Genomic DNA, 64,308 nt, shown 5'->3' with positions numbered 1-64,308 from the left:
GATCAGGGCCCCGGGCCCTCCCCTGGGCGCGCTGGACCCAGCTGATGAGGAAGGTGGGCAGCAGAAGGGCCGGCACTCAGCTTGGACACAGGGAACCAAGAAACGGCCTCTTCCTGGCTCTTGATGATGCAGAAGGTGCTCTGGGTTTTCCTCCCTGGAAAGCCCCTTCCACAGGTCCCAGTAGGCAGGAGAGTGGACCCCACTGTGCCCAGAGGAGGTGTCGGTTCTTAACCTTGAAGCCTTCAGAACCGTCCCCTTCAGCTCCCCCAATTCAACCAATATCCAACCAGTGGAACCCGGGACTTCCACATGCCGGGCCGACGCTCTACTGCTGAGCCAACTAGCCAGGGCGCCAGTGCAGACGCTTTTAATGTCCTAAGTATTCCCAGCATCTGCCCATTTTTCTCCACTGTCGGCCTCCTGCCAGCTCCGTGCCACAGCCTCCTTACTAATTGTGGCTTCCACTCCCGCCCTGCTTATGAGCCATTCCAGTGCCCATGGTCTTTCTAATGAGAACTGATTGCGTCAGTCCCCTGCCTCAAGGCTCTCCTGCCCAGCGCAGTGGCAGCCTGGCAGGGCCCTTTGTGGCGTGGCCCCACCTCTCGTCCCTGCCCACCTGGGCTCCATGGCACTACACTGTTGAAGGGAACGGGACCACCAGGACTACCACATCCTGTGTGTCTAGGGTAGGTGTGTTCATGTCCTGTGGCTGAAAACAAAAGAACTTGATTTTCTCATACTTCTCGATGTCAGAAGTCCAACTTCGGTTTAACTGGACTTAACATGTTGACAGAGCTGCAGTCCCTCAGGTGACTTGGGCAGAGGCCTTCCCCTACCTCTTCTGGCATCTGGTGGCCCCAGGCGTTCCTTGACTTGTGGTCGCATCACTTCTCCGCGTGGCTGACGTCCACCTGCTTCTCTTACGAGCACGCTTGTGATGGCATTCAGGGCCCACTTGGCTCATCCAGGATAATCTCTGCATCTCAAGAGCCTTAGCTCAATCACACCTGCTAAACCGTCCCCGTATGAGGTAACAGCTTCCCGGGACTGAGACCTGATACTTTTGAAGCCACCATGCAGCCCACAGGGCTGGGTGGCTGCCACAGCGACAGGATGTTGCTGCTCCCTGCAGGGTGGGCTGTGAGGGACACAGCAACTAGAGGACAGGAAGAGCAGCTCAAGCACAATGGCAAGGACCATGGAGGGGTGAAACTCTCAAGAGAAATACCAGAAAGGATGACTTCCACTGAGATCTAGTCTTCACTTGCTACCTGTCAAGGTGACAAGAGCAGGAGAGCCCAGCTGCTTCCCTGCAAGGGGGAAGCAGTTTGATTAGGCTCAAATGTCCCTCTAGGGGAGAGAGATCTTTTCCCAGCAGGAACCTATTTGGCACTATTAATCACTCCACAGGGGATAGCCCTCACTGTTCAAGGGTGGCAGGCGCTGAGCCTTTATGAAGCTGTCTCCTTTGGTCTGATACTGGGGGCGCGGCTTGGAGTCCAAGGGCAACGTGCAGAAGCAGCCAGAGCCCAGCCTGGAGGGCTGAACTGGGATCCCAGTGAGAGTTTCCAGAGACTTCTGCAACAGCAGAAATGCACACTGTGGGAGGCCCCAGCTCTTCCACCAGAAAACAGGCAAGGGGCACTGACCCTTTCCCCTCCTCCTCCTGCCAACTGGCTCTCCCAGGAATTACCCTCATCCAGGGATTCCCCAGCTTCCCCTTCCTGCCGCCTGCCCTCCAGTGCCCATCTGCTGAGTGTCCGCAAAATGCAAAGGGGATGTCACTGTTGCCCGATCTGCCACCATACCCTATCAGAGAAGCTGGGTGGGGGTCGGTGTGGGTGGACATCAACTCCCAGATGAGGGTACCCCGCTCTATGCCTGGAACTCTGGAGAATGAAGGGGCCAGGGCCAGGCCCAGAAGAGGCAGGGGCCCAGCTGGCCGTGAATGCCCGGAACTTGTAGGAAGAAAGGGCAGGGGCGCTCACTTTATTTCCTTAGTTGACCAGCCCAGGTCTCCCAGGTGGGAAAGGAGGGAGCTGGGACCAGAGACTTGTAAGAGTCCCTGTGCCAAAGTTGTAAGGACCCTAGTTTGAGGATGCGATATGGGCAAGTGTGTCGCCTATTGCTGTGTAACAAATTACCCCCAAAAAATGGTTTAAAATGTCCACTTATTATCTCACACAGTCGGGGCTAGGGACTGGAAGTGAATTAGCTCAAGGGTTCTGGCCCAGGGTCTCTCAACGGTGCGCTCAGGATATCGGCAGAGGCTGTAGTCATCTGAGGTCTGACTGGGGCTGCTTCCAAGGTGGGTGTGAAGCCAGTATCCACAGCCACCATCACAACCGCCTGGTCCGTGCAGGTTTGCATTGGATTCGGACAGTTGGTAAAGAAACAACGGAGCCAAAAACTGGTGGGCCATCATCTTAATCCTAGCTTGCACCCAGCGGGCAAATAAAACACACACTGGGCTCCAAAACCCACTCATTCAGTACTCACAAAGCTCCTGACTTATCCGAGTTTCCTAGAATCAAAGGTTTCTAGCTCACCAGACTTATTCACCTCTGTTCCCCATCTCCTTCCTTCTCCCTGCACAAACTACACAAACTGTCCTCTCACTCAGCACTCCACCATCTTGGCTGCTTCTCCTGGCCTCCTCCACGTGGCCTTTCTCTGCTCTCCTCTCTCTAATGCTAATCTCAGGAACCGAGAGAGCAAGCTCCCAGTCTGCCCCACTTTATAGTACAGAAATCAAAACCTTTAATCCAATGTACAAACAAGGAAGTCTCTGATACAGTCACTTATCTGAGGCATAATTGGATTCCTCATGGGAGTGCACCACCCCACATCAAAAAGGGTGGGAAAGGCTTAGTCCTAAAACCAAGCCCCAGGCTACAAGGATCCTGCCTGCCCACAGCCCGCTCCCAACACACACTAATATCACCTGGGCAACGGGCTTCCATGTGGGCAGCACCATCTTTAACAAAGTGAGCATAATATATTTTATCTGCCCAACAGTGGGTCACACTAACATGGCTGTCTATAGGGAACCTCACCCCAGGGGCTGCTCAGGGCTGCTTCAATGTCACCTTCCCCTAAATTCAGGTGAACCAAGAGATGGAGGCTGCAATGGGATTTATAACCTCTCAAAAGTCACAATGCCATTTTCCCCACATCAGAAACAAGTCGCTAAGTACAACCCACACTCAAAGGAGCAGAATTAGGTCCCTAATTTGTAGCAAAGAATTTCTGGGCATATTTTAGTGTGCGTGTCATGCGTCTTCATTGTGCTGTGCAGACCACGTGCTCTTCATTTGATTGTTGGGACTCAATCAAAGGGAAGCAGTGGCTGCCGGAGCGCCGGTTCTCGCAAACAAACGCATTTTGTATTAAAAGCATTTTAAACTCAACGGCAGCCCTGGGAAATTAAATAGGGAGAGAAGTTTCTGAATGCAAAACAAATAAGATTAAGACCTGCCAGTGGCCTGACACATAGGAAAGGGCCCAGGGTCAGCAGAGTGATCTCGTGAAGCAGACTTGAGGCGAGTCCTTGAACGCGGCAGTTAGCTGAGCTACGGTGGGTGGGTGGAAACGGGCTCCGGCTCCAAGCCCGGGCCCTGCTTCAACACAGAACAGCTTGTGGTTCCGAGCTGGACTCTGGGGGCGGCATGGTTCTGGAGCCCAGGGAGCAAACGGAAAAGTTCGGCAGCTTGAAAATACCCACAGAAGAAAAGGAACACGGTACGTGTCAGTCACGAAGGTGCCTTGCCGTTTGGCACAGAGGCTTGTAATGAATTTTTTCTTGGAGAATCTAGCAGAGAAGTAGAAACATACATGTTTGTCCTAGCCCGAGGTCCAGTCCTCCTCCACCTGGGAAGATCACCCTCTTAACCCAGCCGTGGTGGGGGGTGAGAGGGAGGGAGGGGACGTGGGCTTGCCATGCCAAAGCTGGTGCTCCTTGGGGTGTCTAGCTGGGACCTGTTGCCTTTACAGAGACCATTTTGAAGTGCACCTCTCCTCACCGGGCCACACTGGACCAGGCAAGGAAGAGAGGTATGTGACTGTGCAAAATATGGACATACGTATGTACATGTACATATATAAAATACCTTAACCCTTAACCTTAACTGTGTCACTAGAAATGTGACTGTTTAATTACTCAGACTGCAATAGCGTTTCTGGCTTTTATTTTAGCCCTTGGAAACTTGTCACAAACATTAGCTCTTTGTTCACCGACATGGAATTAACAACATCACAGTTTTTCAAATGCAATCTTCCAGTAAATGTTAAGACTTTGGTAAATATTTTCCTCCTGTGACTTGCACCACATTATCATAACATGTCTGACTACAATGGAAGAGCTGACGGAACTACCCTGCCCAGACCACACAAATGAGTGTGGTTCCCTGACACACAGCCGCCGCTTTTGCTCCAAAACATTTTGGAAACTCCCATTTGGGGACACTCAAGAGGAACTGGATGCACAGCCTGGCCCATCATTGCCCAATTCATCCCGACTGCCCCAGCCCTCCTAGGAGGGCCGGTGATCTGCAAAGTGTGGGTTGCAGGCGGCCGACGCAGGAACTGTCCCCTCTGTGTGGTCACACTCATATCGCCCCCTGGAGACAGGGCTGGGAAACAGCAGGCTAGGGACAACTAGGTTCTAGAAAGAATGCCACACTGATTTCTGTGGTCCATATTATGGCTAGGTTGGAACAGCGGCAGGTGTCAGGTGACAGGATCTGCCAGCCCTGTACCGCTGAGGTACAAGGAGTCTAAGCGCCTGTCCTGTCCCCAGCACTGCCAACGTAACAGAGGCCTTTATCATACACTCCAGGTCTGAGGAGCTGAAGACAATCCCGTCCCACTCCAGTCTGCAACAGAAGTAGCAAACACTCAAAACATCACAACTTCCTAAAGCAGGGGCCATTCCCAAGACAAGACAACAGGAGTTTCTTCTGTTTAAGAAGGCAGCACTCCCTCTGCTGGTGTTCGCTGTGACAGCCCTCTCCAGGTGACGACCTTCCTGCTGGGCCAGGTCACAGCAAGTTCACCCCGTGCTTCAGCAGCTTCTGCCGGGCTTTGCCCGGGAGGCTGAAGGCCAGGTCCTGGGGGCTCGGGAAGCCGGAGCTGCGCACGGCCGGCGCCAGCTGCTGGAAGTAGGTTTCCTGGACGGGGCTGCAGCAGGCGTACACAGCTGTGGAGGCGTTTCTGTGGGAGGGAGGGAGAAGCTAAGAGTCCAGCACGGCCTGAGCGGGTCCCAGGCCACACCGAGACCTCACAAGGGGCTCCAGTGTGGCTCAGCACGCCAGATGCTCTGGGTTCTACTCTTTCACCTAAAGTCCAGGTTCGGTGCCAGTAACCACCTTCCCTTCCGTTCATCTCATTGGATGCTGGGACTGTCCACAGTGGCCACAGCCACAGGGCCTGTTTACTGACTGGATAAACAGATCTGTGGGAGCGCGTTGCGTTGATACAGGGCAGCTGGGCCGAGTGCTTCCAGCACAGCCTGCTCGCCCCTTGCGCCTCGCGCAGTGGGGGGTCATCCCTGACCGCCGTGTGCTGGGGCTCAGGCAGCGATGCCGTCAGCCTCTCTGACAGCATGGCAGCGGCTGCGGAGGAGGCCCAATCCTCCACATGCTGTGGCAGCTGCCCGAGGGGACGGAATGGGGTGTGAAATAAAGGGATAGGAAACCTGAGGACACAGAAGTAGAGGAGGGATGTGGGTTTGGTCCGAAGGAGGACTCCCTTGAGAGGAACTAACTCCGGGGCCAAGTGCCAGCTGGCTCCTGGATCCTGTCTCGAACTTTCCCCCCACAGGGCTGTTTCCCCAAGCCTAGTAAAAGAGGGTGGAAGTCAAGGACCACTGAGGCGGTGACTGTAGATGCAAACCATATCTAGGTTGCCAACCCGGCAGCTCTGTTTTACAGCCAGCAAAGACAGGTTGTGGAGGGATACTGAGATACGGGCTGGAGACGGCGCTGGGCGGCAGGCGTGCCCGCGCTCCGGAAGGCATGAGGACCTCAGCACCACAACAGCCAGGCTCCAGGCGCATCTATGGGAGTCTACAGCCCACAGCCCTCCCACGCGACCACACTGCCCCCTGAAACTGAAAACGTATGGAAAAAACATGTACTTTAGAGTCAGAGAGACCAGGGTTCAAATCCTGGCTCTGCGACTTAACAAGAATGTGACCCTGGGGCAAGTCATTTCTTATTGGTGCTTCAGTTTCCTCATCTCTCAAATGAGGGGAAATGTACTTGTGCAAACGGCTCCAAGGACTAAATGGAATATTATGCACATAGCAGGCCCGCCCTTTGACCGTCTGACTTACCGTGTCTGCTACGGGCTTCGAGAGGCATGAAGGAGAACAGAGAGAATTCAGTTGGCAGAAACCCCACCCCAGGAATGAAGGAAGATCTCCGTGGCGGTGAGGACCACGGGCGTCCTCACTGCTGTATGGCAGTGTTGGACGCGGGTCTGCGCCCAGGCTGGGACCCGGAATGCCCACGCCACAGAAAAGCACGAGTGAGACTAGATAATGGCAGCCACAGGGACGAAGACAAGGGGCCTTAAGTAACTGGGATGGTCTTCCTTTAGTGATGGGTAAGGTGTGCCTGGGCCCCAGGGAAGGTGGCTCCTGGTGCAGGACTGTGAGGGTGACTCGGGAAAGCTCACCTCACGGTCACCTCGTACAGCGACGGCAGCTGGGCAAAGTCAGAATGCATCAGGCCGACAGCCTGGAGGAAGCGGCGATCCTGGGCTGTGGCTGCCTGTGGCAGGTTCGCTTCCAGGAGAGGACACAGAAGTTGTGAGCAGCAGACTCCTTTCCCACACCCCCTCCAACCTAGTGCTCTCAGTACACGGCCAAGCGTGGCTCACGGCCATGAGTGCGGGTGCCGAGGGGGACAAAGGTCTGCCCAGGGCGCTGGGCCCGACAGCTGCCACCAAGCACCCAAGCAATACCTGGTTTGTGCAGAAATATCAAAATTTTGAGGCAGAACTTTATCACAGATATTTGAACATGTGTGTGCTTCTCTCAAAACATTGGGGAAACAGCCAAAGAAGAGACAAATGAGCAAAGACGTGTTTGCCAAGCAAATTCTAATCACAGTGGGAACTGGGCTCCGACTGAGGAAGCAGCATCCTAGCCCGCAGTACACGCACATCAGCTCCGGACAGAGCCCGACGCCCACGTGTGCTGGGCCCCGCCTCCACCTGCCCTCGCGGAGGTGCCCGGCCCCTTACCCGCCAGCACGTTCTGAACGCGGTCGTAGTGCGTGAAGTTGTACGTTCTGCCGGAGGAGGGGGCCTCGTCTCTGGGCAGCGTCTCCTTCAGGTGGACCTCCAGCCCGTTCAGGGACGCCAGGCTGCTATGGTACTGCAGAGGATTCACATCAGAATTAACCTCAGCAGCCCACTCACTTAGCAAGTAATCATCCAAAGATTATCTGCATGGCTACTTGATTTAGCAAAAAGGACTCTGACCAGTGTGTCACCTGTTTTGAGAAAAGCATTAACTTCTGCCCTTATGTCGTCATGCTTTTTTACATGCAGAAAAATAAAAGAATGGAGATGAACAGAAAAATAAACTTAAAAAGGAGGGAAAAGGGCAGAGAAATGGCCCATAATCTCACCCTCCAGAACTAGCACTGTTTTAGCCCCTATCTCTCCTAGCTGACCTTCCCATGGAGCTGCACATTTCCATAGCTAGCCAGGCCCACCCGCACCCCCCAGGCCTTCTCAGCCGGGCCTGGGCTGAGCCGTCCTCCACGGTCCACAAGGAGTCACCTCTGCTGCACCTCGACGGGCCTAGCCATGCACCGTGCTTGGAAGGACTGAGGTGTGTCGGCCAAATGGTTCAGAGGAGGAACTGGTTGAGAAGGCTGTTCAGGGGTGAGGCCCAAGCACCTGTATTTTAAAAACCCTCCCAGGGCCCTGGCTGGTTGGCTCAGTGGTAGAGCATCGGACTGGCGTGCAGGAGTCCCAGGTTCGATTCCCAGCAAGGGCACACAGGAGAAGCACCCATCTGCTTCTCCACCCCTCCCCTTCTACTTCCTCTCTGTCTCTTTCTTCCCCTCCCGCAGCCAAGGGTCCATTGGAGCAAAGTTGGCCCGGGCACTGAGGATGGCTCTGTGGCCTCTGCCTCAGACGCTAGAATGGCTCTGGTTGCGGCAGAGCGACGCCCCGGATGGGTGGAGCATCGCCCCCTAGTGGGCATGCCGGGTGGATCCCGGTCCGGCGCATGCGGGAGTCTGTCTGACTGCCTCCCCGTTTCCAATTTCAGAAAAATACAAAAAAACAAAAAACAAAAAAAACCCTCCCAGGGAAGAGTCCTGTGCAAGTACAGCAGAGAACACTGGGCTGTACCATTTTGTGTGATGCTTCCTTTATGAAATAAAAATGGGACCAAACCATAAATAATGATTGGAACCTGATGATATAACACGAGTTACTTTTCTCATCCTTAATACCCTGCTGCAGCGCCACACTGGAATGGCTGTGTGTGCTCTTCGGTCCACTTTGGCAGGACCGAGGACATCGGTCACGTCCTGATGGACTCGGTTAGACATGGGGGCTCCCGGGGCTCCCCCAGGGCTGCTTCTGCCACAAGAAGGCCACTGTCCCCAGCAACAGATGGCTCCCAGGTGAAGGACATCCTGGCTCAGCCTCTTCCTAGTCAGATGACCAGGGGCAGGCAAGTTACTGAATTTTCTGTGCCTCTCTTCTTTTTAACATGCAAAATGGGAATACCCAGGGCTGTTGAGGGGATAAACTGAAATAACATACACTCCGGCTAATACTCTTGCACTAACCTCAAGCCTGTACTGTACACAGACAGCTCAATGTCCATGCATAACTGATGGGATCTCTATCTGAAGGTCAGTGAGACCACCTTGGTTCTGAGCAGGAAACTACAGTGGCTCTATGCTGCCCCCTAGTGGGAGTCTAGCCTGCCTGGTCCCGCAGACCCAACCTGACCTCTCCTGGGGGCTCCTCCTCGTCCCTTGCCCCTGCCTCCCAGCTGCCAACGGGGGCAAACATAGAGAGGTGGCAGCTGATCCACTTAAAGACAAGATGCCAAAAGGGCCCCAAAGAGCCCTTCTAGAGGGTGTGCTAACTGTCACATCTGAGCTGCGGTTTACCGTTCTGCAGGGGACTTGATTTCTAGATAGCAATGGATGGAAATCAGGTGTGGGACTAAAAGGCAACAAAGGATCTCTTCCAAAATGATCAAACAGCCTTCGTTCCGGTCATCCAGCACCATGCTCGGACCAGCAAGCTGATCAAAGTTAGTTCCATTCTCCTCTCTTCAGAGAAGACGAGTTTTTCTTCTTCCGTTAAGCTGCATTCTCTTTCCCAGGGCTTACTGTACAGGGACCCTACTACGCCGAACCCTACTTTACAGGGAGGCCCATGGGGCAGCTGTCCTAACAACATGGGTGGGCTGCAACAGAGCGGGTGACATGCCCACACATCAAGAGCCACAGAAGGCAGGTTACTTTTTTCTTCACCTTCCTTCCCGTCATTCCAAGGTCAGATTAGTAGGGGACAGAGCATGGGCTGGGGGACAGGAAGCATGCAAGCACTCTGGACCCGGCACCTGCATTAGGTCTTTGTCTCAGAGAGGCCAAACTGTGCTGCTGGTGAGCGGGGGTCGCAGCGGCTGCCCAGAGCTGTCCTAAAGCCCTGTGAGAACACGCGGGAGCAGTCGCATACATCGACTGCACAGAATGTATCTCAGTTCACTTCCTTCAAGTGCAGCCTTTTTCTTTTGGGGGGAAGGTAAGAGAGAAATCGTATCTACTTGATTGCATCCAAACACTAGACCTTCAAAATAACCCATCTCCATCTGGAGACCAAGCAGAACAGGCTCTGAAAACCACGGTCTGGGCTGGGAGGGGAGAGGTATGAAGCCGCAATCCTCTGTCCCTGTTGTTAATGCAAAGGAGGTGAAGTCACTCAGCACTGGGGAAGGAGGGTATGGAGCAAAGAAGCTCTACTCAGTGACACATGACACGGGTCCTCCTGTCCTCGGAAAGGGGAGAGATAAGCAGGGCAGGTCTGGAGAGGAGCAGCCCGGGGCTCTGAGCGAAGGAAGCTGTCATCCCTCCTCCTGTAAGCTCCAAGGTGACTTGCTCATTTGTGGAGGGTCACAGGCCTTGCATGCTAATGAGACTGGCCTAGAATAATATAGATTTAAGAACAAAAACAAGGCAAACCCCAGGACACCATTCGCCCTGCAGCAATTTCAACCTCCTGTTCTTATTGCTACCACTTCCCTGCCAACCACAGCAAGACTGTTACTATAGCAACTGCATCTCCAGGGTAGGCCTGGAGAAGGTACCGCAGGAAGTGGGGAAGGGGCTGAGTGGGTTAGTTAAGAGGAGCCTTCTGGAGCCAGTTAGGATTTCAGATGTCCTAGCCTGCCAGGAAGGAGCCTCAGGTCACCTGGGTACAATGAGGGGGCTATCAGGGACACAGGGGCTTCTGGGAACTCCCAACACAGACTGGGGCGGGGGTTGGGGGGACGACAATGACAAAGGCCTGTGTGCCTGTCACACGGCTAGAACCAAGACCCTAACTTGGTCTTCCCTTGTCCAAGAAACTGGAAGCAGGAAAGTGCAAAACAAGCCCTATGCCGGGCTTGCTCCTGCTCTCCGAAAACCCAGGGAGGCCACCCCCACAGTACAGACAAGGACTGTCACACAAGGTCACGCAGTGCTCCGCAACAGCGCAGTGCTGTCAGGGCGGCACCGACCCTGCCTGTCCTCGTTCCCGGGAGGCAGGCGCGGGCTCCGAGGGGCTGGGCGGTCTGAGCACTCACCACCTCCTCGATGGCTGCACTGTCTCCCAGCAGCGGCTCCTCGGCTAGCAGGGACAGCACCAGCCCTTTGACGCTGTGAGTGTAGAGGTTCATGCGCACGAGTTCTCCGGGGGATGAGGGGCTCACCCTGCAGTCAGAGCAGTCTGTCGAGGGGCCGTCATCCAAAGAGTCTGCAGGGCCCGAGTGGCACCCCGGGCCGGGGGCTGAGCGGCTCTCCCGAACCCCATCCATGCACTGCGCAGTACCCTGTTCCCCCCCAGGCGGCTCCCTTCCTCTCTGCCTGGAAGCTAGGGGAGGCGATGACAGCGGCCCACTCGTCCTTCTGGGGAGGAGGTCTTCCCTGGGAAAGGGGGCTTGGCTGCCGTCCCCAGGAAGGTCTTCGTGCTGCCCCAGGGCTCCATTCTGGGTGAGCACATCGGGAGTGGAGACAGAGAGGAGGCCTCCGGTGGCTGTGCCCACTGGCAGGGCCTCGGGTGGCTTGAGTTCCAGGTTGTCAGAGTCACTGACAGATTCCTTGTGATGCGGACCACTGCCCTCTGGGGGGCACTCATTCGAGAAGGCACAATAACCTGAGGATGCTCCCTTTCCCTGAGCTTCTGGAATGTGGATTTCAGACAAGTCCAGTTCCTCGCTCCTGCTGGGCAAGCCGCGCTGCTTCTCTGGGGAGCAGTGGGCCCCCGGGCCCGGGCCCCTGGCAGTGCCGGGCAGATGTGCAGGCTGCACGCTCTCCAGTTCACCAGCCGAGACGTGTCCGTTCTCCCCACTGCCATTTGGCCAGGCTGTGTTAGGGGACCTGGACTCAGGGGTGGTTTTCTCATGCCTATTGGCATCTTCTTTCAGGGAAGATGGGCTCCAGCCCTGCAGAGGCTGCCACGCAGACTGCTCCTGGAGACTGGCTGGAGACACAGGAGAGCTGGTGGACGAGGAAGATGTGAGGGCCACAGTGACTGAGCGCCAGGCAAGTGCCTGCCCCCAGGGAGACTAAGGCACCCTGGTCAGTGATAAGCGGGTGCCTGAGGCCACAGAGCCTAGGAGGCCAAAGCACAGGTGTAACAATACAGCGATGTGTGGCTCTCCGGGCTTCATGCGGTGATGCCAGGCTCACCTACCGAGAATGGCAGGGCCTGGGTAGAGTCACCCACGCGTGCAGGTCCACTGTGAGTCAGCCCTAGACTGGGCACTACATGCGTACACCATGTCCCGCTTCCACCAGAGCCCATGAAGTAGATATTACTGTGTCCATTTTATAGATGAAAAATTAAGGCTCTGGCCCAACGTCATTCAGCTGATAAACAACAGATCTGGGCTGTGAAACCCACCCTCTTGTCACTATACCAGCTGCCTCTCATCTCTACACTGAAGTTCCACAGCCCCTCCCAGGGCAGAGCACAGAGGAGGAGGTGGTGGAGGTGAGGGAGGGCGAGAGGTACTAGGGGCTGGTGTGGATAACCCTACATGAGGGAGTCCCTAACGTATGGTTTAAAATGAACCCACGTTTCCTCACCTAGTCACATCCTCCCCTGAGAACTCATGGAGACCGACAGCTTCCTCTTCTGTCACAAAAACAGGCATGATGTGGACATTCGGGGGGAGGCGCGCTCCTACAATCACAAAGCAACATGGACAGGGCCCTCCACCGGGCCAGGGAAGAGAGCGGGCAGCGGCTGTCCCAGGGGAGACGCATGCGTTCACATGCAGCTGGGACGCCCTCAGCCCAGACAGAGACACCAGCTGCAGCCACAGTTTCTGTGACCAGCAAGGAAGAGCCCATGTGGGCACCATTACTTCCAGCTGTGGAGAAGGGTGACATTCGGTGCAAGAAAATTTAGTGGCTCTTAAAAAAAAAGACATAAACTGGAAAAAGCAGTTCCAACTGACAAAGGGATGTGCCAGTCAATTTAATCTTTTTAAAAAAGGTGTAGTTAACATTGTGAGCTTTGTTTACAATCAGGAGTATGATGGCTAACTCTACTTGAAGCTCTATTTTGTCCCCAATCTTCGGGCAGATGAAGTAGCCACATGGGACCCCGCTCACAGGACTGGTACAGGGACAGGCAGCAGAAAGGATTCTCGAGATGCAACCATGCACCCACCACTTACCAAGCTCCTGCAGGGCGTCCCCTCCTGTAGGTAGTCTCTGAAAACAAACACACACAGAAGTTGGCACTGGGTACCACGTTCTCCTCCTGCCCTAACCATCAGGACTGCGCTGGGCCATCTGCTCATAAAATAAGTTTGTCCCAGAACACTTGTCCCCTCCACATGCCAAGAGGGAAGCAGATGGAAGAGAGGCTCCCGAGCTGCCTGCTCACCGCCATGGCTCGGGGCAGGCGGGGACCTGGGCCACCAGGGCTGCAGGGCAGCGCTCCAGGTAACTCCCATCGGGCTCGAGTGCTGGGCTCTCCGTTTCTCCCCTCTGGGATACAGGGAGGAATCGTGTTCTTTTACACTCTCAGAGAACTCATCTTCTGAACAGAGCCCCATCAGCCGAGCCCTGGCATAGAACTCACACAGATTCCATCACAAGAACCTGTGACCCTCAGGATAAAGGATTAGACCTAACGAAAGGCTATACCAGATCGCTCGTTTACACTGACTCACGATCAAGGCGAGAAACCCTAGAATTTTCTCAGAACAGCTCTCCAGCCTTCCTAGCCCGAAGGTTCCAAAAGGACCCACCAGGACAAAACACAGACTGCTCTTCTGGCCAAGAAGACCTTCACCTCTATGAAACAACGCAGTTTCTTTATGAAGTTTAAAGAGCTGTAGGCGAATGAACGAATAAATGATTTCCTACTCTGGACCAGCAGAAGGCACTCTTTCTGTAAAGAGCCACCAGGAAGCATCCGGCCTGGTGGGCTCTGTGCTCTGTCGCAGCTCTTCCGCTCCGAGCAGGCCACTGAGACTCTCTGCAGGCCGCTCTGCCAGCTCCTGGCTTAGACTTTTCAGTTAAATCTGCTGTCTACTTTCATAAACCCTGCCGTGATCAAGTTGCAAGTAAAAGTCTTTATCAGCAGGTAGGTGATTTCCTTAGGACAGAATCTGAGAAGCTAAATTATCAGGAATAAAAAAAAGGGCATCCTTAACCCACTCATCAAACGGCTCACCAGGAAGATCATTGTAGTGACACCTCCCCCGGCAGTGGGGAGGGACTGACGAGCGCACCCCACCGTTGTGAATGCTAATTCAGTGCGAAGGGCCAGCCTTACGACACATCTAACCCTCTAACTCAGTGGTCCCCAACCTTTTTTGGGCCACGGACCAGTTTAATGTCAGAAAATATTTTCACGGACCAGCCTTTAGGGTGGGACGGATAAATGTATCACGTGACCGAGACAAGCGTCAAAAGAGTCTTAGACGGATGTAACAGAGGGAATCTGGTCATTTTTTAAAAATAAAACATCGTTCAGACTTAAATATAAATAAAACAGAACTAATGGAAGTTATTTATTCTTTCTCTGCGGACCGGAGGTTGGAGTCCACCGCTCTAACTCCTTGTACTGAGAATAAACAAGCACACCAGGAGGAAAAGGACCAGAGGAAGTTTGCCAGGCGCCACAGCGATTATCTCTGCGTTGCAGCTGTGGGCAATCTCATTCTCAGTGAGCATGTATGGATGGGTTTGTTTGTTTGTTTTCATTATAAAAACAAATAAATATACAATGGAAGTATTTTAAAAGTTTCTGATTTCCGAAGTCATCCTTTAGCTTCTCTAATAATCCAGCATCTCTCTGACATTAAGCCCCCCTGAGGGAAGTCAGACTGCCCTGTTCCACTTGGACGGAAGAGGCAGCTATCCGAGTCTACCGTGCGGAAACGTTTTCTCTCAGCCTCGCTGGTGAATTCACTCTTGTGCAAAATCATGTCAACAGACCGGGGTCCTGACGAGATTAAGAAAGAGGGCTGCCCCCCACCGCTCTGGCCCTGAGATCAGCCTGGCCAGGGTCGCCGGGTGCAGAAGCACCCAGCCAGATGGGTGGCCTTCACCATACCTGGGCCCGCAGCACAGCTCGGTGAAGCAGGACCTTGGCCGTGAGTGACGGTGGGAGCTGGGAGCTGACAATCCTGGGAAGTCAGACACAGGGAAAAGGACAGCGTGAGATGAATGCACTGCAGAACTCTGACCTGAGAAGATGCCTAACACCCCACGGTGGCCAGGACCTTGGGGACACAGCTGGTCAAAGTGTCAGCTGGCAAAGCCCTCATGGAGGGCAGTCTGGCAATTTCTATACAAATTTTAAAGGTCTAAACCCTCTGACTGGCTTGTATGAAGCTTGTATGCAGAATTTTCATTATTTTCATCACACACAAAAAAGTAAAATCATTAAAAAAGAAATAGGTAAACAATTTAAACTTCCACTGAAAAGAAGTTATCACGGTATAGCTGGCGCACCGGTAGACATGCGGCTACCGCAAGGTGCACAGTACGACCGAGAAAGCCACCTGCGCTCCCCACGTTCCGCTGCGGAGCCACGTGCATCCAGTCACAGCGAGCAGAACTGAACAAACCACCACACCGTGTGTGCATGGGAGTGCCAGCACCGAAAGAGCAAAGGGCGCTCCCCAAACACCAACTGCGGGATGGGCGGAGAGCGAGGGAGAACGCGGGGCAACTTCTAAATTGTACTGGGTCTTTAAATGTGCTCATGCATTAGGTGTATGACTTAAAAATAAAAAATCCAAAACAAGAAAAGGGGAAAATACCACCTTTGATGGCCACATCACCAGTGAGCCTGGAGGCACCACAGGCTGACTGCTTCAGAACCGTCAGAATGAAACAAAGGGGGAAGGGATGAGGGTCCAATGTGTGGAGGGCCACTAGGAACCGAGCACTGTGCTTGGTCCTTGCATGTCTGTCATGTTTCACTCTCCACAAAGTAACTCTATTTCCCAGAAGAGAAAACAGAGATCAAGCAACTTGGCCAAGGTCACACGGCTGGGAGAAAGAGAAGCCAGGACTGGGAACACAGCCTGTAAGAACCGAGTCCCCCAGGAGCCTGGAGGGGGCTCCAGTCTTTGGACATGAGGGAGCTCTGGGCATGGGGCACAGGCCCCGCCTGCCAGAGGCTGTAAGGGCAAACCCTCCAGAGACAGTGGTCCTGGAAGGTGCATGGGGTGCCCCTTAGGCACTCAGGAAGAGGTCCTCCAAGTACATGAAGAGCTGTAGAGGGATCTCCAAGGCCAGCAAAGACAAAGATCCAGCCAAGAGGCTGCAAGGGGCCCAGGAAGCACTACTGCTGCCTCGCAGAGCTGAGCTGAGCAGAGCCTCCGGGGAGGGCCAGGGCAGGCCTCCACACCCCTTTATGATCCTGGAGACCCTGGGGGCTTTGCATTAGTACAACTGACATAGACTGACTCTATAAAGGCATGCTCAGCCTGAGAATTATATGGCTCTCTTTAAAACTGCCTTTTCTATTCCTAACTCCATTGTGGACACAACAGTTTCCAGTTATCCAGCTTTGCTCAAAGACAGAATTGTACTCTACATCAAATCTAAACTGCCTGATATTTGCCAAACCAGCCCACTGGGAACTGGCCCGAGACAGCGCTTGTGCCTGTGATCTGGAGGTGGCCATGCCCTGGCCGGTCGGGTCTGCGGCAGGGGAAGGGGTGGAGGAGAGGGGCCAGCGTTACTCACAGGCCTTTATAGAGGATGCATCCAGCTAGGACGTGCGCGGGGCGCTGGCAGGTCTGCAGGATGAGGGCCGCCTTCAGCAGTAGCAGGGGCTCCACCTGTGCAGGGCAGGGACCACCCTCAAATGAACACACGATCACAAGGAAGGGAAGGGAAGGGGGTTGGCTGTAGAGCAGGTGGACAAGTCAGAAGCCAAGGCTTTGGGAAAGGAGACCGTGTCACATGGTCAAACCCATGTCCTCTCTATACCCAGAACTCCTGATACCACAAAATGGCAAATTCTTGAGACACGGAGTCCTCTCCGGCAGCTGGAAGCTGCTGTGAACAGGGCACATGGCTCTTCACAGGGGACAGACTGACCAGGAGACCCTGACTGTCAGTGCTGAGACCAGAGTCCAGCAGGAGAGGAGGCCTGTAGGTCTCAAATGTAAGTCACGTGCCAGGTGAGTCCCACCAATGCCCCCACCCTACCCTCCCTCTGAAGCTCATGCCTCCTGCAACACAGCTAACTTGATGTCTGACCAGGTCCCGTAACTCTGCTCCTCAACCGTAAGTGAAAACGTCCCAGTCTTTCACTCCTGCGTGCACCTCAGTCCCCCAATCCTTGTAAGGAGTCAGTTGCCTAAAGTCCCTAAAAATACTGGACAATGAGGATGTGATGTTCACCAAGATCAAGGCCACAGAGCAACAGGCAGAGCTGGTGGTCAGCCACACAAGCAGCCTAGTTCCACTGAATGCCAAGGGCGAATGGAACGGCTCACAGAGACGGAACACTCCCAACTTCTCCCTCCCAGATACGGTGACCTTGTTTTAATTATAGCACTGGGCATTTTTAATGTTGAAATAAGTAAATCATATCATAATACCAAATAAGAAGGGGACTTTCAGATTAGAGTTCATTTCCAAGGCATTAGCAAAATGGCAATGATACCCTTACTGAGAATTTTCTTTGTGTCATTTAGGTTTTGTCTCATTTCATCACCAAAACAGTTTGGGGGGGGCAGGGGTTAGGACACCATTTTATGGGGAAGAGTGAGGTTCTGCAAGGTGCCCTGACTAGTCCAGGCTCACACAGGGAACGTGAGTGCCGGTCTCCACCACCCGGCCTGAGAAGTGGCCATTCCAGTCGCTCTCTCAATATATAGCCCATTTAAAGGGGGAAGAAAAACATGTCCTGGAGCTCCAGGCCTAGCCATGAAACAAGAAAGGGGGATGAGAACGTTACTTTAGTTCGGTCCAAGTTCCAGAGGGAAGTGAATATCCTATGCAGACCACTGCTGTTCTTCAGGATCTGCTCAATGAAGGTGTCCCACGCGGCGCTCAGGTCTTCCTGAGGACGGTTCTGAAACGCAAACAGCCGAGGGCAGGGCCTGAGATTCTGAGAGACCCTCTTTGGCAAGGATTCCAGCTGCCACAAAAATGATTCCTCACACAGGAAAGTAACTGGAAGGGAGGGCCTGTTTTAGACTTCCTATAGACACACGAGCCCCCAGCCGCCAACCCTGCTAGCCTGCCCAGCACAGACTCAGGGCGCCTGCCGGGGGAGGCTGGCAGCGAGACCCCGCTCTTCCCACCTTTCCCAGGGAGGAGACAGAGATAAACACTGGAATGAATGTGTCCTATGCTGCTGGGGAACAGAGGCGTCCGAGGGGCTCTGGGAGTCCTTGACCTTGTCACTGTTTACGCAGAGGAAGTGCTGTGTTTGGGCAATGGCGGTTTTGCTTGGGAGGCCCCACCTTAGGACTCAATGCTCTCCTTGTACCTTGTAAGCCAGAGAAACAGGTCCATTGTAAAAATGAAAGAATCCAATCAGCTGATGGAGAAACTGCTGGCAGCTGCTATCAGGGAGCTCCACTGCACAGCCCAGCACCTGTAAAGAGGGAAGCCAGAACATAGGCATTTCCCTGAATTCTGAGTCCAAACCCTGGATCCCGCGTCCTGGGCTCGCTGCAGCCAGACTTCGTAGCCCACTGAAACCGATCTCCGACAGCCCGGCCCCACACCCCGCTCTGGCCAAGCTGGTCTCCACAGAGAACAATGTACTCATATGGCCCAATCTGAAATGCCCTCTTCCTTCCTGTTCATTTGCCCAGGGCTCTCCCATCCCCTCAGGGCCCATCATAGATTCTAGTGCTCCTGTAATGCTGTTCTGATCACCCTAGCCAATGCTGACCATTTTTCGGGTCCCTTGTAGTGTGAGGACTATTATTTGGACATTGAATGTTTAACTTGGGTTTCACTGCAAACACTGGGCTCCAACTGTTCCTTGAACAGCTCTCATCTCCCTAGCTGAACGAAGTGCTTCGAGAACAGAAATGGACTGAATCATCGCACAGTTGTAGACCTCCAAAGCGCTAAGTCTAGTAGTGTTTAGTTCCACAGAAGATAAACACTTGCTCAGTGAGAAAGTAATCTGACCATATGTCTAAAAGCCTGGAAAAAGTTCATACAATGACTCAGTAACTCTCCCTCTAGGAATCTTTCCTAAGGGAATCATGAGAAACTTAAACAAACCCTGACAGAAAATAAATCAGAAGTTCCTTCTGAACGTAAGCTCCATGGAGGCGAGGATCTCCGCTTCCCTCCCTGATGCTACTCAGGAGTTTACCCCACGGGCACAGCGGAGGCTGACGTCTTCCCCAGCTGATCTGTGACTAGAATGCGATCCCAGTCATGATCCCACCAGCTCTTCTTCAGAAACTGACAAACTGATTCTACAACAGAAATACAGAGGACCTAACATGTCCAAAGCTATCCTAAGGGAAAAAAAAAGGTTGAGGATTTATACTACCTGACTTCAAGACAGTGTAGTACTCCTATAAGAGTTTCACACAGATCAATGGAAAGGAACAGACAGCCCAGAAATAGCCCCACACTTTAGTGGTCACCTGATTTTCGACAAAGGAAGCAAACAGGCAGGCATCCAATGGGAAAGTAAAGCTGTGCAGCGGTGGTGCTGGGACTACTAATGTCTGCATGGAAGAAAGGGCCCCTGACCTCTACTGAGCATCACACCCAAGACGGATGACAGACTGCAAGTTAAAAGCTAGCACTATAACACTTAAAAAATATTGGGAACATCTTCTCCAATGAGGTAGGCAACAATTTTAGACAGGATACAGAAATAACCATAAGATCAATCAGTTAGACTGCCTTAAAATTAAAAAATGTCTGCTCATCAAAAGACATCATTAAGAAAATTGGAGCACTATAAATTGGGAGAAAATTTTCTTAAAATACATAGCTGACAAAGAACTGGAATCTAGGATAAATATTAAAAACTCCTACAATTCAATAAAAAAAGAAAACACAATTTGAAAAATGGATAAAAGCTTTGGACAGACACTTCTCAAAGGAGGATACACAAATGTCCATAAGCACATGAAAAAGCCTTAATTATCATTAGTCATTGGGGAAATGCAAATTAAAACCACTACGAGCTACCACTACACATCCCGCAGAATGGCTGAAATTAAGTAGACTGACATCATCAGTGTCGATGAGGACGTGGAGGAACTGGAATATTCATACATTGTTGGTGGGATGTAAAATGGTACACTGACTTTGGGGAAAGGACTGGTGGTTTCTTATAAAATCAACATGCATGTACCCCATGACCCAGCAATTGCACACCTAGATATTTACCCACGAGAAATGAAAACTTATATCCACAAAAAGGACTCGTATAGGAATGATCCTAGGAGCTTTATTCTTAACTTCCCCAAACTGGACACAGTTCCTGTGCCCATAAGAAGGAGAATGAGTAAGCAGACTGTGACATATTCAGATAACGGAATGTGGTTCCACAACGAAAAGGGACACACTGTCTGCGTGCGACATGGATGCATCCACAAACGTTTGGCAGCACGACAGCCTGCAGACAGGAATGCTACATGTATTCTCTCTCTCGTGTGATGCTCGAGACCAGGCAAAACTAATCTACGGTGGATTCCTGTTGCCAGGTGCATCATTTGTCCAAATACATCATATGGCACACTTGGGGTCTGTGTAATTTCATCATTTGTAAATTTTACCTCAAAAAGAAAAAAAAAAGAACGACAAATACTGAACTCTAGTTAACTTAACAAATGATGAATTTTGGGGGGGCGAGAGATGGGAGTATACTAATGCGTACAACTTTGAAAAGCATTAAAATAAGAAGGGATAAATAGATATGTAATAAAGCAAATATAAAATAGAGTTCTTTATAGAATCTAGACAGTATAGTTGACTCATGGAAAACACTGATCCCCCACACAGTTGAAAATCTGCATATAACATTTTTGACTCCCCAAAACTTAAATACAAATATCTCACTCTTGACCTTCTAGAAGCCTTACCCATAACATAAACAGTCAATTAGCACATATTTTGTATGTTGTATTATATATGGTGTTCCTGCAATAAAATAAGCTAAAGATAACAAAATGTTATTAGGAAATTCATAAGGAAGATAAAATATATATTTATGGTACTTACTATAAAAAAATCCACCCCTAAGGGGCCCACACAGTTTAAGCCCATGCTGTTCAAGAGTCCACTGTATGAGCATTCACCCTAAAATTCTTTCCACTGATCGCTATGTTAGAAAAAATTCATAACAATACTTTGGAAATAACACCTACCAAGCTGAATATACTTTCTTACATTTAAATATTCCTTCAGTTCAGGAATAGTTTAAAATGTGTAGGCATGGGAAAATAGCACTTCAGAGTACATGGTACTACTAGCTGTAAAGAATTGGTTTTTCTTTTTTCTTTTAATGGTTCTTTAAAAACCAGACATCCACGCACGAAAGTCTCCGAGTTTCTGGGTCACTTACCCAGTACGTGTGGAAGTATAAAGAAGAAAAGATGAGGATTAAAAACTCAGTTTGCATCAAAGAATAAAGAGAATTTCTGAAGGTTGGCTTCAGTCTCTCAAAGGAGAGAAGACACTAGCCACGTACAACGCAGGGTCTGTCAGACATGTTTTGGAGAGCACCCAGTTACAATGGGCACAGGGAGAGTGACCGGAACTGAGGACCATCCTGTACAGAGCACATGAAGGGGGGGCAGGAGAGAGAATCTAGGCCCGAGAGCTATAGAAAGCATTACTTTCTACACCTTCTCATCATGATACTTATCACCAAGACAAATGGCTCATGGTAGAGGCACTGGTCTGCCTGTTAAACTCACCCAGAGGTATTCTCCATCAACCTTTATGGCGAACTTCAGTTTCCGCAGACGAATGAGAGTGGGCGGAGCGCCAGAGATGTCAGAAACACAGTGGACCACCCCAGCAATCTGTCCACAGAGCAGCTCCTGCTGCTCAAGCAGGGTCTACGGGAAAGGAGCACATTCCAGACAGGAGGCTGACAGTGCTGAACTCATGTGTCATTCCTTAGGGGAGTGGCTGGCATACTACACAGCCTGTAGGCCAGATCTACCCGGCTACCTGATTTTACATGGCCCATGAGCTAAGAATGGTTTTTTAAGGGTTATCAAAGCAACAACAAAAAAGAATATGTGATGGAGGTTAAAAAACCTCCAGCTGGTTTTAGACAGTTTGTGGACTCCTGCCTGGGATGACCAAACTGTCACAGAACAGGCACAGTGAGCACATAATAAGATGAGTCCACAGAACTACGCGTGTTCCCAGAATTACATCCTCTAATACAATTTAACCTGCATGCATGGGTAGAAACATGAGCCCTTCATCCCTATTCAAATCCCCTACAGAGTGACCAGGGAAGCCTAGATTAATCCCCGTCATCCAAGTCAGAGGGTAATCACATGAGTGAATTCACGGACCTCCTAATCTATCTTTGCGTTAACTCGGCTGTGGGGCAGCCAGGCGTTATGTGAGGAACAGAAAAATGTACATACTGCCTACAAAGAATTCTTGCCTGAAAGAAATGACCTTGAACCTAAGCACGGCTAGAAGACATTAAATTAGTGGTTTTCAACCTTTTTATACTTGGGGACTGGTGAAAATAGGAGAATTCTTTCAGGGATCACTAAGACAAAAATCACTCTGAGCAAAAGTGAATTCGACTAAGATCATTGGGTCTATAATCTTCATACAACATCAGGGTGTTTAACTCTTTCATGGACCAGCACGAAATTTCTGGTAGACCGGTCTGCCCACAGGCAGTTGGAAACACTGCATTAAATGACACCACCATGAGGAAGTCATCAGCCAAAGCCAGAGCATGGGACGTGCTCTCATTCTACTGCACAAATGACCCGTTTCTTCACTAACCCAAAAGCATGGGGGGGGGGGGAGGATGGCTGGGTGAGGACCGTTATAGTAAAGGGGACTTAACACACAATATAGCCAAATGGAATACATGAACCCTCTTTGGATTCTGATTAGGAAAAAGAGACAGACAGAAAGGGGGAAGGAAGGAAAGAAGAAAGGAAGGCAGGTCTAAGTAATATCTAAGATAAGGCAAAACTTGAATATAGACACTATCTGATGAGATTAAGAAATTATAGTTACTAATCATTGTAATTTTTGTTAAGTGTGATGTTAAAATAAAATCCTTTCAGTTAGAGCCTGACCAGGAGGTGGCGCAGTGGATAGAGCATTGGACTGGGATGCAGAGGACCCAGGTTCAAGACCCCGAGGTCGCCAGCTTGAGCGCAGGCTCATCTGGTTTGAGCAAAAAGCCCACCAGTTTGAACCCAAGGTTGCTGGCTCCAGCAAGGGGTTACTTGATCTGCTGAAGGCCTGAGGTCAAGGCACATATGAGAAAGCAATCAATGAACAACTAAGGTGTTGCAACGTGCAATGAAAAACTAATGATTGATGCTTCTCATCTCTCTCCGTTCCTATCTGTCTGTCCCTATCTATCCCTCTCTCTCTCTGAAAAAAAAAATCCTTTCAGTTAGAGATGTTACTTGATACTAGTGAGATGACATCATGTCTAGGATTTGCTTTAAAATACTCCAGAAAAAAAGAAAGAAAGAAAAAGGAGGGGAGATAGGTTAGGTCATATAAAATTGGCAAAGTGCTGATAACTATTAAAGGCATACGAGGGTTCACTGTCTTCCTCTGTTTGAATAAAATCTGTTTGTTTGTTTTTTCAAATGAGCCGATCAAATATTGGAAGCAATGGGGCAGAGAGAAAATCCTGACGGTAACAGAGCTGGAGAAGATGGACGTGCCGAGCTGCCTGGGAATTCTCAGACCAGAACACCACGAAACAGTACAACTAAGCATGAGAGAGCAGAAACGTCAATTGCCTGGATTATCCAAAGAACCCTGTCCCGATATAAACCCCAGACTTTTGAAAAGTCACCCCACTGAGGCATAAATTCTGTCCTGCAGGTCCCCGTGGAACAGCACGCAGAGCGCTTACCTGAGCAGGATAGAAATAACAAATGCCGGCTCTCGTCGGGTCTCCTTCCTCCTTTACCTTCGTGCCATCGTAAAGGAAAAAATAATTCCACCTGGCAAGAGAACAGAACAGACCATGTTTACTTTCATGCAGCGATCATGGCATCTGGAGGCATGGCTTCCTAGCTCCCAGCCAGGGAAGAGCTCATTACTCCGTGTTTGCAAAGCCTTCCAGTGGCCCCAGAGGAGACAGAGCCCAGTGGATACAGATAAAAACCACTTAATAAGGGCAGTTGAGTCTAACTAAAAATATGCCTCCCTCCAGCCATCAAACCATCTGTGTGAAAGACAGACAGGTAGCTAAGGACAGACGGAGCTTCCTCAACGATGCCTCTTATTTGAGACGCTGAATTTTAACTATATAACTGCCTGTTTTGGTAAACTGTCTTTTAAGGTCCTGATCTGAAATAGGTTAGGGATGTCTAGATGCATGCCTCACAACTGCTGGGCATGCTGATCTCCTCAAATATCCCTTCTACCAGGAAGTTATGGGTTCATTTAACGAAGAGTACTGAGAGCCTGCAGTGTGTGCTGGGGCCCCAGTGATAAAAGGGAGACAGTAAATTGTCTGTATCAGTACAGGATAGTGAGCCTAAAACGGGAAAAACAGGCATCTCGGAGTTCACAGGGAAGCACCGGACCCCTCTGCCTGTCAAAACCTTATGAGGATAACTCAAACCCGATCCCCCATCAAATTACTGATCCCCACAGGATCTCTCTTCTCAATTTCCATCCCCTCTGTTCTTCCCTAAAGTCCTAGAGTCTGCTCTGCAACGTAATTATAGTAACATCTCTAAGGTCACAAGGCAAACTCCACAAAGGCTGGACCCGTGTTTTACTTCTAACCCTCTGAGGTCACACCTATCAGGTTAAGAAGCGGGAGCGTGAACCACTGTCTCCTGGGGCCTTCTCCCCAGGCCCCTCCCGCCCTCTCTGGCTCCCATCTTATCTTCCTGGCCACAATGTCTAACTCAGTTTCTAGTACAGTCTGCTTTCCTGAGGTCCAGGTGTGCAACTAACTTCAGGGCAGATCCAGATCAAAGTCTCAAAAATGTTTCAAACTCAACTCAGAAACCCCACTGCCGGCCCCATTCTACCCTTTCCTGTGTTCTGGGGGTAAAGCATCCCCTCTCCCATGCACACACAAGCAGACCTGCATACCCTTCTGAACTTCTCCATCTGTTTGACTTCCACACGTGTATTAATAGGCACAGACCCTGCTCAGTTTAATTAAACCAGGCCTCTCACTTTCATCTCCTCCATTAATATTTGCTGAACCAAGTTACGAGGGGCTTGAGAAGGGAACAGAGCTGCAGGCAGACATTGTGTAATACTCTTCTCAAAAGCCAAACCGAAGACTGGCCAAACCTCTTCTCATGGTGTAATTCTGCAGTGCAACCTTCTCGTCTTTCAAAAGCGAAGGCTCCAACACCCACATTGCTATCAAAGCCAGATACATGATAGGCCGTGAGTATCTTGTCTACAATCTACCAGCAATGCTGGGTTTGTTTGAACGCTGCAAGAAGCTTGCAAGGTTACAACATATCAGCTTTGCTGAGAGACGGCTCAATGTTTGATTCAGCTGCTCTAAAGAAAATGGCATTCCCCCTCCCCTTAATAAAATCAAGACAATTTGGCTGGGGATTTGCAGTTAACCAAAAACATCTGTCTAGCAGCCCAGCAGGAACCAAACCACAATGGGTCTCACTACTCACCAGGAGGCTGACTTCGTCTCTGCTGAGATGGAGGCAGCCATTTACTTTCTAGTCGCCCTCATTCTGTTCATTTGGGTTTTCTGTATGGCTTCTTTCTCCCCAGCAGTGACTGCTCCTCTGTCCTCGATCCAGTGAATCCAGACGTGGGTGGGTGAAGTGTTTTCAGCCACAACTGTCACTTGCTTAGTTTTCATTCAACATGAAAGTGCTACTTCCCTCCTTACAAGCCTTTCAGTTCCATGAATACCTCCATGCCTGGGAGAGAATATAATAAAGCAAGAGAATTCTACCAGAAAAGTCAGATCCACTAATCTGGTGCTGTGAGCATCAGCTCTCTGGCTGTCTGCAGAATGACCTCTTCGAAAAGCTCGCCAGGAAAGCACGACAGGGGAGATACATGCTGAAGGCAGTGTTCTGAGGCGATTTCTAGCTTGTGTAGTTCAAAGTCATCCTAGAACTGCTTTTAAAAGTTTTGAAGCTTCCTGTTCAAACACCAGTGCCTCAGCCCTAAAATAAGCACAAGGGATATTTTATTTTTGAAACCCACAAGAGAACATATGACCCAGCATGGTTAAGCAAATGGTATTCTTCAAAAGAGCTTTCTAGAAAGTTGAAAATGGTTTAAAAATAGAATGGCAAGACTTCAAATCCCTTAGTTTCTTGTAGAGTGATGTCTCACAAAAAAAAAAGTTAAATAAGTAGGACGAAGAAGCTCTGAGTGTCAAGGATAGCTATACAAACAAGGCAGTTACTAAAGTAATAATGGAACTCAAATTAGGAACTGTCACCTTGACATCCCCAAAGTAACCTGAACATGTAGAATTCTGGAGCTGGGCAAGTTTTCAAAAGACATGTAGAATTTAACAAGTGGCTTTCAAACTCCCACAAGAGGAAAGACGACCCCAACTATCAGGGGATTTCAGAGTCTGAACGATGGGTCCTGGCATCATTTACTCTAAACCTTATTATTTCTTGTATTCCTCTTCAAAAATTGTGTGAGCTGTCTTTGGTTTACTGCCTCCAGAGACAGGCAGTTCATAGGCTTAAATTTATCCCTCCACCAAGCTAAAACTGGTCTCCCAGTAACCTCTACACACTGGTCTGCACAACATTCTCCAGAAAAAGTAAACAAGGTCTAATCCTTCCACAAGACAACCCTTTGGTCCCTTCAAAACTGTGACTTCCTTCATGATTCAAGTCCCCAGGGCCATGGTTTCAAACGCTTGCTTGCCACCTGTCATCCCCTTGGGGGCACAATAAGTCTTTTTTAAAAAAAAAAACCACAAAACTCCTTTGGTAGAGAGAGGTCCCTAGAGAGAACCCCACTGAATTTTTGATGGCCTATAAAATATCTCTTTTCTCAACTCAGCATCTTGGGGTAGGCCTCCCATAGGATCACACTCATACTATTATTATATGAAGCATATCTGAAGGCCTGTGGAGAAGCATCTAAGCTCTTGGAACCAGGGACAGCAGCCTGAAATCCCTTAACCCTTGTTCCCAGAGGAGTGTGCCTTTCACTGCCAAAGTCCACCCTCTCGTCTCTGAAAGGTCCAGAAGAGGCCTTTAATGGCCCTTTGGTACGGCATACTTTGGGATGGGACCAGAGAAGGCTCTGGCAGCCTGGGAAGTGGCAGTAACGACCCAAGGAATTCAAGTGTGGCCGGCAATGGCCCGAAGTTGGTGGTGGTGAGTGTAGGAAGTGGCCTCAGTTGGTCAGCGGGGCAGGAAAAAGGGCGCTAACGACTGCGAAGGGCCAAGAAGCAATCGGTTATTGTCTGGGCACTGGGAAGAGTTGGCCTAGGCGCCCGGGGCTGGGAATTGGTGGTCAAAGGAGCAGGAGTCAATCCGGGCCGGGTCACCGCGCAGAGAGGCCGCGATGAGGCGCTCTCGGGCGCAGTCCCTCCCCTCAGCGTCCCCGCGCTACCCACCCGTAGAGTAGCCAAGCAGCCTGGGGATCTGGGTTCGAGATCCGGACTGTGGGCGGCAGCGGGCACCAGCTACTCCCCCGGGTACCTACGCGTGCAGCGGAGAAACCCCGGGGTCACGAGCCACCCGCGCCTACCGCCCGCGAAGGGTTCTGCGGAGCTGGCGCGCGGAGATGACGTAACCCAAGGATGTCGCGCTCTCGTGACGTCATAAATCGATGGCGGCGGCGCTGGGGTCCTGGCAGGCTGTGGCTCCGCGGAAAAGGCGCCCTGCGGCTCGTCGTCCGCGGCCGGGGGCAGTCGCGGCGGCTCGGGATCCTGAGGCAGAGCCCGAGGTGGATGGCGAAGTCGTGCTTCGTCGCATCCGGGAGGCAGGGTGAGTGCCAGGCTGGCCCCGAGTCCGAAATTTCACGCCCGTGGGAATCTCCGAGCCCGGGTCTCGCCATCTAAAAAGTGGGAGTATGTGCAGACCCTCTGGTTATTGTGAGGGTTTAATGGAGGTAGATAGCTAGTTACAGACTAGATTGTAGTAAGCGCTCAATAAAGGTTGTCGTTCCTCTTACTGCAATGACAGATGCCCGACCTTGGGCAAGTTACGTTATCTCTGTGCCTCAGTTTTCTCATCTGTGAGGTGGGCACGAAAAGAGTACCTGTATGGGCTTGTTTTGAGGATTCAGTGAATTAGTAAATGTAAACTGTTTCGAACAGAGCCTCCACACTGCGCGTTATAAACGCAGTTCCAGTGTTTGGTGTTTCTGTTACCCCAGTGTTATTATTGACATTGCTAACACCTGGGACGCAACACGAGTTGCTCTGTGCCTGGCGTTGGCTTAAGCATTCTCCACACTTGATCAGTTGGAACATATTAGCCACGCTCGGAGCCTGGTGGCGTCGAGTCTTAAACGTAGATAATATATGGAACCAAACTTCAAATCCATGTCTTTGTGACTCGAAAAACCTGTGTTTCAAAGCTGCCCGTTATTCTGGTTCATCCCATTCCCCATCCTTCCATGCCTTGCTGTATACCTTAGACCAGGGGTCCCCAAACTTTTTACACTGGGGGCCAGTTCACTGTCCCTCAGGCCATTGGAGGGCCGGACTATAAAAAAAACTATGAACAAATCCCTGTGCACACTGCACATATCTTATTTTAAAGTAAAAAAAAAAACAAAACGGGAACAAATACAATATTTAAAATAAAGAACAAGTAAATTTAAATCAACAAACTGACTAGTATTTCAATGGGAACTATGGGCCTGCTTTTGGCTAATGAGATGGTCAGTGTGCTCCTCTCACTGACCACCAATGAAAGAGGTGCCCCTTCCAGAAGTGCTGCGAGGGCCGGATATATGGCCTCAGGGGGCTGCAGTTTGGGAACCCCTGCTTAGACAGCAGTTAAGAGTAGTGCCTAACACAGAGGAAACACTCAGTAAATGTTACCTACTTTTGTTATTTTGTATCATTGCCTTTTTTGTTTGTGGTCCTTTAAGGACTCAATAAATAGTTTCTGTTAGCACCTCTTCAGATAACTGCTGAGGGATCATCATAACAAAAAATAATTTGATTAATTTATGTGCTCCCTTCCCCTAGAATTAGGTTCAAGAGGCGGTGGTGACTCAGAGGTTACAGCTAAGTAGAAAGAGGTGGGCTGCCCAGTTACTGCATCTGAGAAAAAAAAAGCAGCGTTGACTGTTGCTAGGATCCGAAAATGCCAAAGTGAATGAGTATGTGCTAGGGGTTTGGAAAACTCTTAAGGCACTTTGAGTAAAACTTGACGTGTTACTCCTCTTTGTCTTCTTCCATATCCTCCAGGAGCTCGCTACTTCTACCTGCGCCCCAAGGATAGTGCATTCCCCACTGCCCTGATGGAGAGGAGGAGTCCAGCACTTTACTTGCTGTTCTCCTGTGCATACACCACCAGTTTCCAAAGCACTCGCTCTACATTCGAGCTCTCTCATACCCTCTGTGAGGACCATGAGGGAAGTCTCTGGGAAGATGTTTTTTTCAGTTCTGTCTGTTCTCTGAGCCCCTGAACAGTGGCTTAATGGCTTGTCAGTTCAAATCCAGTTCTTTTTCTTTTCTTTCTTTTTTTTTTTTCTTTTCTGAATGTAGAAACGGGGAGATACAGTCAGACAGACTCCCGCATGCGCCCGACCGGGATCCACCCAGCACGCCCACCATGGGGCGACGCTCTGCCCACCAGGGGGCGACGCTCTGCCGCGACCAGAGCCACTCTAGCGCCTGGGGCAGAGGCCAGCGCTCGGGCCAACTTTACTCCAATGGAGCCTTGGCTTCGGGAGGGGAAGAGAGAGACAGAGAGGAAGGAGAGGGGAAGGGGTGGAGAAGCAGATGGGCGCTTCTCCTGTGTGCCCTGGCCAGGAATCGAACCTGGGACTTCTACATGCCAGGCCGACGCTCTACCACTGAGCCAACCAGCCAGGGCCTTCTTTTTTTTTTTTTTTTAACTATTTTTCTTTCTTGTGATGAAAACTTTTAAGATCTTTTCTCTTATCAGCTTTCAACTATGCAGTACAGTATTATTAACAATAGTCACCATGCTGTAACTTCATGACATTTATTTTATAACTGGAAGTTTGTACCTTTTGACCTCCCACTCACCCATTTCACCTCACCCTATCCCCCTGCCTCTGGAGACCACCATTCTGTTCTCTGTGTCTCTGAACTCAGTTTTCTTGTATTTGTGTTTTATATTCCACATATAAGTGAAATCATACAGTATGTCTTTCTCTGTATGACTCATTCCACTTAGCATGATGCCCTTAAAGTCCATCCATATTGTCACAAACGGCAAGATTTTATTCTTTTTTTATGGCTGAATAGTATGCATGTGTGTGTGTGTGTGTGTGTATGCGTGCATGCGTGCGTGCCACATCTCAATCCGTTTTTCCAGCGAAAGACGTGAGTTGTTTTCCTATCTTAGCCATTGTGAGTAATGCTGCAGGGGACATGAGAGTGCAGAATCTTTTTGAATGAGTTCTTTTGCTTCCTTTGGATAAATATCCAGAAGTGGGATTGCTGGATCTATTTTTAATTTTTTGTCAAACCTCCATACTGTTGTACTTTGTTACTGCACCAATTTACGTTCCCACCAACAGTGCACATGGGTTCCCTTTTCTCCACGTCCTTGTTGACTGACACTAGTTATTTCTTGTCTTTTTTTGATAATAGCCATTCTAACAGGTGTGAGTTCATCTTATTGTGGTTTTGATTTGCATTTCTCTAATATCTAGTGATGTTGAGCATCTTTTCATGTACCTGTTGTATGTCTTCCTTAGAAAAATGTCTGTTCAGCCTGACCAGGCGGTGGCACAGTGGATAGAGCATCGGACTGGGATGCGGAGGACCCAGGTTCAAGACCCCAAGGTCTCCAGCTTGAGTGCAGGCTCATCTGGTTTGAGCTAAGCTCACCAGCTTGGACCCAAGGTCACTGGCTTGAGCAAGGGGTTACTCGGTCTGCTGTAGCCCCCCAGTCAAGGCACGTATGAGAAAGCAATCAATGAACAACTAAAATACCACAACGAAAAACTGATGATTGATGCTTTTCATCTCTCTCAGTTCCTGTCTATCCCTCTCTCTGACTCTTTCTCTGTCTCTGTAAAAAAAAAAAAAAAAAAAGAAAAAAAAGAAAAATGTCTGTTCAGATCCTCTGCCTATTTTTAAATTGTTTGTATTTTTGTTGCTGAATTTAATTAATTCTTTATATATTTTGGATATTAACACCTTACCAGAAGTATCATTTGCAAATATTGTCTCCCATTCATTGGTTGCCTTTTTATTTTGTTGATGGTTTCTTTTGCTGTTCAGAAGCTTTTTGGTTTAATGTAGTCCCATTTATTTATTTTTTCTTTTACTTCCCTTGCCTTTGGAGTTAAATACATAGAAACACCATTGAGACCAATGTCCAGAAACTAGAGCCTATGTTTTCTTTTATGTATTTTATTTCAGGTCTTATATTAAAACCTTTAGTCCATTCTGAGTTAATTTTTGTGTATGGTGTAAGATAGTAGCCTAGTTTTATTCTTTTGCATATAGCTGTACAGTTTTATCATCACCATTTATTGAAAAGACTTTCTTTATTGTATATTTTTGGCTCCTTTGTCATAAATTAGTTGCTCATATGTGTGTGGGTTTATTTCTGGGCTCTCAATTTTGTTCCATTGGTCTGTGTGTCTGTTTTTCTGCCAGTACCATACTGATTTTTTTTTTCCGAAGTTAGAAGCGAGGAAGCAGTCAGACAGACTCTCGCATGTGCCTGACCAAAATCTTCCCGGCATGCCCAGCAGGGGGCGGTGCTCTGCCCATCTGGGGCATTGCTCTGTTTTGGCTGGAGCCATTCTAGCGCCTGAGGTGGAGGCCATGGAGCCATATTCAATGCCTGGGCCAGCCTTGTTCCAATGGAGGCTTGGCTGCGGGAGGGGAAGAGAGGGAGAGGAAGGAGAGGGGGAAGAGTGGAGAAGCAGATGGGCGCTTCTTCTGTGTGTCCTGGCTGGGAATCGAACCCAGGACTTCCACATGCCGGACCAATGCTCTACCACTGAGCCAACCGGCCAGGGCCAATACAATACTGATTTGATTGCTGTAGCTCTATAGTATAGTTTCAAATCAGGAAATGTGGTACCTTTGGCCTTGTACCTTATTCTCAGAATTGCTTTGTCTTTTTATTGTCTGTCTTCGTTCCATACAAATTTGAGGATTATTCTATTTCTGTGAAAAATGCCATTGGAATTTTGATAGATATTACCTTGAATCTGTAGATTGCTTTACGTAATATGGACATTTTTTTTTTTCTTTTTTTTTTTAATTTTTTTTTTCATTTTTCTGAAGCTGGAAACCGGGAGAGACAGTCAGACAGACTCCCGCATGCGCCCGACCGGGATCCACCCGGCATGCCCACCAGGGGCGGTGCTCTGCCCCCCAGGGGGCGATGCTCTGCCCATCCTGGGCGTCGCCATATTGCGACCAGAGCCACTCTAGCGCCTGAGGCAGAGGCCACAGAGCCATGCCCAGCGCCCGGGCCATCTTTGCTCCAATGGAGCCTTGGCTGCGGGAGGGGAAGAGAGAGACAGAGAGGAAAGCGCGGCGGAGGGGTGGAGAAGCAAATGGGCGCTTCTCCTATGTGCCCTGGCCGGGAATCGAACCCGGGTCCTCCGCACGCTAGGCCGACGCTCTACCGCTGAGCCAACCGGCCAGGGCCGTAATATGGACATTTTAACAATGTTAATTCTTCCAGTCTATGAACATGTAATATCGTGTGTGTGTGTGTGTGTGTGTGTGTGTGTGTGTGTGTGTGTGTGTGTATGTGTGTGTGAGATGACCTTGCCCAATTTTGATATCAGAATAATACTGGTCTCATAAAATAAGCTAGGAATCATTCCCTCTTCTTCAGTTCTTTGGAAAAATTTGAGAAGTTATAAGTATTAAATCTTCTTTAAATACTTGATAGAATTCACCATGGAAGCAGTCTGGTCCTGGACTTTTGTTTGTTGCAAGGTTGTTGATTACTGTTTCAAGTCTCTTACTCTTGATCAATCTAGTAACTTTTGATTCAGTCCAGGAAGGTTGTGTGCTCTAAGAATTTGTCCATTTCTTATAGTTTGTTGGCATATAGTTGTTGTCTCTTATGATACTATTTATTTCTGTGGTATGCTGTGATAGCTTTTCTTTCATTATCGATTTTATTCATTTCAGGCCTCTCTCTCTTTTTTTTTTTTGCATGGTGAGTTTCCTAAAGGTTTGTCAATTTTATGTTTTCAGAGATAAAGATAAATAGATCTAGATCTATTTCTAGATGCAAAATTAGGTTGTTCTTGAGGTAGGCATTTATCACTTCATACTTCTGTTAGAGCTGCTTTTGCTGCATCTCATAAATTTTGGGCTCTCTTTGTTTTAAAGTCTATTTTGTCTGGTACAAGTATAGCTGTTACAGCTTTCTTTTGGTTTCCATTTGCATGGAACATCTTTTCCATCCATCCATTTTCAGTCTCTTTGTGTTTTTAAATCAGAATGAGTCTCTTTATTTTTTTTTACATTTTTTTTTAGATTTTATTTATTCATTTTTATTAGAGAGAGAGGGAGAGAGAGAGAGAGAGAGAGAGAGAGAGAACAGGGGGAGGAGCAGGAAGCATCAACTCCCATATGTGCCTTGACCAGGCAAACCCAGGGTTTTGAACCGGCGACCTCAGTGTTCCAGGTCAACGCTTTATCCACTGCACCACCACAGGTCAGGCAGAAGAAGTGAGTCTCTTGTAGGGAGCATGTAGCAGGTTCCTTCCTTCCTCCCTTCCTCCCTTCCTCCCTTCCTCCCTTCCTCCCTTCCTTCCGCCATTATGAGTCTTTTGATTGGAGAATTGAGTTAATTTTAATTCCCTATTGACTATATTTAGCTCTGGGTTTGTGGAAACCAGTTGACACTTGATTTGTCTCTTCTTTTACTTTCACCTTGAAATTATTTGTAACAAAGGGCATTGACTGAGTACCTGCTGTGCTTGAGGCACTGCAGAGTGTAAACCCGTCAATTGGTCCTGTAACCCTTTGTGATGGGTCTGATTCTAATCCCCATTTCAGGGGTGCAGACACTAAAGCACAGGTTAAATCTGTGCATTTAACAACTGCTTATGAAGCTGCACCTCTCTGCTAATTCTGTTGTGGACCAGGGATACAGAACAGACCCAGACCTGTCCCCGGGAATTGGGGGCCTCTTCCAGGAAGCCCTCACTACTGCCCTCTCTGAGCCCCAGCAGGACCTGCTCTGGCTCTGCCCATGTTCACCATGCATCCTCCTGTCACTGAGGGTGGGCTCTGCATCTGGGGCACTCCATCATGCTCCCCACATCCAGATTATGGACAGAAGGAGGATCTCTATTAGGGCAGCTAATAGAGAAGGTTGGGAGATGACCACGCCATTTTTTTCAACAGGGAGGACCTGCTTGTTTCTGAGTTCTGGAGTTCAGCACTAGGTGAGTACCCCCTCACTAAGGCTGAGGGTGGAAGGTGAGGGAGGGCCCAAATATGGGCAGAGAAAGGAATCCCAACCTCACTGATGAGACTTTGCTTCGAAGAGCGTGTACATCTGGATTCTGAGCCGACTCCCCCTTGCACCTGTGTGGTTTTGGCTCTTACCTAACTCTGACTCTCAGCTTGCTTATGTGTAAAATGGAGATGATAATACGTACCCTGTCGTGCAATTTTGAGTATTAAACAAGGCTGCTTAGTGCGTAGGACGGTGCTCGCCTGCCACACAGGAGGCAGTGAGGGTTAGCTGGCGTTATCGTTGTTGGAATTTATATCTGTCCCCCACTGTTCCCTGGAGATTACAGTGTAGACTCTTTCTCTCCCCATGCAGTTATAATCTCTTCCTAAATAGTATGTGCAGGAATGTAAATATTAATACATGGAGTGGACTTATAGAGGTTATAATTTCTATTGAGGGACATTTAGTTTGTTTTCTTTGCTTTTTTAGTTATCGTAAATTTGCAAGGAGCGCCTTTATGCATAAAGCTTTCATCAAGTTTAGGACAGTCGTCTCAGGGTAGAGTCCCAGGAATGAAATTGTTCAGTGAAAGGCAGTGACCAACTAGATATCCATGGATGGTCTATCGCTGTTTTCCAAAAAGCTTTTCCCAGTTCTTTTACCAGCGAGGACCAGAAGAGCCCGTTTTTCATGCAACCTTTTCTGGCTGGGCTCTTATTTAAGGATGTCATTGCTGGTAAGTGAAAATTGGCATCTTCTTGTAGGAACATACAGTTTTTTACATTTAGTTTTGCTTTGCTCACAGGTTTGTGCAACTAAACTCAGTGCTAGTACAATAAAAGGAGAGGCGAGAACCTATCTCTATATGAGATGATTTAAAGAGAGTATTTTTTGTTGGACTCTAGAAGTCCCAGCCTACCATTTTATTTTTTTAACTTGTTATACATTAAATATTCCTACTCCCAGCAATTTGTAGTGTGCTGTTGAGAGTTTGCTCCTCTGTTCTTTGTTATAATTTTTAATTTTTAAAAATAGTCAAAATTTCAGAGCATAACTTGTGCTTACTGGGGAATTCCTATTGAACTAGAATGAGTTTACATTCAAGTTTTAGATGGAAACTGTGTCCATAAATGAAAGCTATTTCTTCTTCTTTTTTTTTTTTTACAGAGACAGAACGAGACTCAGAGAGGGATAGATAGGGACAGACAGGAATGCAGAGAGATGAGAAGCATCAATCATCAGTTTTTCGTTGTGGCACTTTAGTAGTTCATTGATTGCTTTCTCATATGTGCCTTGACCAGGGGGCTACAGCAGACCGAGTAACCCCGTGCTCGAGCCAGCGACCTTGAGTCCAAGCTGGTGAGCTTTGCTCAAACCAGATGAGCCCACACTCAAGCTGGTGACCTCGGGGTCTCGAACCTGAGCCCTCTGCATTCCAATCTGATGCTCTATCCACTGCTCCACCGCCTGGTCAGGCAAAAGCTATTTTCTTTCTGAAACTTGCTCTGAGGTTGTGGGCCGTGGGGTGCAGAGGCCCGGACAGCCTGTCGGTGGACAAAGCTGTGGTCCCAGGCCTGTGTGGGCGGGGAGCCAGCAGTCCCTCTCTGAGGACTGGAGCGGTTTCCACCCTGCCCCCTTTCTCCCTGGTTCCGCGGGCTTCTCCTATGTGACTTGGTTCACAGGGTCACAGCATGCCCTCTGACTGTATTGGGGGCCTGGTCTTTCAGAAACCATCAACAGCTGTCTTAGGAAACATCTGGAACAGCTGAATGCCCCTGAAGGGACTCTTTTGGAAGCCATTGGAAAACTGCACCTCTACTCATCATTAGATGAGTCACACGCGGCCCCTGGCTCCATCTCGGGAGAGACCCTGGCCACGGGGACCTGCAGTTGGAAGTGTGTGTGTTACGGCATCGGGAACTTTGCCACCTGTGTCATAGCTAGAAACCAGCTAGCGTTTTTGCTTCTCTTCCTGGAAAAGTGCCAGGTACATTTTTGGACCCCTCCATATCTCCCCTCCCTCGGTCATGCTCACGGTGTGCACACAGGCATTAGGGTGGAAGTTAACTCCCCCTTCCCTCCTGCAGATTCCCAGAAATCACTGCTGGGTGTATGACCCTCTGTTTAGCCAACTCGAAATTGCAGTCCTTAATACCCTTGGGGTGTCTGTCCTCAGTGAAAACGAGGTGAGTGGTTTAGGAGGGGAGCAGGGAGAGCGGTGGGGTGCTGAGCAGCGGAGCCCCAGCTCTGTCCCATGAGTGTCGGGTTCCTCTGAAACAGCAGTCCGTCCTTCCCACCACAGTGGCTTCCCAGTGCCGGGGTGTGGGCCAGTCAGCTACCAGCAGTTTGGACTGTTGTGCCCATCAAAAAAAAGAAAGTAGCCCTGGCCGGTTGGCTCAGTGGTAGAGCGTCGGCCTGGCGTGCAGGAGTCCCGGGTTCAATTCCCGGCCGGGGCACACAGGAGAGGTGCCCATCTGCTTCTCCACCCCTCCCCCTCTCCTTCCTCTCTGTCTCTCTCTTTTCCTCCCACAGCCAAGGCTCCATTGGAGTAAAGTTGGCCTGGGCGCTGGGGATGGCTCTATGGCCTCTGCCTCAGGCGCTAGAATGGCTCTGGTTGCAACAGAGCAAAGCCCCAGATGGGCAGAGCATCGCCCCCTGGTGGGCATGCCGGGTGGATCCTGGTTGGGCGTATACGGGAGTCTGTCTGACTGCCTCCCCATTTCCAACTTCAGAAAAAAAAAAAAAAAAAAAAAAAAGTAAATCACACAAATGGCATGAAGCAGAACATGTCTGTTAGCTTTACAAGGTATTTAGGAGTCTGTGTCCAGAAATTATGCTAAGTCGGTATTTACTGTTGGTATTAAAATATTGAAAGTGCACACAAGCTTGGGGCCTCAGATGAGGGCTCTCTGGTTGGAGTTTACCCTGTTCCAGGGGAGGCAAAGGGGACAGAACAGCCCCCTCCCTGCAGCTGCAGCTGTTACACTCAGCACCTGGCTGTGAGGTGTGCATGAGTTCTCTGTCCACCCCTGCATCCCCGATAAGAATGGGAATTTGAAAGTTCGTGAGACCTGGAGAAAAGAAAATAATTTCACAAGCGGAAGACTGAAGCCAGTATAGGCAGATAGCCCTGAATTGAGTTTTGTGTTGTCTCGGGAATTATAAAATAATCATTTGATTCCTCTGTTCTGGAAAACCACCATTGTATAGCTTATTATGAAACATGAAAATTAGGTGCAGCTGAGACAAGGGAATCATTTGCTTATCTATGTTGGCAAGCTTCTAAAACTGCCATTTAATTCAGTTCTTCGTCTCTGAGTGCCTGCTCTGCGCTTGCAGTGAGCTTGGGGGAGACCAAGATGAACGGCAGCCTGTCCCTGTCCTGGCCTGTGAACAAGTAAATGAATCGATCAGTGAGGCAGAGCCACATGCTAGGGACTGAGGCTTCCGGGAAGGAAAGCATTGTGTTTGGGGGTGGGTGGGTGGACGAAGGTTTCCTGGTCTGAGCTGGGGTTTGAAGATCGACTGGGAGTTTGCTAGACGGCCAGGACAGGTTGTACCAGGCTGTGCAGGGCTGGCTGTTCAGGGGCCACTGCCAGCTTGTCCTAATGGGGGGGGGTGCAAGAAGGGTGGAGGGGGAGAGGCCCAAGATAGCAGGACCAGACAGCGGCCACAGGGCCCCGTGCTCCCTGCCAGGGGGTGTGGCTGGGGAGCAATAGTTTTCCAGAAGGAGCACGTGAAAGGGGCTCAGCTGTGATGGGACCCGCAGGAGGTGACACTGGAAATACGGAGGACCACCAGACCCAGTGAACGGGGGTAGTAACCACTGCCACCCCTCCAGTTATGCTCACATGGCCCTAGAGGCCCTCTCGTTGACCCAGGGCTTTCTGCTAGTGGGACACACATTTGTTAAGTAAACATGTTCTTTCCAGACATCAAGATCTCCTATTTGTCCCGTATCCTTTTATAGCTTTCATGTGCATTACTAATGTAACCATTCCACAATGGAATCTAGTGTTTTCCAAACATTCATACTTCAGTTTGCTTTCCTCTCAGCTCATTTTCCCGAGCTGTTATATAATTGATACACAGCATTTTATAAGTTTAAGGTGCGATACATGTATACTGCAAAATGACTATCACAAGAAGATTAACCATCGTTTCACGTAATTACACTTTTATTTTTTGTGTGTGGTGAGAACCCTCCCGATTACAAGCCCCCCCCCCCCCCCCCCCCCGTTATAAGGAGCGTGTGCACAGCTGTGCGTCTGCCCACAGGAAGGCAGACGGAGTGTCCGTGGCCAGCCCACCATCTTCTACATGCCCCACTGCGGGACGGCCCTCTACAACAACCTCCTGTGGAGCAACTGGTCCGCCGACGCCCTTTCCAAGGTGGTCATCATCGGCAACAGTTTCCGAGGCCTGGAGGAAAGGTGAGCCTGAGGACAGACTCCGTCAGGCCCCGAGGTGCACCGTCCCGCAGAGGGACGCCAAGAGGGACATGTTCCCCACTGGCCATTGGAAATGCTCTTGCCCAGGAACCTGGACAAAGGGCTAGAGGTGTCAGCCGAGTCAGGCTGTGAAGCAAGTTCGAGTTCTTTTTGCCAGTACTTCTTTCTTCTCTTAGGATGGATCCTCCCTTCCCTTACGATAGACAGGTTTCTTTGATGGGGAAAAGGCATGGATTTCTACATGCCATTTCCGTTGCACGTTTCCTGGGTGTCTGCTCTGTCATCTCTCCTTGATGACATGGGTGCGGTCACTGGGACAGTCACTGAAGACCTATTCTACATCCCCAGTTGTCACAATTTTTGCTATATTTAAATCACCTTGTCTTTGTTTCTCTTAAGTTGGATCAGACCATTCATACTGCCTATTCATGCTTTTAAAATTCTATTTCTAGGTTGTTGACAAAGATCCTGCAGAAGGATTATGTCTATGTCGCAAAGGTATGTGTGGACGAAGGGGCAGGGTGGGAAGGGTGTGGGAACCTAGTTCTGTCAGTGGGAGCTCTGTCCCTCTGGGACATGTGGGTGGACATGGCAGAATGGGGTTTACTGTGACCGTCGAGTTTATTCTCAATTTTTCTGTTCAGATTTTAAAAGGACTGGAGGAGCAGGAGTTTCCTCAGACTTCCCAGTACATGGACATATTTAACGACACCTCCGTCCACTGGTTCCCTGTCCACAAGCTAACCCAGCTCCCCGCGGACACGTGGGCATTTCAGGAAGAACCAGATTATGAGGACTGCGAGGACCTTGAGATCATCAGGAACAAGACAGGAGACCCTGCAGCTGCTCGTGTGAACTTGCTGTAACTTATTCAGGGTTGGCCGAGGCAGAGCAGCACCGCCAAAGACTTGAGGCGACTGCCGAGGACAGACTGCAGGGGCCTCCTTTCCCAGCAGGGGCCGGCGTCTGGGGGAACAGGACCTCCCTTCAGTGGGGCTCGCCTGTCGAGGATGACACGCTGCAGAAGAACTTGCTGTACAGTTCTTGGCAGGGAGCATCTACCGAATAGAGAACTTATTCTTTCAAAGGTTTGAAATCCCTTTATTCATAAATGTGTCCCTCGCAGGTGTGGTGTCCGCCTGCCCATCTACTTGGCCATGTCGATCAGGCTCTGCAGGGAGGTGGGCACCCAGGTCTTCTCGCCCTGCACGAACACCACGCCCCGGTCGATGTAGATGACGATGCGGCCGAAGGTGTAGAGTTGTTTCCCTTCATGTCGCTTCCCAATGACAGGCATGAAGACGATGTTGTGCTCCTCAGCCTTTGTCTCAATGAGGTCCTTGAAGTTCATGGGCACAGAGCTGGCGGCCACGCCGATGCCCCTCTGCGCCATGTTCTCAGCCTCCCGTCGCTCTTGCATGGCCTCGTACTGGAAGTCCTTCCTCCGCTCCGTGTGCGTGAGGTAGGCGATGTTCTCCCGTGCTCCGGGCTGCATGTAGGCACCTGGGAGAGACAGGGGAGGGGGTCAGGAGAGGTTCCAACATGCACAGGACCCAGGCTGCGACTGGGCTGCAGTCTGGATATAGCACAGGTGCCGCGCTATAAAACCTGTTACCCACCCAAGCAGGTGTGCCTCAGACACAGGGCACTAAAGCAGAGGATCAGCACCTAGACGACTGGAGTCACAACAACCGGGTGGGGATTTCCGGCTAACATCTAGCGGACAGAGAGAGCCCATCTCCACACTGCTTGGTAGTTTTCACTCCAAACGGCCAAAAAGGCAGCCTGCGGGCCCTGACAGAGTAACATGGCCTGTACTAGCTATAGTCTAACTTACCGCTGGCCCTGGGAGCACCAGCTGTGGGGAGCAGAAACAGATGCTGAAGGACGGAGAGTACAGGCCACAGGTGCCCAGAGGGCACAGAGGGGGCAGTTCTAGGAGATGGGGAGGCTGAAGGAAGTGTCTAGAAAGTACAAAAGTGAAGATGGCCCACTGAGGTCCTTTGAAGGACCTGGATAAGTAGAGAGCAAAAATATATATTTCCCTCATCAAGCATGATATATATCTGTGAATTGTGTTTTCATGTAAAAGACACAGTAAAAAGAATTAAAGGCTCAGGGAAGACATTCCAGTCACAGCTGCCACTCCTAAGCTGTGTGACCTTGAGCAGGCTTTCAGCCTTGTTGATCTGGTCTGTGACACAGGATGGGCCAGGAGGCTCCCGGGACTCGATGGAGTGGGAAGAGGCGTTAGCATGAACAGTCAGCTGCTCCTGACAACAGACACCTGCTGGGCACTACATACAGACAGTAACTTCATCCCTCTAGATTTTTAAAAGCTAGGAGGTAGGCATTGTTACTGTTTTACAGGCAAAGAAAATGGTCTGAGAGGTTTAGCAACACTTAGGGTAGGACTGCCCTGACTCCACACAGAGCTGTTGCACTTGAGTTGCACATGCAACACTGGCCGAGCAGACACACAGATAAACCCCAAGAAGCCACACTGCACAGTGGTTATGAAGGGGACCCTGAAGGCAGACCCAGAGTGTGAATCCTGCTCAAATCTGCCTCCATCCAGGGAAGACGCCCCTCCCAGTCACAGGGGGCTGGCACGGTGCTAGCTAAGTACATCACTCGGCCTGGGGGCTACAAGTCAGTGTTGGAGCAGAGGGTGAGTTACTGACTGTGTCACAATATGTGCAGAAACACAGAGCACAGGGCCAGGGCACCCCAAACAATCTGCACTCACCAACGTTGGAGGACACAGCCCTGTTCATGATGTCAAGCGCCTCGTTGAATTTGTCCTTGATAGAGGGGTGTGCCAGCACTTGGTCTGAGAACATGGACTTCCAGCCCAGGTACCACTTGGTGATCTCCTCATAATTTGGGCTGTTACTGAGCCAGGAGCACAGCACCTGCCAAAAAGGAACAAGTAAGAAACTTACATCCACAGTGGCAACAAATGGGAGCAAATGTCTAAAGGGGCCATTTGCTCTCCTCCTGGTCCTGGAAGCTGGTGACACCTGTGAGGCTGAACAGCCAGGCGCTCAGGAGCGTGGTGTCTAGTGCCCAGCATGTACACTGAGCCTCAGCCTCCTGCCCATACAACAGGGACAGCACTGAGCCTCAGCCTCCTGCCCATACAACAGGGACAGCACTGAGCCTCAGCCTGCTGCCCATACAACAGGGACAGCACTGAGCCTCAGCCTCCTGCCCATACAACAGGGACAGCACAGTCCGTTCCAAGAATGCAAGTGAAGTGCTTAGAACATTTGGCACATGACAAATGGTCAACAGAGGGCAGTTGTTCATGCCCCCTCGTTCCTGTCCTACCACGATTTACTTCTGTATGTCGTTATAGCACTCTCACCCGAGAGTTCCCGAGAATGAAGTGATCCCTCCCTGCCCCTGCCCCTGCCCCACCCCCAGCAAGGCGGCACAAAGGGTACCTGAAGCCACTTGGGGAAGAAGTGCTTCTCGAGAAGCCCCACCAGGCTGGAGACGGAGATCATCCCTTCCCAGTCGATGACCCAGTAGAAGGCGTCCATGTGCTGCTGATGGGGGTTGATGACTAGCTCCCCGAGACACATCCCTGGAACAGAGACCCAGGCTCTAGCAGGGGTCCCCAAACTTTTTACACAGGGGGCCAGTCCACTGTCCCTCAGACCATTGGAGGGCCGCCACATACAGTGCTCCTCTCACTGACCACCAATGAAAGAGGTGGCCCTTCCGGAAGTGCGGTGCGGGGCTGGATAAACGGCCTCAGGGGGCTGCATGCGGCCCGCGGGCCGTAGTTTGGGGACGCCTGCAGTAAGGCAAGGCCACATGCAGAGAGCAACACCTTCCCCAGAATGTTAGTCCTTGGTCTGTTTTAAGGGTCAGCTTTAAGCTCTTGACATGGCAACTCAAAGATTTTCTTCTCTAACCCAGAAATAACTCATATTTACAATAAGATACCACAAACATTTCAGAACAATAATGATCCTGTCACCAGAGGCCCAAACCACACCAGTCAGGAACCAGAAGGCACCCTGTGTCTGACATGGTCACCACAGCCTTTTTGTCCCTGCCTTAAGGACCCTAGTTTCATTTACATTCAGCCTCAGTGCACAACAGTGGCCCCTCTTCTGCAGTGAGACATGTCATGTACCAGTAAGCTCTGTCCTACAACTCAAAGGCCTTGCTGTAAGAAGCACCATCACACTGGTCAAAGGGACCAAGGCACCAGAGCAGCTGGCCTGGGACACGTTTCCCTCCTTACCCAGCTTGGGCACTATGTTCTTGACCATGAATGCTTCCCAGGAGCCAGGGGTGAAGACATCTTTCCAGGGCTGTAGGATGAGCTTGGCAGAGGAGTCGCTGGGGTGCCACTTCTGCAGGGCACTGGACAGCTTGCTGCGGATGGGAGAGTACAGTGGCTCGAGGCGCGCCTGCATGAGGGGCAGCCACGGGTGGATCCAGGAGTGGATGGGGACCGTGTCCGTCAGTGGGTTCCAGCTTTCCACCTGTAGGAGGAGTGAGGGGGATGCAGCTCACGCAGACTGCAGGGCAGTCATGTGATGTCCCGTGCAGTTAACACGAGGAGGCATGTGCTCTCTCGTCTGAGCTCTAGTCCTTTGCAGTGTGTGGGGGACACAGTCTCTGTTTTACAGAGGGTCACGTTAGGTACAAAGAGGCAGCCAAGGTGCTTGGTAGGCATTTTGCACTATGATTCCTCAAAAGAGACGCTGACCCACAAATAAATACACCTATGCAATTGTATTACATGTCAGAGATGACATGGTTTTAATTTTGAGAAAGAAACGAAGGAAATGCGTGCCCTATTAATGGAGGCTTTGGGAAGGAAAGTGCTGATGAAACAGCTGGAATTAACAGGACAGTAGTTGTGCTGACACAGTCTGTTACCTGCCAGTGTTTCAGCAGCACTGAGATGAAATGTCAAAGTTCCTACAGTTACCCCTGAACTCTCCCCGGGGCTCTGGGCCCTACCTCCTTCTGCAGCTTGGGGAAGATGAGCTGGTCCAGTATGTTATCCAAGATCCACACAGGGATAATGTGCACCCAGCTGTCCAAGAAGTCCACCATGGGCTCACAGTTCCTGGGCTGCCACTGGGTGACAATATTTCGAACGAAAGGCATCCAGACTTCCCATATCATCCTATGGGAGAAAGAGAGACAGCAGGCTGGCTAACTGCACCAACTGGTTTCAGACACCACCACCACCTTCTCTAGAATCAGAAAAGGCAACAGCATGGAAAGCCAGTCTGAAAACCATCAGTCCAGTCCCCACATTGGCTACACCTGCACCTGCCTCTTCCTTGCTTTCCTGGCTGCCCACTCCACCTCTGGACCGTATTATTTTTTAAAATTTATTAGAGTGACACTGGTTAACACTATATAGGTTTCAGGTGCTCAATTCTGTAACACATCTCTACACTGTATTGTGTTCACTCCTCAAGTCCCTTTTGTTTGGGGCCTTATTTTTTGACAGGACAGGAAGGGAAAGAGATGAGAAGCATCAATTTTTCGTTGTGGCACCTTAGTTATTCAATGACTGCTTTCTCATATGTACCTTGACCGGGGGACTCCAGCAGAGCAAGTGACCCCCTTGCTCAAGCCAAAGACCATGGGGTCCTGTCTAACATCCCACGCTCAAGCCAGTGAGTGTGCCCTCAGTGTCCCAGGCTAACACACTATCCACTGCGCCACCACTTGGTCAGGCTAGGACCTTACTCTTGACAGTGCCTGCCCGCCCGGCAGGGTTGCTACAAGGTCACATGGCCCCCACAGGAAGCCCGTCTCACAGCTTTTCCACCCAGAGCTGCACAGCTGACACCTCTCCCCCGCTGGGTTATAGGTTAAATGTCATCCCTGAGAGGACTCTGCCTCAACCCCGCCCAAAGAGGTAGACACCTGATCATTTTCTACTGGTCACCCAGGCTTCTCTGCCTACTCTAGTCCCTGCCGCCATTCCTGGCCACTGTGGACAAGCCGTCTGCCTTCCCAGGGCAGGCCTGGCACACATGAGCCTCGCGGACACGAGACAAGTGCAGGGAGAACTAACATATGGGAGCGGCACGTAGCAGAGGGCCGACAGGCCAGCGCTCCTTCTTCCCTGGGCAGCGATCCTCCCAGCCCCGGGTCGCGTGGGCACGCATCCCTCCCGCACCGAGTACCTGTGAAAGGCGTCTGCTGAGAGGTCCTGCCCGCCATGGGACAGGAGCTGGTCATTCTCCAGGAGGCTCTTCCACTTGGAGATGATCCCAGTGCCGTACGTGCAGTCCTGGGGAAGACACGCGATGCTGAGTGGCAGGAGCGAGCAGCCCCTCGCCCTTGCAGCCATGGCTCTCACCTCCGACTAGAGGCGGAGGAGTGGGTTACCCAACGACTCACCTTGAGAGGGTCCCACTCCTTGAAGTACTCCTTCATGAGCGGGTAGACGATGGCCACGGCGAGGTCCACGCGGTCGGACATCCGGTACTCCTCATAGTACTTGTCCTGCAGGGTTTCGAAGACACGGGCGCACTCGTCCAGGGTGAGGGGGTGGCTGCAGCCGGGCTGCAGGCGCCGTTCGCACTCCTCCACCATCTCCAGGACCTTGCTCAGGTTGGAGATGACCCGCTCCTCATGCTCCAGGACCTCTGACATCTTCTCCAGCTCGTGGGAGAGGTTCACCACCATGTCCCGCTCGTACTGTAGCTGCCGGTCATTCTGGATGATCTCCTGCTCCGTGAGGTCGATGAGCAGCTGCAGGTTGTGCTCCAGCTCCGGCAGCGCGAAGCCCGGTGCCTTGGCCTCCCTGCCGGGCTGGGGCAGCTGCTGCGACTGCAGTGGCAGTGCGTCGTCGGGGATGCTGTGCTTGTGGCTGATCTGGCTGTAGCTGTAGTACACCTTCTGCTCCCGGCCCGTCATGTCTATGACCTTGGAGAAGGTGGGGAGAGGGCAGGTCAACACCACTGCTGCCCACAAGCACGCTCCGGAGGCCGGGAGGGGGCATCGTGGCGGGGGGGTGCTGGTGAGCTCACCGTCCAGCAGAGCAGGCGCGGGCACTGCACTGGGAGGGGCTCGGGCCACTCAGCGCAGATGGAGAAGGCTTTTTAGGGAAATTGATGAAATTTGAATAAAAACCTGTTTAGTTGAGATGAAAATCTGTTTTTGTAGAAAAGTAGGCTGTTTTGATCAAAGCAGGTAATAAAGCATATATGATCAAAGTAACACTTTGATAAACACATTTAGGCAAAGATCTGTCAGAATGTACATCAAGGTGTTAAAACTATGGAAAGGAAGTAAAATATTTTTTACATATATTTTTGAAGCATGTGTTTTTATTCATTTTAGTGAGAAGGGAGAGGAGGAGAGAGAGGGGAAGGGAGGGAGGGAGGGAGGGAGAGAGAGAGAGAGAGAGAGAGAGAACATCGATTTGTTCCTGAATCTACCCTGACCAGGGACCGCACCAGCACCGTCTGTGCTTTGGAACAATGCTCTGACCAACTGAGCTATCCGGCCAGGGCTATTTTTTATATTTTTGCCTCTGTATTTCCTAACTGTTTAAAATATACTACACACTGCTCGGTAACAATATTTTTAATTTAAAAACAAAACATACAGAAACAAGTTATTGGCCAAAGTCAGCCTAGGAAATTACCTAATTCCAACATTTCAAGAAAACTGAGGAAAATGGCAATATGGACCACACTGAAACAGAATTACTTATCATCACTTTAGAGCAGGGGTCTCAAACTCGCAGCCCGCCGAACAATTTTGTGCGGCCCGCAGACTAATCCACGAAGTTCAAAATATTTTGGATAAAATTAAGTAAGCCTAGGGGCCTACTTGTATTTTTCATTTCTCTAGCATCCTAGCTAGATATTAGCTTAGTTAACAGCAGTTGTGATGCGAACTACAGTTTCTGGTCGTTTTGTGACACTGAGTAAACTGCATGTACGATTGTGCTTGTTGTACTGATTTGTTTTCAACTGCAGTGAGAAAAGTGTTGCGTAACAGTTGCCTTTTGTAGACCTAGTGCGGCTCGCCGAACGGCTGTGATCTTGCTCTGCGGCCCACGTGCTGAGTTGAGTTTGAGACCCCTGCTTTAGAGTGTAAGCCAAGAACCATCTGCACTAGACTCACCCCAGGAAAAATAAACAAGAGTCCTCAGGCCTGGTCTAGATTTGCTGTTGACTCTGGCTGGGCCCTGGGCACCTGCATTTCTTACCAGGTCCCAGATAATCACATGGACTCCACCCTGACATTGAGAACCCATTCAAGACTGAGTTCTGTGATACATGTACCCAACTACAACAACTGTCACCACTGCTCTCTGGTTACTTGGGGGCATAAAGGAAAACCTGAGACTGTGCACAAACTGTGAAAATGTAATCTAGTCTACTGTATTTTTTTTAAGCGAGAGTGAGAGAGTCAGATAGGGAGAGAAATGAGAAGCATCAACTCGTAGTTGCAGCACCTTAGATGTTCACTGATTGCTTCTCAAATGTGGTTTGACCAGGGGGCTCTAGCCAAGCCAGTGACCCCTTGCTAAGCCATTGACCACGGGGTCATGTCTATGATCCCACACTCAAGCAGGCAACCACGTGCTCAAGCTGGTAGGCCCACACTCAAGCTGGCGACCTCAGAGTTTCGAACCTGGAACAGGGTCCCTGGTTGACATTCTATCTACTGCACCACCACTGGCGAGGCTGTAATCTATTCTGGTATGCCCTGAGGACTGTCCCACACTCCTGGTCAGACAGTGAGTGGGTACACTCTTTTCAGTATTTAAGAGCCTTAAAGACTGTCTGTCCTGTTCTTGAACATGGTGATTGTATCTGTAACAAACTACCCTTAAAAGATGAATCACAATTTGACTTTGGGTGAGGGGTATGCAACATAATCAAATGTCAAAATAATCTGGAGATGTTTTCTCTGAACATATGTAACCCGATTTATCGATGTCACCCCATTAAAATAAAAAAATAAAAGACAAGACTTATGTACAAACCAGTCTGTCAAAAACCCAAATTCCACCAAACCAGAAAGGTAAAGGTCTAGTGATAAAGGGACCCAGTTACAGGACAGCCTCTCCAGGATTGTGCACTTATTGAAGACCATGGCCACCCTGAGTTTTTGGTAATTCCTTGGCTGTAGGCTTCAGAAGATGGGCACAGACTTACCACTCTGGTGCCAGGAAGAGCCTGGCACAGGAGGAACTAGTAACTCACCAAAGGTGTGAGCACAGTGAATGGGCACAGGCTGCTGTCAGGTGAGAAGCACGGGACTGAACAGGACCAGCCTGGACAGGGCCCCAAAGAGACCTGAGGGATGCACTTGGGGCTGTGGGATTACCTTTCTGTTTCCAGTGCCCCGTCCTCGACCAGGTGTCCAACAGCGCACGTACCTTGACCTGTGAAAGCTCCTTCTGGGGAGCAGTGAGCTTCTTGTTAATCCTGCCCTTAGCCTTCAACTCTTCCACTGTCTTGTAAGAGTATTTGGGCTTCTTCTTGCTTCCACTGGGGTCTTTCCTCCACTGGCTCAGCTCTTTCTGAAACTCCTGAACAAGAGGGACAGAGTGTGTCACACTAAAAAGCTCATTTTTTACAGCAGCTGGGGCTGCTGAGACCATTAACACAGTGTTTTGCAACTATGGGTCCTCAAACTGGTGCCGGTTCCCGAGAGAACTGACCACTTCGATGGTGTATGAAAATTAGTCTTCCACGGACCGGCAGCTGAAAACACTGCATTCACAGACATTCGATACCACTACCTTAGATTTCCACAAGGTTCTATGCTAAGGGCTGTGCCTGTGTGGAGGCAACAGATTGGAAAAAGAAACAAAAATAAAGACAAAGGCCACCCTGACTGAGCATCTACTATGTCAGACCCTATTCTGGTTTTAAATCTACCTCATGTAAAACTCAGGAATAAAACAAAGAATGTTTTCATGTACAAAACCGTGATTCTAACCTAAAACGAAGGTAAATAAGCAGCCCCTCAGTTTCGAGGCAAAAATATCTTTTATAAGCAGGTTTGCAGAACTTCTCTATAGGAAGACCTAAGTAAAGGAGGAAACTTCATCTGAGGGTGGTTGAGTCCGGCCCACAGAAGTGGGTATTGTGTTAGTCATTTTGTTTTTCTTACACTGGTTTAACACTTGTAATCTTTTTTTCAAAAAAAAAAAAAAAAAAAAGGAATAATAGTAGTAATAATCTGGACTTCTACTTCAGGAAAATCAGAAAACCAGCACTACTGAGCCCACATATGGCAATGCCCGCCTAGAGCTGAACAGAACCTCCCCTGTAGAGGTGCCGTGCCTGGCCTGTCTGCCTCAGGCCCTGCCACGCCTCACTGTCTCACGCCTGGCTCACCAGCCTCACTTACATTGCACGCCTGGTACCTGTTAAGTTTCTGAGCATCCTTGACTCAGCAGCCAACTCCACATTATCAAATGTCTCCTTCCTCAGTAAAAGGAAAGGGTCAGTGACAATTGTAACGTGTCTGTGCAGCATCCTGTGCTCCCCCAGAAATGTAGAGGGTTCAAGAGTAACATCAATCAAGAGAGCTGGCCCCTTCTGTCGCTGGAGCAAAGCGAGGCACAGCTGATAGCGGATGGCTCCCTGCTGCACCTGAGGCGAGACCCTGCCTCTAAAAAGGCCTTCAAGGCCAGGTGCGGGCCACCATCCCAATGCACTTCCTGCCCTCCCAGATGGCGTGCCACCGTCCCACCACAACGCTCCTTAATGCCCCTCCACTATCAAGCCCAGAGCCGCTCTAAACCCTGGCCTCCTGACTCTCCCGATGGCTGGGGCCTCTCTTATGCCAGGTGTTAACTAAAATGTTTTCTCCCAAGATCTTCCCTGACCGCTGTATTTATTAAAATATGTCAAATCCCCACCCCAACACACACACACCCAATCTTATTTTCTACCCTGGCACTTCTTAGCACTTCCTGCTCTTTCTACCCTCACCAGAGCTGGCTGTTTACTGTCTGTCCACCAGACTCTAAGCCACTCATCATGGCACACCAGCATCCAGCACAGTGCCTGGCATGGAACCTGTGCAATAACCACCCACAGACAGACAGGCAATGAATGAACAGATGGCACAGACACGCCTACCCACGCCTCCGTACTTCCGGTTACCTCTTCAGCTTCTTCTTCGGAGTCAACCACAGGGAAGTCTTGCAGGGACTGAGTGGTCCGCTCTGAGCCGTAAGCTCCCACGGCGCCTTTTCCCTTTCTCTGCTTGGCTTCGATGGGGTTAATGATACCTGACAAATTTGGGGAAAAGGAAAGGCTTCAGATCACAGCAAGTCTTGAACCTGAGCAAGCACTCAGCGAACTCACACTTCCTTGGACCTTACACACAGTAACACACGGCCAAGGAAAGTGAGCGCTTCTCTGCCCCTGAACACTGTTCGTGTCCTGTGGGATTTGAACCCTCTGAGTATTTACTCTGCCACAGAACGGTTTGCTGACATAAGTTATTTGTGTCCTTATAATGATTTCCATTTCCATTTGGATTCATTTTATTTTAGTGGATGAGAGGAAAAGAGAACAATTCATTGATAACTGGGAGCTCCAGCCCACTAAGGTCTGTGCTCATTGGGAAGCCTTTAACATGGAGAGTACAGTGACTCAGGTAACACACTGATTCTGATGGAAGCAGGCGAAGCTGTATTTCAGACTCCATCTAGTTTACATTCATACCAACTGTGCTCAACTTGTTTCAGACACCTTTAAGCCTTGGATACAAATGTTCTTTAAAAATAGTTTATAAACAAGACCACAACATTTCAATAAAGATTTCCTCTCACCCCCAGCTTTCTATACTTCCAGTAGCACTGCTGAAATCTCAGAGCACTGCCCACTCTCATTCCTGGTCACCATTTCTCTATCTTCACTCCAAGGAATTTTTCCTACGCTAATGTTTTCAACATGGAACCTGGTTTAACTTTCACAATCGGTGAGGGAGTGGAATGTGGATTACAGAGAACACCAGTGATTATGTCCAGCTGGGAACTGCTCCTGGGCTGCAGTTCAAGGACAAGGAAAACCATCTCCCACAGGAAGAACACGCCTGAGTGGTGTGAGGGGCTCTGAATCAGGGAGGCCAGACTGTGAGAGGAGCTATGTCTTGGCGGGATCGGGGATGAAGGGGCAAGGGACAGCGCTACTCAGTGAAGACAGCGGTAATGGCTGTGGGACTTGCTCGGCCAAGTTGATAGCTACGTGTCTCTTGCTATTAAAAGTTACGCATAATGTTTTATTGACATTCCTGAAGGACATATGTCTGTCTTTACAAAACTAAAACCCTTGTGAGCAGGGCCTGCTAACTCATGCTTTCAGGCCCAGGAAAATGAATGAAAACAAGTATACTGACGGGAGACAACAGGGAGTGGTAGAGACAGCTTCCCAGAGAAGGCCGTGTGCACTGTCCCAGGGCCGCTATGATTCAGCTGAACCCATTACTGCCAGGCAAATCTAGAATTTTAGTGACAGTGTCTGATTGTTAGATACTGGCAACAAATTCAATATTTTAGGAAATACTGGACAGGCCAAAAAGAAGCCTGTCTTTAACCTATTAGCTGGCAGCCTGTTTTAGACTCTAACCCTTTTTCTCCTGCAAAAACAAGTATTTTATTTGAGCTTGACAAAGCAAGGCAGTGCAGGAGCACAACTTGTGCTGTGTGAGGCCAGGCTGAGCTGAGGCACTTGCCAAGGGGAGACAGCAGACCACTCCCCACACCGCTCCCTCCCCCCGCCTCCCCCCAGAATGACAGGGCAGCGCCCCACCTTGTGCGTTCTTCCCGAGGCCCCTGCCTGGGACATAGCCCATCTTCTGCAGGAGCTTCTGTCCAATTCCTTTTGTGTGTCGTTCCCAGCTGCCGAAATCCATGAACGACTTGGTTCCTCCTGCAAAACCTTTCTGGCTGGGTTTAAAATTGCCGCCCTGAAAAGAAATGCCAAAGCTTAGTTGATGGAAAAAGAAAAAGAGGAAGAAAACTAAGAAAGCAAGCTTGGCTGATGGGAAGCTGGCCTGACAGTCCCCGAGCACTAGGCAATGTGTCATACAAGCCTGCATGTGTCTGCGACACGTTAGGAAAGAAAGGAGACTGCACTGCGCCCGGGGAAGAAACCTCCACCACAGGAAAAGCCCAGAGCCGGACCCCAGCTGACCCCTCACTCTCCCCACGCTTGCTAGGAGATGCTTAGCTGCAACGGCCTTCCAAGGATATCACTAAGGTCACAGTCCTTCAATAAAGACGCTACCGTTTTTAACTTCTTTGGTCCAAATTCTTTAGGAAATTCATCCTGCTTAACAGGTTTCTCTTCCTCGTCGGAATCTTCCAGCTCCGCCTCCTCTGCTGCCCCTTTCTTGAGCCCGGCACTGATGAAGTTGACTGGCGCAGAGTAGTCGCGGGCCCTGCAGGCAAACACAACCCATGGGGCAGTCGGAAAGACCCTCTGCAGCCGCCCTGTGTAGGAACTCTGCTGGCCAGAGAACGGGATCCACTTTATTTTTTTTGTTTTTTAAAACATTATATATTTATTTTTAATTGATTGGTTGATTTTAGAAAGAGAGGAAGAGAGAGCGAGAGACAGAAACATCAATCTGTTCCTGTATGTGCCCTGACTGAGGATTGAACTGGCAACCTCTACATATTGGGACGATGCTCTAACCAACTGAGCTATCTGGCCAGGGCGAATGGGATCCACTTTAAACAGCAACACATTTACTTTACTTATATCAAAGGGCCCCAGGTTTGACTTCCTGTTAACACATTTAACAGTTTTGCCAGGTGTGTTCAAATCAGCTGTATGGTTGAAGACTTATCGATGTCACTGTAGAGTTGATTAAAATATCAAAATATGATATAATAATCCAATTTCCCTTTTCCATTTTTCAAAGTGTCAGCATGGTATACCACACTTACTTCAAAAAGCATTTGTTTTGGATACTATTTTAAATTCAAAATCAGATATTCTGATAAAAATCATAAGTAAAAATCACTATATACATATTAACAACTATATCAAACTAAGAAAAAACTTGTGTACATTAAATTAATTTGGATTTGAAAACTAAACTATCTAAGAAATTCACTCTTTAGACAGAAAGTATTCATCTTAATTCTCTCAAGAACAACACTTGAGTCATTAACCTCCGTTCCTTTAGTATAAGCCAAAGCCAATGCCTTTGTGATGTGTGGTGTGTGGTTAAAAGAACAGAGAACAGGTTCCAGTGAAAACACCTGGCAATGATGTAAAATAAAACAATACTTTATGAAACAACTAACCTAGAAATTAAACATGCCCATGGCAACAACAAAATTGACAGGTTCTTTCCTAAAAGATTGATATAACTTAATGGCTAAGAGACCGGATTCTAGAGTCAGATAGGCCCAGATTCTCACAGCCTCACTGTGGGGCCCTTGGCCACCATTTCTTAATCTGTAAAACGGGATGATGATAATGGTAGTTTTCTCACAAGGTAAATGAGACTAGGCACGTGAAGAACACTGGACAAGTAAGCAGCCAACAGATGCTGGGTGCTATTTATGCAGTTCTTGACCCATAATCTGTCTGTCATTCACTTTTTTTTTTTTTTCCCTGAAGTTGGAAACCGGGAGGCAGTCAGACAGACTCCCGCATGCGCCTGACTGGGATCCACCCGGCATGCCCACCAAGGGGCGATCGGCTCTGCCCATCCGGGGAGTCGCTCTGTTGCAACCAGAGCCACTCTAGCGCCTGAGGCAGAGGCCACAGAGCCATCCTCAGTGCCCAGGCCAACTTTGCTCCAATGGAGCCTTGGCTGCAGGAGGGGAAGAGAGAGACAAAGAGGAAGGAGAAGGGGAGGGGTGGAGAAGCAGATGGGCGCTTCTCCTGTGTGCCCTGGCGGGGAATCAAACCCAGGACTCCTGCATGCCAGGCCGACGCTCTACCACTGAGCTAACCGGCCAGGGCCCATTCACTTTTATAGTTTCCTTGCCATATGAGAAGAGGCTGAACTCTACTTTGTTCTCTCAGGTGCAATCTCCATGAGCTGGTGCCTACAGGCCATAGGTGGGGGATAAGGGAGACACATCCAAAGCTGCTACACACTCTGGTTGAGCAACTGTGACCAACCGTGAGCAGGACTTCACACCAAGGAGGAGACTTTCTGCCTCAGTCCCCATCTCCCTATCACCTCCTGGCCCAGGTCTCTGCCACCTCTGCAGGGACTGCTGCCTCGGCTTCCTCAGGGCTCCCTGTCCACGGCGGCCCCACACCCACTCTGCACATCAGCAAAAAGGTATTCTCCAAATGGAACCCTGCCCCATGTCCCATCCTCTCTAACAAGAGTCTCAAACTACGCTCCTCTCCCTCCCTCTCCTCCTGCCTGAGAAATCATCTACATCCTCGTGGAGACCCTGCTGCCTCCCACCAAGGGCCTGTGCATACTCGTGCCTCTCTTACCATCCCAGTTTCTACTCTTTTCATGTTAGCTCAAGAGTTGCTTCTCCAGAGCAATCGTCCCTGACCACTCAGGATAGGTCAAACACCCTAAAATGTGCTCTCCCTCAGGTCCAAAATCATAGTTAAAACTTCCATGCAAGCTGTTGATTAATGCCTGTGTCCATTCACTAGGGTCTGGCCTCTTGGCAAGGAGTGGGTCTGTACCACAAGGCCCTGCATAATTGCTCGCTAAACACGGACCAGTGATTAAATCAGCAAAAGGACAGTGCTCTAACCTAAAAAGGAAGCTGGGCCTCCCTAGCTGTTATCACAGCTAAGGGACTCAATAAGGCTAGTGAAGAAGTATATTTAGTGGAGTATCTCCCCAAATCCCTCCCCACCAACCCCAACTCCTCCCCTAAAGCAAAGGGAAGGAGCACCATGCTAGCCAGTACCGTTTGCCTCCAAAGCTGGGCCTCTCTTCATCCGAGTCTCGCTCTGCCCACACTCCATACGTGGCCTCCTCCTTGGTCTGCCAATGCCGCTGCCGGTTGGGGTTGAATTCATTCTGCAGATCCCAGTCAGTGATCTCAAAGTTCTCCCTCTCATCCTCATCATCATCCATGTGGCTTTCCCCGTCCCGGTACAAGTGGGACAGTGACATGGCCAGTCACTAAAGGAAGAAACAAAAAAGGCACAGCCTGTGATAAGTTCTAAGCACCAAGAGAAGACCTCCTTGTGAGTTTCTATGCCTTATACCTTCAGAACTTTCTTCAAATTCAAAGTTCATTAAAATCATTGTTATAATTCAAAAAAAGTGGACATTAAAAACAATATTTACTATTGGTACTACAACAGGCAAACAAAAGGCTAATCCCAAAAGTCTATGTGACTCTTAAGCATGTATTTCCTTGTTCTAGTCGGTGTCATAAAATATCTCTCACACAAACCACACAAAAATTAAATTATTCTATAAATTATTGCCTCAGAAATTGTGTAAACATCATCCCAAACTCCATATTTTGTTATTTTTTTTCCTATTGTTGAGAAAAAGAGTTATATCTGGACTCTTGGCAGTCCCAGGAAGTGACTTTTTAGAATATACTTTCTGAAACACCTTATTTGACAAGATCCTGAGACTCAGTTTCCCTCCCAAAAAATGAACCAACTTCTTTTTTTTCTTTTTTCTTTTTTTTTTTTTGAGAGACAGGAAGAGAGAGACAGGAACATCAAGTTGCTCCTGTATGTACACAAACCAACCTCTTTTAATGAGGTGGAAGGCAGTTGTGTTTAACAACACTACCTAAACAGTCAAACATCTATCAATCAGAATAGAAAATTCAGCTCTTGGTAGCTGCTGGGTGATTAGATTTGGCTCTCTTTCTGAAATACATTAACTGCCACACCAGCCTTAGAGAATGCCGGTAAGGCAAAGTCAGTGAATGAGATGGTACTTAGAAGTGCTCAGGAACAACAGCTGTTTCTGTAGTCCCTTGATTACCTTTCATCATTACTATAGTTAGAGAGTGAACGTTGCAAGGTGAGTGTGAAATCAGGTGCTAAAATCACAGCCTAAGTTCAAATTAGCACTTCACCAAGTACTCGGTGTTTGAATATTAAATGCACCATAAGTTCCCAGCAAGGTGCACTACACAGTAATACATTCACTATATGGACGCAACTGAGAGAGACTCTTGTCTACCATTGCTGCAAGCAGCCTTCAGAGGCAGGGAGTTCATGGCTCTCACAGGCAGTGGGAGCTCAGCTCAAACTGCTCAGCTCTGCAAGATAGTGTTCCCTGCTTATTCCACTCACTGGTGCACTGGCTGGATGTTCCTGGATCCTACCCACCCAGAGGTGCAAAGAAGAAAACTGTTCTGCGAAGTGTCAGAAGCATGGGAGTCAGTAACACTATGGCCTCCTTAGGAACGGGGCATGGTGATAACTGCAGAGCTGTAACAAGTTAAAGAGCCCTCCGCTAGTGCTAAGTACTTGCTGGACGCTTCAGGCCGACAACGTAACGTAAGCATCAAGACACGTCTACAAGATTGGCACTACTGGCGTTTCCATGCTCCAGGTAAGAGAAACGAGGCTCAGAGAAGTTCAAACAACTTGCCCTCAGTTCCACAGCTGGCAAGACTTGAAGCCAGGTGGGCTTAAAGCTAAGGCTCGGAGTCTCTCTGCCATGCAGTCTGGGCTCTGGGGTGTAGGTTCGGTTCCCAGTCCGACCCAGGCCCCGACTCCACTGGAAACCCCGAGAGAGCCCGCCACTCTCCCGGCCTCCGCAGAGCTGTCTGAGAAATGGAAGCCACACCAGCGAGGCCGAGACCTGCCTCCTCGAGCACTCGCACCCAGTTTCCCTCTAGAACGGAGTTCCCAGTCCCTTCCACCCCCAGCCTGGCTCACCTCCTCCGGGTTCAGCGGCCCTAAGACAGCGACCCACTCCGTGCGAGGAGCGCGTCGTTTAGGAGTTCGGAACCCGGACGTGCTGAGACCGGCGCGCCGGAAATGACGTTTGCTATAGCGGAAATGGCGCGCTGGTTGCCATGGTAGCAACAGGAGTGAGCGGCTTTGGCTTAGAGTGGCAGGGATGAGATGCTATTGGGTTGGGGAATAAGTTCGTAGCGTTTTTATATTTTCTTTTATTTTACAACGATTTGTTTGCTGTTTGGCAAAGGGTAAGTATACATTCAATAAAACTCTTTCTGCTCTACAAAACTATGTTAATTGTATTTTTGAGTTATTTAATTTTTTATTAGTTTTAAGGCTTAGAAATGGAATACCCAGGAGGCAAAAATCAACATTTTCGGCACCTGCTCTTCTTTGCTTTTCATCGAGGTCAAAAAGCTGCCAAAGCAGCCCGGGACATTTGCGACGTGTATGGAGAAGGTGTCATAAGCGAGTCTACAGCACGGAAATGGTTTGCAAAGTTCAAAAATGGTGACTTTGACGTGGATGACACGTCCCGCAGCGGAAGGCCTTCTGAATTCGATGAAGAACGTCTCAAATCACTTTTGAAGGAGAACGGTCGCCAAACCAGTCGTGAATTGGCGGAAAAAATGAACTGCGATCATAAAACGATTCTCAATCACCTTCATTCAATGGGATTTACCGAAAAATTGGGAGCCTGGGTGCCTCACGAGCTCAACGAAAAAAACAAAGAAAGTTAATAGTAACTGGAGACGTGGATTTTCAGCACCCCAAATGGTTGGGAACTAATACCCCGGCCGCACTCACTTCGTGGTGACGTCCAGCCTGTAATGAACGGTGTGAACGTTGCCAAGCTTCCCTTGCGGGCTCCTTTGCCAGCCTTAAATTCTATATCTGTGAAATGGAAATATTAAGGTGATCATTCAGGTGGAGGACAGTCCTTCTTTTGTAAGTTCCGTCCTCCCTTGAAAAGTGTCCTCCTACATGTCCTCCTTTTTGATATTTGAAGACTAATCTGTTGTAAATGTCCATATTTGATCAATGCAGTCGATCCATTGTGTGTGATGTGATGTATTTCTATCTAAATGAGTACTTTTTTCTTACAATTATTATTAAAAATTAATAGGCATGTAAGCATAATTACAATATAAAATATTACAAATGTTTTTATTATGCATTTATCATATTATAGTGTATTATTGTTGCAATAAATAAAATGTTTCTTTTATTTACGATATTGTTTTCAATTTACTTTTGTCCTCCTTTTCATTGTAAAAAAGTTGGTCACTTTAGGAATATAGGACCAGTTCATAGGATAGTAGTGAAGTATTGTGGGAGACATCAGGAGGCCAGGACAGAGTATTCACATGGGAATAATGAAGGTCAAGACCGTAACCTGTATCTTTGGGGTCTCCCAGTATAAGCATTGTTTGGGCACAGAGCCTTATATAGGAGTTTAAGGGAATGAAGGAATGAACGGGCAAACTCTGGAGGCCCCAAGTATTCCCTCCAGGAAATCTTCCCATTTTCTTTCTTTTCCAACAGGTTGGTAAGTAAATTTAATTTATTCGCTGATCTAAAGTGCCGAGTGCCTACACTGTGCTAGGTTCAGAGGATACAATGAAAATTAGCCCTCCCAGGGAATCCCTCACCAGCTGTGGACTCTTGTGTTGGCACATGGGCCCTGGAGTTCCAATCTCAGCTTGCAGTTTACCAGCTGGGGCCCTTGGGCATGTGATTACATCTCTCTAAGCCTGTTTTCTCTTATGCAAAATGATTGAAAACCCAATCAGATAAAAGATGTAAGCCATTAAACCTGTATTCAGTTCACAGTAGATGCTTAGGAAGTGTTAGCTGTTAATGCTTCCATATGTTCTTTTTCTCTCCCAATGACAAAAGGATCCAAGGGGCAAATATTGGAGTGAAATGAAGAGCACTGGACTTAGAATAAAAAAACTTGGATCCAACCTCCCATGGTTGTTATCAAATAAGAATCTATATGAAGTCAATTAAATGTCAGCTTCTTGGGAATGGGGGCTGTGATTTAATGTTTAATGGGGGCTCTGTATTGCCAGTGATGTGTGGTATCACTGTGCCTGACATGAAGTATGCACTCAAGAAAGAGACTAGAAAGTGAGGTTTTAGCTGGGGTGGGAGGTGGAAAGAGTCTAATAGACCAACGATCCACTTAAGAAGTAGTGAGGCAGGCAAGAGAAGTGAAGGCAAAAATTAATGAATGGGACTACATCAGACTAAGAAGTTTTTGCTCAACAAGAGAAACTAATAACAAAATAAACAGACAGCCAACTAAATGGGAAATATTTTCAAACAGCAGCTCAGATAAGGGCCTAATATCCAAAATATACAAAGAACTCATAAAACTCAACAACAAACAAACAAACAATCCAATAAAAAAATGGGAAGAGAGGCCCTGGCCGGTTGGCTCAGTGGTAGAGCGTCGGCCTAGCGTGCGGAGGACCCGGGTTCGATTCCCGGCCAGGGCACATAGGAGAAGCGCCCATTTGCTTCTCCACCCCTCCGCCGCGCTTTCCTCTCTGTCTCTCTCGTCCCCTCCCGCAGCCAAGGCTCCACTGGAGCAAAGATGGCCCGGGCGCTGGGGATGGCTCTGTGGCCTCTGCCCCAGGCGCTAGAGTGGCTCTGGTCGCAACATGGCAACGCCCAGGATGGGCAGAGCATCGCCCCCTGGTGGGCAGAGCGTCGCCCCTGGTGGGCGTGCCGGGTGGATCCCGGTCGGGCGCATGCGGGAGTCTGTCTGACTGTCTCTCCCTGTTTCCAGCTTCAGAAAAATGGAAAAAAAAAAAAAAATGGGAAGAGGACATGAACAGACACTTCTCCCAGGTAGAAATACAAATGGCCTACAGATATATGAAAAGATGCTCATCTTCTTTAGTTATTAGAGAAATGCAAATCAAAACTGCAATGAGATACCACCTCACACCTGTTAGATTAGCTATTATTAACAAGACAGGTAATAGCAAATGTTGGAGAGGCTGTGGAGAAAAAGGAACCCTCATACACTGTTGGTGGGAATGTAAAGTAGTACAACCATTATGGAAGAAAGTATGGTGGTTCCTCAAAAAACTGAAAATAGAACTATCTTATGACCCAGCAATCCCTCTACTGGGTATATACCCCAAAAACTCAGAAACATTGATACGCAAAGACACATGCAGCCCCATGTTCATTGCAGCATTGTTCACAGTGGACAAGACATGGAAACAACCAAAAAGCCCGTCAATAAATGACTGGATAAAGAAGATGTGGCACATGTACACTATGGAATACTACTCAGCCATAAGAAATGATGACATCGGATCATTTACAGCAAAATGGTGAGATCTTGATAACATTATACGAAGTGAAATAAGTAAATCAGAAAAAAACAGGAACTGCAGTATTCCATACGTAGGTGGGACATAAAAGTGAAACTAAGAGACATTGATAAGAGTGTGGTGGTTACGGGGGGAGAGGGGAGAGGGAAAGGGAAAGGGGGAGGGGGAGGGGCACAAAGAAAACTAGATAGAAGGTGACAGAGGACAATCTGACTTTGGGTGATGGGTATGCAACATAATTGAACAAGATAACCTGGACATGTTATCTTTGAATATATGTATCCTGATTTATTGATGTCACCCCATTAAAAAAATAAAATTATAAAAATTTAAAAAAAAGAAGCAGTGAGGGAAACAAGGAGATAAGATGAGCTGTTTTGAGTCTGGGCCTGAAAATATTTATGCATCTGTCTATAGCCCAAAGCCAATAATGTAAGCTCAGTTTGGCTTCTCTGAAGCTCTGTCTGTAGCTTTACATTAGAATTTATGGAGGTGCAGTCACTCTGATCATTAGGGACTAATGGATTTGTTTCACGTAATAGACCCCACACACCATGTGACTTCTAGAGAAGAGACCTTTGTGGGCTGTTGTTGAGTCATTAAAAATGCAGGCTCTGATCAGGTGATCTGAGTGTGCATCCTCAAGAATGGGACAAATGGCAATCATGTAGCTCTTGATAGGATGCGCTGAGGGATCGCAGCATCACTCTATGATAGCCCTGCCCCAAATGCACACCCTGAACCAAATCACAGGGATGCATCAGACAAACCCAAATAAAGGACATTCTGTGAAACAGCTAAGCTGTAGTCTCAAAAGTGCCAAGGTTATGAAAATCAAAGACCCTGTAACTTCCATACTGAAGGAGACTAAAGGGACGTGGCAATTAAATGCAATGCAACATGATTCTGAACTGGATCTTTTTGCAATAAAGGAAGTTAATGGGACAACTGATATAATTCAAATGGAATCTGAAGTTTCCATGGTAGGGACGTGTTCCTCTTAATTTCCTGATTTTGATGGTTGTTCTGCACTTACACTGGAGAATGTCTTTGTTGGAAATACTAAAGTATTTGAGGGTGATAGGGCATCAAGTAGACAACTTAATTTCAGATAAGAGAAAAATAAAAAGTTTTCTCTGTAGAATTTTTAAAAAAAAAATTAAAAGATTCCAATCTCCATTATTCCTCTTTCTAGGTTTGGGACCTGGGGCAGGTTGCCTCACCTCAGTATTCTCACCTGTAAAATGGGAATAATGACAGTATGGCTCTAAAAGGGTTGTTTTTAGGAACAGAAAAAAGGAGGAGGGATAATTAATACATTTAAAACTCCTAGAATAGTAAGTGGTTCGTACATGGTTATAGCTATTTTCATTTAACAGACCCAATCTCATACCTTTGCATGGAAGGTGTCTCAGCCTCAGTGGTCAATAGTTTTTCAGGATTTCTGGGCTCAAATGCTCAGACTCAGGAAAGCAAAAAGAGAGGCAGCCAGAAGTTTTGATTCAGGATCTCATATCCATCCTGGTCTCTAGTCACTGCCCAGAAAAACCCTTGCTACGGGACTCAAGGACATCCAGGCCCGTGTTTAGATTCCCAATGAGGTACTCAGATGCATAGCCTTCCCAGAAGGGGTTGCCAAGCAACAAGGTTCCTCTGCAGGAGCCGGTCAGGGCCTTCGCACACTCAGCGGTCCATCCCTCCCTTTTCACAGATGAGGTGATGGAGGAGGCCATGACACAAGGAGCGTGCCCAGGACTACACAGAGTTTCAGGACAGAGCCAGCTCTGGAGCCGAGTTCAGACTTCCAGGCCAGCGTGTTCTCTACTATTCCATGTAGGGGACTCCACACCATTTCTGTCTACTTATTTGAGCTAATACTTTTAGAGTGATTCCTGTCTGTTCAGGGTCACAAAGACAAACCCTCTGCATACATCAGCTCAATTCCTCTACCTTCTGAGGTAGGTTCTATTTCCACCCCCAAGTCCACAAACCTAATCACCCCTCAGGCAGCCTGTGCCAATCTGCACTGTTCCCACTTTGCCTTCAAAAGACTTGAGGGGGGGATCTTTGCTCAGTTACAACTTGAAATAGGTTGATACCATAGAAACAGTTCGCAAGTGGCATTTCAAAGCTGATATATTTAAAGTCTAGCACAAGTACCTTTTCTAGGACACTGACATTATACACTTGCACATGGCTCATTCTTATTTTGAATCTCATCACAAAAATATATATTGTGTCCTGAACTGAAAATCCAGATCAGCTGGATGAGTAAATTTGCTTTCCCTTTAAATGTTTCTTACAGATGGTTTCTACCCTTTCAAGAACTTGTGAACACTCTATCTTTATATTAAAAGCTGGGACATGATGTCCTGCTGGCCTGAGGCACTATCTGTAAAGCAAGCATCCTCCAAAGTACACAAGTGAGATGAGGACCACAGCCTTCATCATTCATTCATTCATTCATTCATCATTAGTTGATGGGATAAAGAGCTCCTAGGTATTATCTATTGCAGTGTGAACAGTTACCTTCAAACTGAGAGGCTGGAAACAACAATAAAGATTATCTCAATTTCTTTGGCTAGGAATTCAAGAGTGGCTGAGCTGGCTTGTCCTGACTTGGGGTCTCCCTTGCGGTCTCCGGCAAGATGTCAGCTGGAACTGTGGACATTGGTAGGCTTGATTGGAGCTGGAGGACCCTCTTCTGAGGAGATTCACTCCCATGGCTAGCAGGCTGGCACTGGTTGTGGACAGGAGGCCTGAGTTCCTTGCCATGTGCACCTCTGCATAGGGTGCTGACTGCCCTCATGACACAGTGACCAGCCTCCCTGAGAATGAGTTGAATCAAGAGATAACAAGGCCAAGGCACAAGGCTTTCTTCATGATCTAACCTTGAAGTCACACACTGTCATTTCCCTAATATCTGACTGGTTGCATGGTCAGCCCTATTTAGGGTTGCTAGGTTTAGCAACTAAAAACACAGGATTCCCAGTTCAATTTGAATTTCAGACAAACAGTGACTAAGATTAGAGTCGATGTCCCATTAAATATTGTAAAATACTTCAAGTTATTATTTTATCTGAAGGTCAAGCTTAACCATTCATCTTGTCTAAATCTTGAACCCTATACTCTGTATCCTTCTTCAGTGTGGATAGGGACATCGTACAAAAGGGCGTGGCTAGCAGGAGGGGCGGACCACTGGGGGCTACGTAGGAGGCTGGCTCTCACACCCTTCACGCGCTAGGCATGATATGGGGATAAAATGGGAGCAATTAAAAATGATGGTTCCCCTACTTGTTCAGTTTACAGTCTAGTAAGACCAACGTGAATCAAATCACCAAGTCAAATAAATGCAAAACCTTGACTATAATAAAGTGCTTCATAAAGAAGTCGCTGGAGCCCTGGCTGGACAGCTCGGTTGGATGAAGCATCGTCCTGAAGCGCCGAGGTTGCCGGTTCCATCCCCAGTCGGGGCACATACAGGAACAGCTTGATGTTCCTGTCTCTCTCTCTCTTTCCTCTCTCGCTGAAATCAATTAAAAAAAAATTGCTGGAGCTTGGGACAGCCTTGGGGTCCTCCTCAGGACAGCCATTTTCATGTTTTATAGATTGAGCTTTTACATGTAACTTTGTGCTTGTGTGTGTGGAAGGGGAGGCATATGGAAGGTTCTGCTACTAAAAGAAAACAAAATCCTGAAAATACATACAGATAAATATGTGCAAAAAACTGGTGAAAACTGAATAAGGTCTGTGGTCTATAGTCCACAGCATTGTACTAATGTCAGTTTCCTGGTTTTGATATTGACCGCGATTGAATAAGATGTCAGCAGTGGGGAAACTGTAATAATTTTGCAACTTAACATCATTCTACAATTAGCTCAAAATAAAAAATTAACCAACAACCCACTAAAAAAATAAAATAAGCCCTGGCCGGTTGGCTCAGCGGTAGAGCGTCGGCCTAGCGTGCGGAGGACCCGGGTTCGATTCCCGGCCAGGGCACACAGAAGCGCCCATTTGCTTCTCCACCCCTCCGCCGTGCCTTCCTCTCTGTCTCTTTCTTCCCCTCCCGCAGCCAAGGCTCCACTGGAGCAAAGTTGGCCCAGGCGCTGAGGATGGCTCCAAGGCCTCTGCCCCAGGCGCTAGAGTGGCTCTGGTCACGACAT

General features: G+C 49.0%; 3 protein-coding genes and 1 long non-coding RNA gene across 7 annotated transcripts; 2 read left to right on the top strand and 2 right to left on the bottom strand.

Annotated features, from left to right (window-relative positions):
• Nucleotides 1-4,437: 4,437 nt before the first annotated feature.
• HPS4 (HPS4 biogenesis of lysosomal organelles complex 3 subunit 2) lies at nt 4,438-27,648 on the bottom strand. Of its 4 annotated transcripts, none has more exons than XM_066370633.1 (14): nt 27,493-27,648; nt 25,562-26,068; nt 23,809-23,899; nt 21,641-21,784; nt 18,226-18,333; nt 17,689-17,805; nt 16,467-16,561; nt 14,821-14,893; nt 12,929-12,965; nt 12,333-12,429; nt 10,829-11,741; nt 7,249-7,381; nt 6,679-6,787; nt 4,438-5,211 (listed from the first exon to the last, which is right to left on the bottom strand). In XM_066370633.1, exons 2-14 carry the CDS (start codon nt 25,600-25,602, stop codon nt 5,040-5,042), a joined length of 2,130 nt encoding a protein of 709 aa, XP_066226730.1. In that variant the 5' UTR covers nt 25,603-26,068; nt 27,493-27,648; the 3' UTR covers nt 4,438-5,039. The 4 variants fall into 4 exon arrangements, with proteins under 4 accessions (XP_066226730.1, XP_066226731.1, XP_066226732.1 ...); XM_066370634.1 differs by having other exon boundaries at nt 25,562-25,816; XM_066370635.1 differs by having other exon boundaries at nt 27,582-27,648.
• Nucleotides 27,649-27,699: 51 nt separating this feature from the next.
• On the top strand, nt 27,700-40,018 carry SRRD (SRR1 domain containing). Its single transcript, XM_066370637.1, has 7 exons — nt 27,700-27,865; nt 34,426-34,466; nt 36,208-36,467; nt 36,568-36,666; nt 38,759-38,913; nt 39,384-39,429; nt 39,576-40,018. Exons 1-7 carry the CDS (start codon nt 27,708-27,710, stop codon nt 39,795-39,797), a joined length of 981 nt encoding a protein of 326 aa, XP_066226734.1. The 5' UTR covers nt 27,700-27,707; the 3' UTR covers nt 39,798-40,018.
• Nucleotides 40,019-40,078: 60 nt separating this feature from the next.
• On the bottom strand, nt 40,079-56,842 carry TFIP11 (tuftelin interacting protein 11). The gene is made up of 13 exons (XM_066370632.1): nt 56,769-56,842; nt 54,818-55,035; nt 52,197-52,350; nt 51,720-51,876; nt 50,067-50,194; nt 48,326-48,478; nt 45,325-45,852; nt 45,108-45,214; nt 43,921-44,089; nt 43,193-43,436; nt 42,381-42,523; nt 41,681-41,846; nt 40,079-40,434 (listed from the first exon to the last, which is right to left on the bottom strand). The coding sequence occupies exons 2-13, from the start codon at nt 55,024-55,026 to the stop codon at nt 40,079-40,081; spliced, it is 2,514 nt and encodes an 837-aa protein (XP_066226729.1). The 5' UTR covers nt 55,027-55,035; nt 56,769-56,842.
• Nucleotides 56,843-56,912: 70 nt separating this feature from the next.
• LOC136393347 (uncharacterized) lies at nt 56,913-58,027 on the top strand. Its single transcript, XR_010749079.1, has 2 exons — nt 56,913-57,040; nt 57,122-58,027. It is a non-coding gene; the product is annotated as an uncharacterized lncRNA (long non-coding RNA).
• Nucleotides 58,028-64,308: the final 6,281 nt, after the last annotated feature.

Source organism: Saccopteryx leptura, chromosome 2, assembly GCF_036850995.1.
Source record: "Saccopteryx leptura isolate mSacLep1 chromosome 2, mSacLep1_pri_phased_curated, whole genome shotgun sequence".
Lineage (NCBI taxonomy): Eukaryota > Metazoa > Chordata > Mammalia > Chiroptera > Emballonuridae > Saccopteryx > Saccopteryx leptura.
The sequence above is the reverse complement of the archived record's forward strand: the minus strand, read 5'-3'. Positions and strand labels throughout refer to the sequence as shown.

Coding starts and splice junctions, on each gene's coding strand:
- TFIP11 (XM_066370632.1), bottom strand. CDS start 55,026: ATGTCACTGTCCCACTTGTACCGGGACGGGGAAAGCCACATGGATGAT. Junction 48,479..50,066: donor CCGAAGAAGAAGCTGAAGAG/GTAACCGGAAGT, acceptor CCTCTTGTTCAG/GAGTTTCAGAAAGAGCTGAG. Junction 41,847..42,380: donor TCTTCCCCAAGTGGCTTCAG/GTACCCTTTGTG, acceptor CCTTTTTGGCAG/GTGCTGTGCTCCTGGCTCAG.
- HPS4 (XM_066370633.1), bottom strand. CDS start 25,602: ATGGCTGCCTCCATCTCAGCAGAGACGAAGTCAGCCTCCTG. Junction 18,334..21,640: donor TTGATGGAGAATACCTCTGG/GTGAGTTTAACA, acceptor CCCTCTTTACAG/GTGCTGGGCTGTGCAGTGGA. Junction 6,788..7,248: donor CGTTCAGAACGTGCTGGCGG/GTAAGGGGCCGG, acceptor CTCTCCTGGAAG/CGAACCTGCCACAGGCAGCC.
- SRRD (XM_066370637.1), top strand. CDS start 27,708: ATGGCGGCGGCGCTGGGGTCCTGGCAGGCTGTGGCTCCGCGGAAAAGG. Junction 36,468..36,567: donor TCTTCCTGGAAAAGTGCCAG/GTACATTTTTGG, acceptor TCCCTCCTGCAG/ATTCCCAGAAATCACTGCTG. Junction 36,667..38,758: donor CTGTCCTCAGTGAAAACGAG/GTGAGTGGTTTA, acceptor GTCTGCCCACAG/GAAGGCAGACGGAGTGTCCG.